The sequence below is a fragment of the Coloeus monedula genome, assembly GCF_965178545.1.
Source record: "Coloeus monedula genome assembly, chromosome: 6".
NCBI classification, from domain to species: Eukaryota; Metazoa; Chordata; class Aves; order Passeriformes; family Corvidae; genus Coloeus; species Coloeus monedula.
This window is the reverse complement of record NC_138786.1, coordinates 18,083,079-18,155,167: the sequence shown is the minus strand read 5'-3', so window position 1 is coordinate 18,155,167 and position 72,089 is coordinate 18,083,079. Positions and strand designations below refer to the sequence as shown.

Below are 72,089 nucleotides of genomic sequence, written 5' to 3'. Positions count from 1 at the left end.
CCTGGATCTGCGCGAAAGCTGAGAATATTTCATGCCGAGCAGAGAAATTCCCTAACACTCCCATTGCAGATTTAGGGCAGAAAGTGGAATGTAATGTTGACGTAGGGCTCATCTGTAACAATAAAGATCAGCAGATAGGAGGTATAATACCGATGCCAGTCTGCCTCAACTACGAGATCAGTATCTGCTGCACCCCCAACATACCAGAGTGTCTTCCAACTCCAAGCACCACAAGCACCTCAACTTCCACACCTTCATCCACAACGAGCGCTGTGTCCTCTACAACAATATCAACAACTGCTCCAACGCCAACAGCAGAGGAGACTCCCAGCAGTACCACCCCCACCACCACCACCACCACCCCGCTGCCCCCCAGCTCCACCACCCCTACCAACAGCACTCCACAGACAACAACTGTTCCTGTCTCAACAACACCCATTTCAACTACTTCAAGCACATCCACGCCCACGCCAACATACACCACCACCCTGTCAACTCCAGGTACTTCTCTGATCTGTGCTCTCATGTGCTTCCTTGCTGTGGGGTATTGAAGGTCTGTGAGCACCTCCATTTGTGCCTGTGTATGCGATCTGAGATTGGACTAATTGCTGTGTGTCCCCTGAAATGGCCTTTGCCCAAAGGTCACCCTTAGGCTGGTTGTTTCAGAAGGAGCAAGGATACAGGGGTCTATGTCCTCTCCTGTCAAGATATTGATCCTCTTGGTACTGTACATACATCCTTCCCTGACCACAGGGATTGCCATCTCAGCTCTCACTCCATGAGTTAGCAAGGTGTTTGGGTAATGAGGCAGAGATGGAAAGTCCCTGGTAGATGGAAAGCATTACTCCTCCTCATCTCTTCCCTATAGGTAGGTCTCCCTGATTTTGTGAGAAGCACCTTCCAGCACCATCCCCAGTGTCTTCACCAGGCAAGGAGGGCCATGACCCTGTGTGTGGATGGATTTCAAATATTCTGCTTTCTGGGGCCAGAAAGGAAGGGCTGGTGCTAGGGACCTTTGCTGTGCTGAGGGTGGGCTGACCTGTCTGTGTCTGTGGCAGCTGCCTCATGCACAGCTTCTGTTCAGTTCCTATTGAGTTGCACTCATGCCTTTGTGCCTTTGTCTGTTTTCTCTGTCCCTGCTCTTTCCAACAGGAACACCTACACCAAGCACACCAAAATCGCCAACCACTTCCACATCACCAGAGACTCCCACCAGCACCACCAGCCCTATGAGCACAACAACAACTGTTACTGGATCACCAACACCCACCTCAACTACTTCAAGCACATTCTCACCAACACCAACATACACCACCACCCTACCAACTCCAGGTACTTTTATTTTTTGTGCTCTCCTATGTTCCCTTCCTGTGGTTGTAATGAAGGTCTGTGAGCACTGCCATTTGAGGATCTCTGGGATTGAGGATGGGGTCGATAACTACTGGGCATTCCCAGAAATGTCTTATGCCCAAAGCTGGCCTTTTGGTCTGGCTATTTCAAAAGGAACAAGAATTCTGAGGTCATGAGGAGAAGGTCTTGGCTTCCCTGATTCAACAGTCTCCAAGGAGGCTTTTCATCCTAGTGCCCAGCTTAGACAGATGCTGAAGTGGTGGGAAATCTTGCTTTGCTACTGTTGGACCTCATCCTTTAGCTGGACAGAATGTAGTCACTGGACTCAGGATGTGCACTTGGAGTGGGTCTTACGTTAGTGACATTAGAATTTTAGGCACTCTTTGGGAACAGCTTTACAGACGTTCTTCCCTTTCCTATTCCTTTGCCCTGTCTATGCTAATGGTTTTCAGAGATTATAGATATAGGGAGGAAGGAAGGATTCCCCTGCCAGGCTTTTGGGAGAAGTTTCACTCTGCATACTACATCTTGCTGTGAATTGTGGCCTTTGGGTGACCAGATCCACTAGTAAGCTGGGATGTCCTTTATCAGGGTGACATTGGGAAAACCACATGTCAATCAGACAGAAAGATATTCCTGTACGTGCTTCATTACTGGACCACATATTCTGCTTGCAGCTCTTACTCCAGGATTTAGTGAGGTGTTCTAGGTAATGAGGCAGAGATAAAAAGCCCCAGCCAGATTGAAAGCATTGCTCCTGCTCATTCCTTACCTATTGATAGGTCTCTCTGATTTGGTGAGAAGCACCTTCCAGCATCATGCCTAATCTCTTCACTAGGAAAGGAGGGCCATGACTGTCTCTGTGCATGGACGTCAAGTAGTCGCCTTTCTGGGGCAGAAAGGGAGGGCTGGTGCTATGGACCTTTGTTGTGCTATGGGTGGGCTGACCTGTCTATGTCTGGCAGCTGCCTCATGTGCAGCTTCTGTTCAGTTCCTACTGAGTTGCACTCATGCCTTTGTGCCTTTGTCTGTTTTCTCTGTCCCTGCTCTTTCCAACAGGCACACCTCCATCCACACTGAGCACACCAAAATCGACAACCACTTCCACATCACCGGAGACTCGCACCACCACCACCACCACCACCACCAGCCCTACGAGCACAACGACCACTGTTACTGGATCACCAACACCCACCCCAACTCCTGAAAGTATGTTCCCAAAAGCAATAATTCTCACCAAAACCCCTCTGCCCCCAAGCACAGAATGGACAAAAAATTCTCTGATTCTGTTGTCATTTGTGGCCTTGCTGTGGGAGTAGTGAAGGCCCATGAACACCTCCATATGTGTCTCTGTATGGGATCAAGCATGGCTGTAACTTCTGGGCACCCCAGGAAAAGTCCTGTGGCCAAATCTGTCCCTTGGGCTGACTATTTCATAAGGAACAAGGATTTAGAGGTCCCTGGGAGAAGATCTTGTCTTTCCTGACTCAACAGTGCTTCAAGGAGGTATTTCAAGCTGGTTCCCAGCTTAGACAGATGCTGAAGTGATGGGAATGTTGCTTTTGCAGCTGTTGGAACATGTCCTTCAGCTGGCCAGAATGTAGTCACTGGACCCATGGAGTGCAGTTGGAGTGGGACTTGGTCTTGTGGCAGTGGCATATCAGGCTCTGTTTGGGTTCAGCTGTGTAGACTTTCCTCCCTTTCTCTTCCTCCTATGCCCTCTCAGTGTTAGTCAGCTGTTAGACATGTAAGAAGGAAGGATTCTTCTGCCAGCCTTTTTGGGAACACACTCACTCTGCAGACTATCCCTTGCTGTGAACTTTTGGTCTTTGGCTGACACTTCACCTAGTGAGATCCACTAGTGCCCAGGGAAGCCCTGCATGAGGATGACATTGAAACAAAGGGGAATCACATGCCAATCAGGCAGGATCATAGTCATGTGCATGCTTCTTCCCTGATCACAGCTTCCCATCTCAGCTCTTACCCCAGGATTTAGCAAGGTGTTCAGGTGATGAGGCAGAGATAGAAAGCCCCAACCAGACTGAAAGCATTATTTCTCCTCATTTCTTACCTATTGGTAGATCTCTCTGGTTTGGTGAGAAGCATTTTCCAGCACCATCCCCAGTCTCTTTGCTTGGAGAGGAGGGCCATGACTATCTCTGTGCATGGATGTCAAAGATTCTGCTTTCTGAGGCCAGAAAGGAAGGGCTGGTGCTAGGGATCATTGCTGTGCTAAGGGTGGGCTGACCTGTCTGTGTCTGTGGCAGCTGCCTCATGCACAGCTTCTGTTCAGTTCCTATTGAGTCCCACTCATGCCTTTGTGCCTTTGTCTGTTTTCTCTGCCCCTGCTCTTTCTAACAGGCACACCTCCATCCACACTGAGCACACCAAAATCGACAACCACTCCCTGGTCACCGGAGACTCGCACCAGCACCACCAGCCCTACGAGCACAACGACCACTGTTATTGGATCACCAACACCCACGTCAACTACTTCAAGCACATCCTCACCAACACCAACATACACCACCACCCTACCAACTCCAGGTAAATCTCTGGCCTGTGCTGTTGTTTGTTTCTTTCCTGTGGTTGCCCTGAAGCTACATGAGCATCTCAAATTGTGCCTCTCACTGGGATCGGGGACAGGTGTAATTGCAGGGCAACTGTGGAACAGCCTTTGCTTAAAACTTGCCTTTCATCTGGCTGTTTAAGAAGGAACAAGGATTTGTGGTTCTGGGGAAAAGATCTTGGATTCCCTAACACAATAGGCTACAAGGAGAAATTTTGTGCTGTTTCCTAGCTTAAGCAGATATGGAACTGTTGGAAAGTCTTGCCTTTTTTACTTCTGGACCTCGTCCTTCAGCTGGCCAGAATGTAGTCATTGGAGGCATGATCTGTAATTGTAACATTGCTTTGGTGTTTTTGGCACTGGCATTTTAGGCACTGTTTGGACATGGCTGTGTAGACATTCTTCCCTCTCTCCTGTTTCTTTGCCCCATCAGTGCTAAAACTTTTCAGTGGTTATAGATGTAGGAAGAAGGATTCCCCTGCCAGGGTTTTGGGAGGAGTTTCATTCTGCATACTACGTCTTGCTGTGAATTGTGGCCTTTGGGTGACCAGATCCACTATTACACTGGGATGTCATTTATCAGGGTGACATTGGGAAAACCACATATTCCTGTGCATGCTTCCTTTGCTGGTCACAGCTTCCCATCTCAGCTCTTACCCCAGGATTTAGTGAGGTGTTCTAGGTAATGAGGCAGAGATAAAAAGCCCCAGCCAGATTGAAAGCATTGCTCCTGCTCATTCCTTACCTATTGATAGGTCTCTCTGATTTGGTGAGAAGCACCTTCCAGCACCATCCCCAGTCTCTTTGCTAGGAGAGAAGGGTCATGATAGTTTCTGTGCATGGATTTCAAATATTCTGCTTCCCCGGGTCAGAAAGGTGCTAGGGACCTTTGTTGTGCTATGGGTGGGCTGACCTGTCTATGTCTGGCAGCTGCCTCATGTGCAGCTTCTGTCCAGTTCCTATTGGGTCACACTCATGCCTTTGTGCCTTTGTCTGTTTTCTCTGTCCCTGCTCTTTCTAACAGGCACACCTCCATCCACACTGAGCACACCAAAATCGACAACCACTCCCTCGCCACCAGAGACTCGCACCACCACCACCAGCCCTACGAGCACAACGACCACTGTTACTGGATCACCAACTACCATCAGAACTCCTGGAAGTATTATCACCAGAACCCAAGAAGTTCCACCCACGGAACCAATAAGTAATTCCCAGGGTTTCATGTCCTTTGTTCGTTTTAGAAAGCAGGGTTTATTGGCAGCTTAACATGTATTTTAGTTTCTATACTCTGCATTAATGTAGTTTTGATTATATTTCAAAAATATCCCAGCAGCTTTCAGCAGCAATGTCATATCCCCTACTGTCCCAGTTCATCTGCCTCTGTTAAAGTACATGAAGTACATGAAGGAGTTTGCCTGTCCTCACCCAAATGTGAAAGTTTTCATTGAAGGACTATCCTTGTGGGCTGTGTGGGCAGAACCAGTGCATCTTAATTCCTCTAGTATTGTTACTCACTCCTATTATGTACACAGTGCTTCTCTCTCTACCATGTGTCACTTATACCATGCTATAAAAGCACAAACAGATGGCTCTGAGGCTGGCCTGTGAGAATCATGAACACTTTTTAACATCCTAATCAAAAACTATTTTAAAGGAGTCTCCATTAGCAACCATAACTGGCCATGTGAAAAAGCAGAAAAGTGAATTTGGGGTTCGTAGCATCCCAAAATAGCTTGTGGGTGAGTAGTCTTAAAGGCTTGGGCATTAGAAGTGGAACACATACTACTCCAGCAACTGCTCAGTTTCTGTAGAATCAGATGACTCTGAGCATAATCAAGGATGGTATGAACATGCCACATGAAGCAGCACAGGGAATAATGGTCTTTCCATAGAATATAGTATGACAGCAATACATAATTAACCAGAGTTCACTGATCTACTCAGTGGATTCCCCTGGATCTAGGACTGCTGAACTCTTCTCTGCAGTATAAAGTTTTAACATTGCAGAAGATGTTCCCTCTGACAGTAATTGTTGACTAAGTGTTTATATCAACGTCTCCTATGCAAGATGTAGGATATTTTGTTAATAATCCCTCAGTGATGCAAAAACTGTTAATAAAACAATTTCTGTTTTATTTCTATCTAAAGACCCTATGCTTAGGCTTGTTGAACTACTTACGCTTAGTAGAAAATGAGATGACATTAGGAAGAAAATGCAATTTCCCTACTTAAAATACTCTGTTTTCTCCCTGTCTTAAAGAGGGTACAACACCAGAATCAGAGACAGGCACTCCAGTTACTCCTTCAGCTACCCCACTGCCAACAACAAGAACGACAGAAATAAGTACAGCATTTACTGCAAGCACCACTAGTCAACAGTCAACATCACCAGTGTCAACAAGCCCAGTGACAGCTACCACCTCTGAAGTCACTGGAACAGGATCGACCCCCAAGACCACCACTTCAGGCCCCACACCCTCAAGATCCACCAGCACCACACCAGTAACAGAAACACCTGCCCACGAGACCACTACCACCAGGATCCCAAGCCCTCCAACAGGATTACATACCACCACAACCTCAGGACTAGGCAGCACTCCTGTCACACCATCATCAGTATCAACAACCCCATTCCCTGGAACAGGATCGACCCCCAAGACCACCACTTCAGGCCCCACACCCTCAAGATCCACCAGCACCACACCAGTAACAGAAACACCTGCCCACGAGACCACTACCACCAGGATCCCAAGCCCTCCAACAGGATTACATACCACCACAACCTCAGGACCAAGCAGCACTCCTGTCACACCATCATCAGTATCAACAACCCCATTCCCTGGAACAGGATCGACCCCCAAGACCACCACTTCAGGCCCCACACCCTCAAGATCCACCAGCACCACACCAGTAACAGAAACACCTGCCCACGAGACCACTACCACCAGGATCCCAAGCCCTCCAACAGGATTACATACCACCACAACCTCAGGACCAAGCAGCACTCCTGTCACACCATCATCAGTATCAACAACCCCATTCCCTGGAACAGGATCGACCCCCAAGACCACCACTTCAGGCCCCACACCCTCAAGATCCACCAGCACCACACCAGTAACAGAAACACCTGCCCACGAGACCACTACCACCAGCATCCCAAGCCCTCCAACAGGATTACATACCACCACAACCTCAGGACTAGGCAGCACTCCTGTCACACCATCATCAGTATCAACAACCCCATTCCCTGGAACAGGATCGACCCCCAAGACCACCACTTCAGGCCCCACACCCTCAAGATCCACCAGCACCACACCAGTAACAGAAACACCTGCCCACGAGACCACTACCACCAGGATCCCAAGCCCTCCAACAGGATTACATACCACCACAACCTCAGGACCAAGCAGCACTCCTGTCACACCATCATCAGTATCAACAACCCCATTCCCTGGAACAGGATCGACCCCCAAGACCACCACTTCAGGCCCCACACCCTCAGTGTCCACTCCCCACACCACCACAGTAGGAACAGAAATAAGTACCCCAATGACAACCTCTGCAACTGTTACTACTCCAACAACATCACTTGCTGTCACTAGCACCACGACTTCAGGACCATCCTCTCCAGAGTCTACAGCCAGCTCTACTGTATCTCTGCCATCTGTATCAACCAGCCCTGTGTTCACCACCACCTCTGGTACTACTCAAACAGAAAGCTTTACCACCACTTCAGGAACCACCTCTAGCAGTTTTATCACAATCAATGCAACCACCACCTCCACCACCTTCAAACCCCTTCCCCCTGGCTCAACTACCACATCTGGGCCTACTGCAACATCAACTGCAGTCACCACTACAGGAAGTTCTACACACAGTGCAACTCCTCCAGTTAATGGCTCAAGTTCAACTACAGGTCTAATACCAACCACTCCTAAAAAAACTTGTACTATTTTCCCTAATGAATCTTATGAGGTGAGTAGATTTTGTGCTTTCATTCTGCTTTGGATGGAGACTAGACACATAATTTCAATGTTAGTAACATACAATGTAGGCATTAATCTGGAAAGGAAAGGAAGTATCAGTCTGTTCTATTTCTTTAGTTTTCTTGGGTATCAGCAGGACTTCCAATGATATTTGGGTTGATAGCTTATATACTGCTATTAGCTCTTCAAGGATAGCTTTTAAAGAGCTTTCTGCAAGGAGCTAGATCACAATTCAGTTTTTGTCTTTATTGTAGTATAGCTCTGATGAAGAGGAAACCAAGACCTAAGTGGTGCTAAGCTGTCTTTTCTATTTCTGCTTTTGAATAAGTCCAGAGTGGGTAAAAGTTGTTTGTGTGTTTACACTGCAGCCCAGCAAAAATCCACAGGGCTGCATTTGTCTGAGTTTGGAATGAGTCATGCTTGTTCACAGTCTGGTTTCAGGAGAGGACTGTGAAACAAATGACTGCATTTAAATACTTGTGAAATTTGACTCAGAATTCTTTTTTTTTTTGAACCCTCCACCTCTGACACAGGCAAGTTAGTGTCCTGTACATTTCTAAAGCCTCCTCACAGCTCAGATGCCTACCAACTTGCTCAGTAGGTCTGCAGGAATAAAAATCATTCATGGCTGAAAAACTGGTAGAAGATATAAAAAAATGCATACAATCACAATGCATACACGTAATCACCTTGGACATTTCTCCCTGAACAGTTGGTGTTCACTGTAGCTTTAGCTGTTAATCTGTTCTAGGCATTCATGGAAGGGAATTGATCATATATTGGCCATTCATATTGATCAGCATCTTTCACTGTTGATTAGAGAGGGTGTCTAGGTGATGAGATTAGATCAGACATCTCAGTTTTAGATAGCTGAAAATAGAAAAGGTGATTCCCATATCAGTTCACTGGCTCGACTTTCGTAAGCAATGCTTTTCACTTAGCAGCTCTCAGTTTTCCTAGCTCATCTTGCAGATCCAGATAGTGCTGACTGATGCACTTCCATCCTATTTTCAGATTTCTGGTGGGGAAAAAATTGTCAATAAACATACGGCATTTTAAAAACTGGCAGAAGATATTCAGGCATAACTGTTGTTAGTCTCATTGCTTCCTAAGGTTTGTCTCTGTCTCCTCCCTTCTCCTCTCTTTTCAAACACAGGAAGGTGACTCATGGTGGCTCTGTGAATGCATTAAGGCAATATGTATAGAAGACAACGTTGTCCAGGTGATTCCAGTAATCTGCAATCCACCTCCAAAACCCACATGCGCCAATGGACTTTCTCCTGTGCCAGTCATTGATGAGGATGGATGCTGTTGGCACTGGGAGTGTGATTGTAAGTATATATTTTGTTGAATATTTAATCTCCTGAGGGAACAATACTACTGTCAAGACCAATAATATTTATCAGGGAACAAGTATCGTGCAGAAGACTGTGACCCAGTCTTCTAGTGTTGGTTAGTTTAGAATGCTTTGCTGATTCTTTTTAGCTAATTGAGAGATTTGGTTAAGTTGCCATTATCTCTACATAACTGTTGTGTTGATAGAGTAAATTGGTCTCCCAAAGTAGGATTTAAATGTCCAGATGGAGACATCTATAGGCTAGAAGCCTGTATATATTCTTTGTTCAGATGATTGGTAAAGATATATCTATGGTACAGTTAATCTTATTCTCAGCTGTCTGCCATTAATGTCAGATGAACTGTGCATTGAAAGTGGAAGTGGTTTTTATTGATGACTTCTAGCTAATGAGCTCATGCATTGACATATACACTTCATTAAAATTAAAATGCCCAAAGTTCAGTGAGATGTTTCCCATACCTACAGATTTTGCTTGTAGTCTGGTACGATTTGATATGTTGCCATAAGAGCCTAACTTAGCTGTATGTTTTTTCAGGCTACTGCACTGGCTGGGGAGATCCCCATTACATGACTTTTGATGGATTATACTACAGCTTTCAAGGGAATTGTACATACGTCCTTGTGGAAGAGATCAATAAGAAAGTTGACAACTTTGGTGTCTACATTGATAACTACTATTGTGATGCACGGGATGTAGTGTCCTGTCCTCGAACACTCATCGTGAGACACGAGACTCAGGAAGTGAGGCTGAGAACAGCACAACCAAATACTCTACAAGTAGAGGTACTAGAGAATGTTACCATTGATTTCTTGATTCTGATATTAATACTGCATCAACAGGATAATTATATTCACAAAGTTTGGGAAAAAAATTAATCTGTCTTTTAGATTCAGTAACAGTTTAGATTATAAAATTGGACAGCTTCAAAGGACTTCAAAGGACTACTGCAAAGCATTTTTTGACTCTGAATATGGGGGAAAAAATTCTACGACTTCTTGTCTTTTTAATCTCAAATCTTTGCAGATCTCTCCTAAATACACAAGTGTGGACAAATTGCTAAGAGTTAAGGATATAAAATAAGTTAATTTATAATTAACATTAATGTAACAAAGGAAAACAATGTGGAATGGGAGAAGATAATGTAAGGTACACATAACAATAAAGTGCTGGCCTGAAGCATTTTTTAAAAGTACCATTAGTAGCTTTGACTTTTGTGGCCTTTTTAATTTTTCAGAACTAAGACACTTATATGTGTATTCCATTAATAAATGTGATGTCACAGGTTTTGGGCTTCAAAATTGGTGAGAAGTGTTTGGGGGCTTTTTATAGCTTTGTGCTGTTTGTTTGGTTTATTTTTGTACATTACTGTGTGAGAATATTACAAGTTAGGTTGCAACATATTGTTGAAAATTTACAACATTTAGATCTCTTTTTTTTCTCTAAAGCAAAGAAATCTCCCATTGCTGAGTAAAAGTAGTAGTGTTAGTTTCACAGGTATATCATGGCTACTGTATTTAAATAAATAATACAGTTTCAGTCTTATTTCTTTTATTTAATTTTCCTACAAGCATGTTCTCTTTATGCCAAGAAAATGTTCCCTTTGTGCCTAAAACGTTATACCATGAGAATTTAAGAGAATTTTATATTCCACTTTCATGAGGAGTCCTTGATGCCATAGTCACTCTAATAAGTCTGCTGAATGTTAGGATTTATCTGGTTTAAACCTTGAATTTTTAGCCTCATTTGTCCGAGGTTGATAGGTTTTCTGTGGCTCAGAGAAGAAAAGTTTGACTTTCCAGTAACAAAGGAAACACAGGAACACTTGTTACAAATTAAAAGGATATTACTTACCTTTGCATTCTCTCTGCAAAGCAAAGGAACAGTCAACTGTTTTGAAAAGTCAAACTAAACATATGCCTCTTTTCTATTTTCCTTTATTTATTAGGTGACGGTAAACAACCAGCTTGTGGCTTTGCCTTACAAGAAGTTTGGTGTGAGCATCTATGAGTCAGGCATAAATCGTGTTGTGGAAATTCCTGAGCTGAAAATGAATGTGACTTACAACGGCTTGTCCTTTTCTATCAGAATGCCCTACAGTCTGTTTGGCAACAACACCCAGGGACAGTGTGGTAAGGCTTACTCTTCTAATTTTTGGACTCTCAGAAAACCACGATGACAGCCCTGCTGCAAAGATTAATGCAATTTCCTAGCAAATCTGTGAGTGAATTCTTTCTCACCTTACCACCCTTAGGTACTTGCAATAACAACACTGCAGATGACTGCATGTTGCCAGATGGAAACATTGCAGAAAACTGTGAAATCATGGCAGATCATTGGCAAGTTGTTGATCCTTCCAAACCACAGTGCTCTCCAGGCCTAGTTCCTACAGGTTCACCTAGCACAACACCAACACAGCCTTGCAAAGAATCTTCCATCTGCGAACTTCTTTTGGGAAGGTAACATTCCTCTTGGTTTTGCAAGCCTTTGGTCCTTGATTTAAATGGAAATTTTAGGATTAATTCATCAGTGAAAAGTTTTTCTAACTATTGCTCCTTTTCTTTTATCTCTATGGTTGCTTCCACTCTTTTACTTTTCCTGGTTTTTATTTTTTGCTGACAGTTTCTTTCAACCCTCTGGTTGCCACATTAACCTTTGTTTATGTTCCCACGTTCTTCTACATTCTCTGCTCTCCCCTGTTTCATGTTCTTGCCTTTTCCCACGTTTACTTAGCAGAAAATAGAGTCCAAATGAAAACAGAGATCTTATTTTTTAGAGCACCATGTCAGAAGTGAAAAAGAAAAAAAATCAAAATCGCTTTAAAGGGATAACACATGGTTGCACCCAATAATATACAGCTCCCAGACTCAAAATGTTGATGTCTAAGTGTTTTGTAGGTAAAGGAAGAATACTTTAAGATATGTTGAAAGATTACAATCTGGATAAGTGCTCTTAGCACAAATCTCTCATCAATAGTCCACATCCACGTGTTCTTAATCTCCCACATCCACTGTTGCCACATCATAACGTGTTAAGCACATTGAAAAATGTATGGATCATTCAGTAACTAATAATGATAAATATTTCTGTTTCTAGTGTGTTCGAGCCGTGCCATGCACTTGTCCAGCCTGACAAGTACTATGCAGCCTGTGTTTTTGATAGCTGTGTACTTCCCAACCTAGACCTGGAATGCTCAAGTCTGCAGATCTATGCTGCCACCTGTGCTGATCAAGGTGCATGCATTGACTGGAGAAAGCACACCAACGGTGTATGCTGTAAGTATCTGGCCATTCTTCTTGAAATGTTAAGGAAGATCATGTGGAACTGTTTCAGCAATAATGTCATACTGCTTTCAGAGTAATGAAGACACCAACAAATCACACCAGCTGGTTTCCTTAAGTAATTTTGCAGGTAACATTTTTAACAATGGAAATGTTAAATGGACCTGCAAAAATATCCATGTATTGACTGTGCCAGAAACATCTATATCAGTACATACTTTTTTGTATGTAGGCAGTTCTGTGCTTTGCAGGCATCAGCAGATCACTCTCTATTTGGTGCATTAGTTTTCATCTGTAGTAAGAGCACAACAGGTAGGAATACATTCCCCTTTGAGAACTTGTGCAAAAGAGACTGAAATAATGGGAAAAAATTGTAATCAAGATGTAGACTCTTGGCTTTATCACCTTTATCACCTTTATCACTAAACTACAGTACTATATGGTTAAATTGCACAAAATTATTCCAGTTAGAGACATGAGTCGGATATCTGGGATTTTTTTCTCTTTGCTTCTCAAGATTGCCATAGATACATAGGAAAAGGATCAACCAGTGTTTAAGTTCTTAGCATAAGGTCATGGGGCTTTTATATGATATTGTCACTGAGCTGTTCCTCCTTTTTGTTTTTCCATTTCAGCTCATGAATGTCCCCCAGGTAAAGAGTACAGAGCATGTGGTCCTATTAAAGAGATGACCTGCAAATCAAGGTAAAAAATTCCTTCACAGTTAGTTATAGCTTGTACAACTGTTCAGTCATATCTAATGCTCAGGTGAATGAGCAAAATCAACCTCCTCTCATGTCTTAAACTGACTGTCAAATTTATTATCACTGTTCTGTTGATCTTAAATCTGTGTGCCTGAACTGTTTCTGGTGTTTGGCTTTATCAAACACAAACATCGACAATCCCCAATCACGAATGAGCAGATCACTTGCCACTGTATTTTCAGTGAAAGGTTATTTGGCATAATCCTGCTGTATGTGCCTACGAGGTTAATGGTGTTCCTCTGAACATTTTGTCTCACAGAGGACAGAATGACACATCAACTAAACAAGCAGAAGGCTGTTTCTGTCCTAATGGAACCATGCTGTATGACTCCGGTGTGGATGTCTGCGTAAAAACCTGTGGTGAGTTTTACTGCTTCCCTTGGATGCATGTTTGTTTCCTCTTCGTTGTTTTCTTCTTGTTTATGCAATGTAGATTTGACTGTATGCAGTGCTCATACGATGTATAGTAGAGATGCCTCCTGTTATGTGACTGGTAATGGAAATTTTTTTGGTATTTTCCCAGGCTGTGTTGGAGTGGATATGATACCGAGAGAGGTATGATGCTGTATGCTTTTGTATTTCAAGTAGAAGCTTGGGTGGGGAGAGGAGAGTGGTCTCCACGGTGCGATCTTGTTTTGTCATTTCCCAACTTTGTGTTCCTGATTTTACTCCTGTTCCTTTTAATTGGTTACCATGCAATCACTCATTTTATTGTTTTTCAATGACAGTTTGGAGAAAGGTTTACAATGGACTGTCAGGACTGTATTTGCCTGGAAGGTGAACATGGCATTGTATGTGAGCCTCATGAATGTGACCAAAAGAAGGTCACTTGTGATGGAGAAGGCTTCTATGAGGTCCAGGAAGTCAATCCTAAAGACCCCTGCTGCCCTCTTTTCACTTGCAGTGAGTTTATACTTTTGTTTCTAGTCTTTCTATACTTCTTGGAAATAGAAAGAAAAAGAGACTGAACTACCTTAGTACCAGAGATATGCAGGAAGTCACAAAATAGTATCTTTCCTCATGCTTTTTAAAATCAACTGTCCCAGTGCTAGGGAAAATACATTTTAATATTGCAATGATTCAGTATAACTGAATTTACAGTTATGGCACTCAACATAACTCAAGCTATAGTTCTGAGTTCAGGGCCACATTTTATTTAAGCAAAATGCAGATAGATTATTGAATTCTCTGTCGATTTTCATTTTCCAGCAATTGCCTAAAATCCTGGAAAGAGTAGGAGTTGTTCCCTACTTCTTTGCATATAATGGTGATACTTTATTAACACAGGATAATTGCACAGTAGAAAAAAATTAATAAATTAATACAGTACCCCATATCCATTGCCTGGATTTACAAAGAAAAATTGTGTTTCCTATCTGCAATTCGTTTCTTTGAAGAGAATCTGGACTGTTTCCTAGCAATGGAAAGTTCATCCTAAATGCTTTGATAGGTGCTTATTTCTACTAGCTGTGATTTAGTGTACTTTCTGGCTTATTTATTTTTCTTATTTTTTTTTCTTAGAATGCAATACAAGCTTCTGCACAGCTAAAGCCCCCAAGTGCTCACTGGGATTTGAAGTTCATTCTTATATTCCCAGTGGTCAGTGCTGTCCTGTGTACCAATGTGGTAAGTTCCTTGGAAATACATTACAATTATTAGCCTTATATTTATTACATAATTTAGCATGACACTTAATAAGACTGTATGCAATAGCCTATGGAAAGAGGTATTAAACACAGTCAGATTCTACAAATTCATTACTATTAAAATTGGTTATTAGTGATATAGTTATGACAGCTAGGAAATGGGATATAGCTCTGGTGGCTCAAGTTCAATTTTCCTGATTATAATTACACGTAAGAACAGCTACAGAATTAACTGGGATGCTGATCTCAGCTTAATCTAGCAAAAAGTCCCTAGAAGCATCTCCAGTAGAAGACGGATTTATAATTCTTGGTAACTGAAACAAGGAAGTACTTGTATCTGTTAAGTGGACATTCTTGGTTATGAACTGGACTGCACATACTGGGACAAATCTTCGTCCCTTTTTGCACATGCAGCATTAATTTTTATAATTTATACATGTCCTGTCTGCTACCAGAACTGGGGAGTAATCATATGAATTGTGATTCATTGTGGAAGAAATTAGTTTGGTTAGAGTGGGGTAAAGACATTTTTTATTCTTTTTTCCTGTCTAAATATCTAATTCCTTGCTTATTAACAGTTCCCAAGGGGGTTTGCGTACATGGGAATGCTGAGTTCTTGGTAAGTTTCTGTTTCAATAGTCTTCTAAAAATGCTTTAAAGACCAGTTAGTATACTTGATCAGAAGTGCTATGAAGTTTATCCAGTAAAATCAGTGTTTTAGAAATTGTCTAATTTCTGTCAGGAGTTTATCAATTTTACAAAGCCTAAATCTTTTCTGAAGTTTCCTGTGTAGGAAAGAAATTGAAGGGCTGCATGTATGCATGTATGTCAGTATCAGAGAGGAATTTGGGTTAAGTGTTCTGGCATTTAAAAAAGTCAGTCCACATTTACTGTCAGCACATTACTGCAGTTTTAAGACCCTGTTTTCAAAAATTAAAAGATATGTAAGTAAGTATTATTCTAACCAAACCTAGATTTCTAATAAATTCTCTTGGGTCTAGTAATTGTACCTGTTCTTTTAATATCAGAGTTTCTCATTGCTATACAGGACTTCAGTAAAGGCATACATTAAATTACATTTGGTATTTAAAATGTTGTCTCCATAAATGGCTAGGCAAATAGCTATCCTGTTGTCTTTATGATTTTTTCCTTTTCCATTGCTAGATTTATAGATTTTTAAAAAATTAATAGATGTCTGTCAAACACATACTATCTCCTTAATATGTGATTCTTTTCCTTAAAATTTGTAGCCCAACTCCTCAGTCTTTGTTGACAAGTGTCAGAATTGCTTCTGCACAAATGATGTTAACATCAGCACTCAACTGAATATCATCTCGTGTGAACATGTCCCCTGCAACACATACTGTCAACCAGTAAGTGGCAAGCTTAAAGAAACAAAAGACCCCAAAATACCCATATATATGAAAATCAGTTTGATCAATGAGTGGTATTAAGCAAAGGACAGGGAGTTGAAACCCAGAGACCAACTCCAGCATGGATATCAACTGTTCTTTGAGCAATCTACTGCCTGAGATTGACTGTGTTACTGAAAGCATTCAGTTCACAATGGCAGGATTAGCTGGGAAATTTCTGTAGACCATGTTGTGGAGTGGTATTTAATTATTATGCATATTTATTGTAGTGCATTAATTTATTCCATTTATAACCTGCTTTTATTACTTGTCTTCTGTTGGTTTGGAACATAGAAAGCCACAAATCTAGAGTGCACTTTGAAGTGTAATCAATTAATGGATTAGTATGTTCTCATTTATTTCTCAAAAATTCATCTATCATCGTGCCTTGTTTTTAACTAATTTTAATTTCTAGGGCTATGAACTTAAACCAGTGAAAGGTGAATGCTGTGGAAAATGTGTGCAGACCAAGTGCATTATACACACAGCAGACAATTCTGAACTCATCTTGAGTGTAAGTATGCTCTATGTCTTATGTCTCCACCAAATCTGTAAAGTTCCCTCTTTCAGAAAGGGAACATCTCCTTGCCAGAGACAAGGCTTTAGTGTAAGTTTCCACCTGAAAGATCAAAATCTCATCTAAAGCAAAACCTAGCTACAATTTTTTGACCTGAAGGTAGGTATAATGAAATAAAATTATCTGGAAGGCCCATCTTGGAATGAGAAATCCAATACCATTGGAAGGGGTTTTCTTCCAGTGTCTGGAAGCTTGGGCTTTTCTATGTCATTTGATTTCTGTATGCTGAAAAACACTATTAAAGCCTGCATATGAAACAATTCTGTTGCCCTTGTAGGATGAAGATTTAGGGTTGTTCTTAATTATCATAAAACAGTCTAGCTTTTTGAAGGCAAAATCCATGGGCATGGATGATTTTGTTAAAGTACGCTATGTACTTTAGAGACATTTTTCTTTCTCAAGGAAAATCCCATGTAAAAATGAAGATTTTCCCCATGTATGGCATATTGCAATCCATGTCATGATCTGTATCTCAAGTGGCTGTTAACCTAAAAATAATTGACTGGGAAACAAGATTAAAGTCATTATCAGAGGGCAAGAAAATTTCTGTCTGAGCTCCCTTCAGCTTTCCTTACTACGCTTTGCATTTCACTTGCAGCCTGGAGACTTTAAAAATGATCCTCACAACAACTGCACCATTTATAGCTGTGTAGATGTCCACAACCAGCTTATCGCTTCCACATCTGAGATTACCTGTCCAGCATTCAATGAGGAGAGCTGCAAACCTGTAAGTAAAAATGGAAAATTCACCCTCTACTCGATACATAGATTACTTCAGTTTAGTTCAGCCATCTAACTAACAACGAAAGTAAAATTTAGCTCTGATAACCTTTAATGATATTTTCTCAGTCCTAAGGGTGAAAGTTCCAGATGCATCCATGCACAGCCCTATAGAGTGTATAAAATAAGATACCTGGGTGAGAATTCAAGGCTTATAAGTCATAGCTGTCTCTCAGTAGCCAAAATACTGGTCAGCACCAAGATATTGAATCTTTGCTAACTGCTTTGTTTGGGGTCCTGTCTCAGCAAGAAGCAGTTTCCTTGAATGTTACATAAACAGAAGCTGTTCAGTCAGTAGGCCACCAGTAACACCATGCACAGTCCCCATTCAAATACAGAGGACTCAGAAAGCATTTGTTGGAATTATTTCTGAGGAAAAGTTGCATGATGTTAACTGTAGACTTCCTTCAAAGAATTGTTTTTATTTTCACAATCCTTTGTAAACTGATAGATTTCAAGTCAGGAAGAGACTGTTTTCTTTGCTTATTTAGATCAATGCTACACTTTTCACTGGTTATTTCCAGCCACTGAGGAACTGCTCTCCTCAGTTTTTGACCTTAATGCCTATTTAACATAGAAAAATAAAATAATGTAATTTTTTTCTGTTTCTTTTCTCTTTCAGGGAACTATTTCATTCTTGCCTAACGGTTGTTGCAAAACCTGTAAGTATGCCAGTGTATCTGAATCAACAATACAGAGAATGAATTGTCTTCTTAAATCAACGCATTTTCCAGATATATTTGTATTTAAATAGATACTTTTTAATTTATATTTGTCATTCCAAGCCTTCACTGTCTGATCACTCTGGAGAAGTTTCAAGTGAAGCAGAAAGACCACTTAAGGCAATTCTTTCAGTGCGCTAGGGAAGCCCAGGGAATTCTGAGGTGTGAGGGACTTCTGGAGCTATTTCACTGAAAGAATTTTCTGCTCTTTCCGTGTAGGTGCCCCTGTGGACAGCCAAACACCGTGCTCTGTGCGCCAGAGAAAAGACTTTATCATCTACAAAGGCTGCCGCTCTGTGGACAGAGTTGAGTTGTCGGAATGTGAAGGAACATGTGGAACCTTCTCGTTGTAAGTAAACTCACAAGACAATGAGATTTAAGTCCTGGTGGCACTGAGCTTGTTTATATAAAAGGAACAATAAATAGGTAGACTACAGAATGGTAGAAGACCTGGAACTATCTGCTCCCCAAATCACGGACATAAAGTCATGGAATCTGTGACTGACTGGTTGATTTGTCTTAATACAAAGCAGAAAAGTGTATTAAATTGCCTAGGGATTCAGACAGCTGTGATAAGGCCTATTCATCCATTAAGAGCTGGCTTTGTGTCAGACCACCTTGGCTAGGAATCGTCACAGAAGAACATGGATTATTTCCTGTAATGGGAATGAGCCCAGAGAGCAGCCAGACATCAAGATTTTAAGTGGAAAAGCTGCTTCTCAAAAATTAACATCTAAAATGAAATGCACATATACTTCTTTTTAAAGGAAGATTCAAACATACATGATTTTTATACAGTAAAGAAATGAGAAAATGAATGCTTTAGGTATGGTGTTAGTAGAGTATTTTGATTGTACACTTTTCTCTGAAATGAGAGAATATACAAAAAAGTGGCTATGAGGAAGTGGTTAGTAGGACACTTGGTAGTGAGCTACTAAAACACTGGAAAAACACAACTCTAGCTCACCAAAGAAACTGTCACTTAATGCCTATCACTGAGTCTGCCACAGTGCACCTTACATGGATGAAAACTGATCTTTAGTATCACATGGAACTCTGATTAGCTAGGGAGTTTATTAGTAGTTTGAAATTCCTGATCATCTTAGGGTCTTGCTGTGGTTGCTTCTACACACAAATACAAGAAAAAGATGGATCTTGTCACAGTTTATAGCCTGATATTGACAGGTTCTTCAGCTTAGGAAAGGTGCTTAGGAAGCTGATGAACACAAAGCTGCAAAAAATACTTTGCTGTGAGATGGAAACAGAAAGAGCTGCTGCTTCCCCTTCCTCTTAACACTGCCCTGATTGGGATATACATTTTTTAATCACTGTTCTGTCAGATGAGCTTAGCACTTCCATTAGGCACAGCTGTGGCTCTTCTCACAGGAGTTCTGTACCTGCTTTCACCCTCTCCTGTTGGCTTCTGGCACTGAGTAACGTTGCCATTTTCGGTGTTAACAGATATTCTGCTGAGGCCAATTCTATGGATCACAGCTGCTCCTGCTGCAGAGAAACAAGCACCACTGAGAAGCACGTGGTACTGAAATGCCCTGGTGGGCACTCAATGTCACATAAGTACATCTACGTGGAGAGCTGCAGCTGTCAAGACACTGAATGCAGAAACCCAAATCTCAATGAGCTGCAGAACAACGAAGAAAATGACCAGGCGAGCACTCTGAACCGGATCAAGAGAGCCATCAGCTTAACATCAAAATGAAGGCAAAAAACCCCTGGCATCATTAACTGAAAGGACTATGAACCATTCTTAACTTCCTTGACTACTTTTGAACTTTACTTTTCCCAGTAACTGTATCCTGTTTGTTCTCTGAATAATTTGACCAGTGCCCTATTTATTTGTGCACAAAATAAGAACACAAATTTGTATTCTTCCAAGTGCACAGCCTCTTGGGTCCTTTTCAAATCTGCTTATTTTCTTTGATTAAAAGCACATTTCAAAAAGCATGGCTTTTGTACTTATTCTTGTACTCTCTTGATGAGTTTGAGTTTGAAGAGAGAAGAAAAGTTCTTTTACAAGTTATAGGAAGTCAAATGATTTCCTAAATTTTTGGGATATCTACTCCTGGCTCCTTAAAAACTGATAAGATTGTGCTGTTCAGAAGACCCAGTCTGTAAGGTGGGAGAGAAGATGATGATGTCTGCCAGAACAAAGCCAAAAATGAATAATCATCATGCAATGATTCAGATGACTTGGAGAAACTTCTAGTTCAGCACCAGATGTTATTTTAGCAGGGCTCTGCATGTTAGAACTGTCTCAGTTCATCGCAATTATGTATTTTCACTAAAACTGTAGTTCCTCAGCCATGTGAAGTTCACTCACAGTGCTTTCAGGATGTATAATTACTCCTGTAGTAAGAGCTCTCCAAATTCCAACATTTGCAAAACAGATGCCCATCACTGAGCTAGTAATCCTAGGCTTCCTCTGCAGAAAATGGAAAACAATAGCCGTTTTTGATATTAATTTGTCTCACAACAAAGGACATATCTAAAGGAGTGCCTGTTTATCTTATTGTAAGGGGAGCTGAAGCAGGTAACTGGAAGATGTTCATTTCTCTTGAATCATCCTAGAGTACAATGAGGGCAAACCACACCTGTTGTAGTGAAAAAAAAAGCTTTTGGTTTTATTTTGTCTCCATTAATGAAATCTTTATTGGCAGTAGCCAACCTCAGTACTGGCATCTTTGCTACCTAAAGGATTGGTGGCACCATTTTTTGCTACTAGTAGCCTATCAATTGTGCTGCAGCTTAAAAGGCAGATAAAATTTTTGCCTTTTTATAAGACTGATAAGAATGTTCAGAAAGTGAAACTCCCGATTTTTTTCAGCATTACAATACTATGATTGGAGAGCAGATTTCTCTGGAGCTGGAGAGGTAGCTGATCTAACAAGAAGGAAGTTTTGTCAGTTTACAGAGCAAGCTGCAGAACTAATGAAGCCCAGTTTCTGCTTTATTATGGGTTTCTAAGGATTTCTATCTCTATGTTCATTGTAAGATGTGACTGAGAGTTTTCTCCCAGGTCACTTACGAAGTCACTCTCCTCTGTGGATTCTTTGTTATCCAACAATTTCTGTGCTGACACTGGAACCATGTTTCCTTGAGCCTTTTGCAAAAACGGCTTTCCTCAAAATCTGTTGAAATTTAGCTGTCCTTGAGATTTTCATTTTTGCAGTTAAATTTGGCTGAAGTCAGCAAATAAATTCCAGAGATGGATACATGGTGTGATCAAATCTGCCTTGTTTCCTATGAAAAAGAGATAAAATATTACTAGGCAGAAGTGGCATTTTGCTGCACACTGTATTTACATTGAAATATAAAATCTTCCTTGCTTCATTTATTTTTCATTTGGTCTGTAGCACAGGCTCCTTCTGTCCCTTCTAGTGATGGGCAAACTACTTTTTAATGAGAAAGTTTAAAGATCCTGGATTAAAGTCAGTAAGGCTGCAGATTTCGCCTTCACCACTGCAGGGCAGTCTATGGCTAAGAATGTAAAGTCACTTCATACCAAAAAAGCAAGCTGCCTTGAAAGGGAGTTTCTGTTTCATCACGTAGAGGGTTTTATCTCAGAAGAATGAATGCTGATCTCTCCCCACAGACATTTAGATGCTCTTAGTAAGCAGTGGACAGGAATTATCCTGACAGAAATTTACATGCACCCATGAGGTGTTGTTTGTCACAGTGCTCTGGGTTATGGCAGCCCTCTCAGTTTGGTGCCGGGTCAGTGCTGCCCATCAGCAGGTTCACAAGCACACGCTGTCACAGAACTCTTACTTACAAGTGCTTGGCCGTTATGGGTCACACTGTACATGTCAAACCTCCACCCCTTTCTGCACTCTTAGTCACCTCAGAACTTTGTGGTTCAGTTTGCACCTGCGTTTCCAGTGGAACTAGATGACAAAATCAAACAGATTAAACTTTCTCCAGTGAAGAAATCCACCAATAGTACTTGGGAGAGAAAGAAAGGAAAGAAGCCTTAACTGTGTATCCCTAAAAAGAGTAGTAGTGGCAGTGAGCAGTACTTTTGCTCCCCTCCACAACAATCTTGGAATTAAATTGAGATCTTTATTGTCTCATCCCAGGAAGCATTTTGTTCCTTAAGCAAGAGCTATTGGGTCTGCAGGCCACAAGTTCTGGAAAACCCAGGAAAAAACTGAAGAAATATCTCTCATCACCCTCTCTGAAAGGGTGATGTCAGCCCATTAGGGACTCAGGAGATTGTGGAACCTTCTGCTCCCATTGTCTTCCAGGCAGGACCCTGGCAGCTTCATAAAAAATATTAGTGCTGGAAAGGAATGGGCTTGTCTCTGCCCTCAAAGAATGACTCTACTCTCCAGGAATTGCCTTGTCTCCTGGACTGTAGCAAAAAGGGAGCAGTAACAAGAGCCCACATCTTGTCTCCATGCCTGAGTCCTGTGTTCATCTCCTCTAGACTTTCTGTCTAGCCTCCCACTTTCACGGGTGGCAAGGAGTTTCTTTTTGGTTTGTTTCTTTTTCTTCCTCTCCCAGTACTTAACAGTTCTAGTTTTGCCTTGAAAAATGGGGAAGCCTTCTTGGAAGACAAGTAGGACTTCCAGCCAAATAGCCTTTGAAGGTACCAAAACCAAGGTCCCAGCTCCTGCTGCCCAAGAACACATGGGTTTCATTCCCAGTTGTAGTCTTCTCCAAGATAGTTCAAATCTCAAACTATTTCCTTGAAGTTACCTGGAGATGCACTGGAAACTCAGTGTTGTTCACAGGGACTCTTCAGCAACACCGTGAGAAATCCCATCTGCATTCAAAAATGAGTTAATGGAAGATTTGCTGATAAAGTGAGCACAGTTGTTTTATGAAGCATTACTGGACAAGTGTTTTGAGAACACTAGGGGCAGAAAGGAAAATACTTGTTAGGAATATGGAAAAATCACTGCTGCTATCTGAGGTGAGGCAGATGGGATTCAGAAAGAGGGAAAAAGCCACATGCAAACCAAGAAGAATACTTCCCAAAATAATATAAGGTAGGGGTTTTTGATCTAATAACTACCTTGCTTTCTGATCTATGTTCTATAATAGTATTATTTTGTGCTGTGGGAGAGGAAGGGTAAGATAAAATTTTCAATATGTTTACCGTTTGAGTGTACTTTGCTAAACTACACTTCACTGAACTGAGCACATGCAACTCTGCACATAAACCCCAGTGAAAGGACTTCAGCAAAGGCAAAGCCCTAAGTAAATAATCGTGCAGTTACTGTGCTTGTTATACACTGTTGCACTTGTCTAGAAAAGCAAACTCAGACACCGGGAAAAGGCAGAAATAGAATTAAAAACTCTGGGATCATAGGAAAGAAAATTCTTGTGAATTTTAGGTCTGACAAAAACTGAAATACATTTAAATAACTGTAACATTGATATACAAATTCTGAAATTTCATCTCCCAGCAGAAGCTTTGAGGGGCATGGGGGTATTTTAAGGCAAAACAAGTTCTTAAAGTTGAGCAGCCCTCTTCCAGGGCCCAATTTGCAAAATTAACTCAATCTTTTCAGGCTGACACAAACAGCTGTGTTCTTAACTGGCAACCTCCCAGACTAAGGTCCAAACAGGTCCAAGCAGGCTACCTAAGCTGTATTTCCATCACTAATATGGAAAAGCCAGTAAGTTCTTTTTCAGTGTCACCCTTCTAAAATCTGTTATGTTCAAATGTTCCTTTAATGTTCCAGTTTTTCAGCTTTCTTATGTGAAATGCTTGAATTCTTTTCACAACCTAGTCTCTAGAACATTTAAAACCACCATTGTGATGCTTTCATTACCCCAAGATTTGAGAAAACTCAAGCAGAGAGAAAGTATGGCAGAGCTGGTGCTGAGAAGGAGCACCTGTGCTCCATGCAGTTTTCTTTTAAGCAGTAACAAAAGGCAACAGGAACAGTGGTCAAGGAATGTGGCTTTACACAGTGCCTGTGACCTGACACAGCAGTTAAATTTCAATAGCCTGTCCCTTTGGACTAGTGTAGCTGAGCACTTCTTGCCCTTTTTTGGCAGAATCTATGGAATCTGTATGACCATTGTTCTCCTTAAAAATGCAGGGAGTCTGAGCAAGCTGTAAGGGCAGGTAGTTCTTGGGTGGCTAATTCTACCTTCCACAACATGCTAAGCAGAGGCCTGGGAAAACTGTCCCCTTTGCCTTGCTTTTCCTCTCTCTGGGTAAACATTCAAATTTAGAAGAAAATTGGTATTCAGCCACCTACAAAACTGCTTTAGTTTTAGTGGCTACTTTGTTCAAGGCAGGTCAATCTCTGAAACTTGAATGAGAGAATTTAGCTGCTACCACAAAATATTTTCGTATTAATAAATAGTTCATGCTGGAAGGATCTCAGTCTCAGGAGTCCAGTAGAAATAGTCTGACAGAGTTTTAGACTGGATTAACAGGGACACAGTTTAAGTCCAATTTAGAAAAAAAACCCCCAGCCACAGCTAAGGTTGCGTAGCTTCCCACCTTAACTTGTTCTCTGCCTCATGTCTTAGCTTTTCTTTCGGCTTGCAGTAACCTTCAGTCCTGCTGGACATGGTTACTGGGTATGTAATTTCATGTAATTTCAAGGTTATAGAGACTTCAGTATTAAGCACGCTGTGGTTTCTTCTGAATTATCTTGGCACCCAGGAAATAAGAAACTGCTTTTTTAAGAAAGAGGTAGAATCTGCTCTAGCCAAAACCCCATAAAGTTCTAATTATTAAAGCAGAAAATTCATATGCTTCCCTTTGTTCTGCTACCCCATATTTTTCCACCAGGAAGGTTGTTTAAAGAAAAACCTTTCAAGTAGAAAATCTCAAGGGCCCAACCTCCTGATGAGATGATTTTCTATGCAAGGAGTCTCTCTTACGTGAGGAAGTGCCAATAGGTCAAAGAGACCTGTGTGCACGAACACCAATCAGCCATGTCATTACTCCTTGTACATGGATTTTGAAAGATCTACATCTTCTTAAAGAAAAACAAAAAAGAGCAGCTGAACTCATTCCTTGCAAACAGGAATAACTAATCTCCTTGATTTGTTCATGAAAAGTCAAGGAGCCCTATGGCAGGATGAGAGGTTAAGGAGCTTTTTGTCCATTCTAAGGCAAAATGTAAGAAAACATCCAACCACCTCCTACCAAAATTAAAATACTTAAGGCATTCTTCATGTATTTTAATGGACAATTAATGCCAGATATCCATTCCCTCCTTTCCCACTACTTGCTACAGACCACCTTATACTTAATGACATCTGTTTCAAACTGTGTGGTAGATAAAAATCTGCTGGATCAAATAAATCTTTAAAGTAACTTTCCTAAATTCTATGATATCATGCAAAGGATTAAAAAGGACAATTCATGTTGTTCTTTAATTGTACTGGCAATTTAGAATATACAAGTGATTGTTATAACTACCAGTTTTGTAAAGTATTTTGCCAAATTCACTTTGGATGTTTTTTGTCATGTGGATTATTGGCACAAAGTGCCTGACACCAAATGTAATGTTTTCCTAGCTAACATTATTTTTTTTACAAAGCACACATAATTTCTCTAGAGTTATTATCCAGGCAGTGCATGTAAAGCACCATCTTATAGTGGATACTCATTTCAAGAAGCAGTACCAGTTTTGCCTGAAATGAACTGGATTGTTAGAGGATTTCCAAGCTAAACCTCCCCAGTGCTTGGACTGACCCAGGATAGCCATAACTCTTTACAGTATGTATGGAATCACCTTTTGACTGAAGGATATGATGCAAATGCAACTGCTAGACTTCAGTACAGTAGCTGGCTATGAAGGGCATTAATGCACCAGATGCCTCCTATTCAAGTGTGTCTTTTACCAAGTTTGTAGCAAAAAAAGTACTTTTGTGAGTCACTGGTGTATTACATCAGCTTCATGATGGCTTATCTTCGGTGAGTCAGTGGTGATAAAGAAGCTGAGTTAATATTTACCTATTGTATTTACTAAAATTACATACCCTTTAATGGCAAATGATCCATGAAATGGGCTGTAAAGGGGCCAAGAGGAATTGTTCTTCTTGCTAATACAGCTGCAGAAGAGGGAAGGCCTCTTATCCTGCAGGGTCAATAAAGGGAAGAGTTATTAATCCCAGTATGTCACTGCAGGGGGAATAGTTATAACTTGCGTGCCAATAGCAATGATTCAGTGGTAAGTGATCAACAGTCTGCAAGCTCCCTGTCAGTCTGCATTTCCTTCTGAAAAGCTTCCATGTATTTCTTCAGAAAACCTCAGTGTTTCCACGCTTGAATATAAAAACTTCATTTGAATGCGAACATCCTTCCCCTGTCAATAGCCCTGAAATCATTGCAGAGGATTGAAGCAACCAGTGATTTCTAAGGAGTGTAGCCCGCAGTATCTGTGGAGAAGCCAGAAGCAGCAGCTCTGGTTAGTCATTGACAGAAACTCTCCTCCCCAAGAAATGGCAAAGGAATGGCACAAATGACAGAGCAGACAAGCAGAGGTAAGAAAATGGCTAGGTACAGAACAAGAGCACTGGGTTTCCTGTTTCTCTGAGTAGAATTTTGCTCTTGCTTTTCTCAGGGGAGGATCCCAGATGACTGATACGACTGTCTCTGCTGAGTAGAGCATAAGTGGATGTTGGTTCAGTGAATCTTTTTTTATTCTCTCTCGTCCTTGAACAGTTTTAACAGGTGCCGTTCATGTTCTTCCCAGGCCCCTGAGTGCTAAGTGGGGCTTACAGGGGGAAATCATGCCTTAGCTCATTCCTTCTGCCCATCCTTGCATTCCCTTGAATCACCCCATATGTAGAACACGAAGGACTGGAAGCTGTAGAGGTCAACATCAGTATGTCATCAAAGACTAGTCCAACCTGAAGGGTATCTTTGGCAAGTGGTTAATATATGGTTCCTGCTGCTTTTCTGCAGCTCAGTGGGAATAAAGGGGTTTTCCTCCAGAGTTAGGAATCATACTCCTAGAATCTGATTCTTCCTTCTACTCTCATACCAAAATGAATGAAATAGCTGCTTTGATTGCCTGGGTGGGAATTGGAAAGGAAGAGGATAGTGATTGAAAAAACATTGACTTTTTCTCAGCGGAGTTCTGCATTTGGATTTTGACACTAACTTCGATTTTGGAAAATTAGTATCTTTCAGTTATCCACTTTTACGTCCAACTAAGCTTTCTTAGTCTATATCTGTGGTCTACTGACCTATGTGCTTTTCCTCCCGGGCTTCACAGCCCTTCCCCACACCTGCCATTAGCCCTGTCCTGTGGCCTGAACAAGAACTCAGTTTGAAAATTATCATGAGAATCTGCTGAATCTGAGTGTTGCTATTGCACTGTACTCAATTTCAGATCCTCCTCATATCTCCAATGTTATATTATCCTGGTTAGGTTTATCTGCTAGATATTCCCCTAGATTACGTTGGATTTGGACAGAGACCAGGAGGGAAGATGCGTTGTGATTAAAAGGAGAAGCAGCAGCAGTCCATGACTTCCATCACCAGTGCCATAAAGACTGTTGGTTCTGTATCCTGGCCAAAATGGCAGGGCTTCAAGAACAGACTTTACCTTCCAGTAGCGCCCTGCCTCAAGTGCGACTGACAATGGAATTAATGGGACATGGACAGTGGCAAAGGGGTAACACGAACTCATGTTTCGTGTCCTGCACAATGCTCTCACATGCTGCTGCAGGGTTTTCTTTAGAGCAAGGGCAACAGCAAATCTTCACCTGGCAGATGCTGTCACCTGCAATTCTGCAAAGCACCTTGTACCTGTGTAGGGCAGCAGCTGAAGGGAGCAGTGGGCCAGCTTTGGGACACTCCACTTTGGCAATAGCACAAAGTTTGGTAAAGCAGTGAGCAAGACCCTGTTCCCAAGGGCCTGCTTGCTGCCCACCAACCAGATAAAAGGCATTCATATTTCCCAGTCCATGGGCAGGCTTGACCTGAGGCCTTGCAACAAGGGGGAAACCTATGTCCACTTTAAACTGTATTTGTGCCCACTTACTTCTGGCAGTCACTCTAGCTTTAGTGTATTCCCAAAAGGAGCAGCTAGAAGTGTGGGAATGTCTGTTATCCGTGTTTGCTTTGCTGGGACTAGGTGAGAAGCTTCCTCTCTTTTCAGGAGCAGTTCCCCAACAGCACGGATGAGGTGAAGAAATGCAAGCTCAGTTTGTGTCAACAAAGCAAGTAAATCTCTAGAAGGGACTCTAAAATTACTGAAATCAAAATCTCTGACAGGATGTCCTACAATGGACTGTGGAGCTCATGACTGAGCCCACTGGATTTTTTTATGGGTATGTGGTAGGGTATTAAAGTACTTTGAGAACACCAAGGGACCCTTTTGCAGCAGCATAATTTAGGTGGTGCAGGAATGAACTGTGGTCTACACTGTGACGGGACTTGGGCACTGCTTCCTTGGGCACAATGTTTGGGGAATCTGCCACCTCTGTGTGCATTAAGAATAAATTAATTCCCCATGACTGGTGTGATTAAATTCCATTTGTACAGTTGAGGTGAGAATTTTTGCACTTTTGATTTTTTCCTGGTCTATTGAAGCAGTAAATCTGTCCTCTTTTTGTAAGATATTTTGGATATACTTCTTAAAGGACAGTGCCCTCCTGCCAAAAGATTTTGCTCTAAATAAGCCATGCATTATGCCTTGACCTGATAATACTTTTTGCTCTGTTTAGAAGTTGCCATTAAAGCTAGTAGAGGGAACAAACACATTTTCTTGTGCTGGGGGACTCTGCTGATGTGCAAGACAGAGAAAAACTCTGAAAGAGGTCAGTGATTGCTTGTAACTAATCAGATGTCATAAAAAATAAAAACTATTGCTGCCAAAGAAATAACAACTACAGGAGGAAGGTGAGGGGACCTATTTTCAAAAGAGGAAATTAGAAACAGACAGCTCTCTGTCCCCATAAAGCAAGAAAGAACTGGATACCTGTCCTGTCTGACAGAGAGGAGGTTTCTGGGTGCTAATAATGAATGGCTGAAAGAAATTTTAATGAAGCTCCACCTTTCAGGGACCCTGCCATCAATGTTTTGTTCTCATGCCAAACTCCGGGACTATAAAAATCTGCCTATAAGCCAAGAAAAAACACTTCCCTGAAAGGATTTTCAAGTTACGACTTCATGGCAAGATGGAAATAAAAACCGGGAGATCATTTTGGATCTTCTGCCTAATTTGGAGTTTTTGCAAGGGCAAAGAACCAGTTCAGATAGGTAAGAAAAGAATCTAATTCTTGCATTACTCGCTCTCATATTGCTCTCCATAGGTGAGAAACAGAGTTGACAAATGAAAATGTGTAACATATTCATGTAAGGGCTGTAGACATGCCAGATACTGTTAAACATTGTACATTTTTATCCTTATTGTCAACCATTTAAGTATTTTACATTTTTATCCTTATTGTCAACCATTTAAGTATTTTACTTTTTTCTTTCATTACTAGGTAGTATATCAACTGTTTTATATCCTAAGTGACTAATCTTAATGAGGAGACCCTCTGAATGCAGTTTGCACCAAAAAAAAACCCAAACAAAAATATGGTGACACCCTTTTCAACACATTTCACACATATTCTTCATAGAAGTACTTACCATATCACCAGCTAGGCTTGATTGACCAGTATGAAAAGCTGCATTAGCAGTAATCACATTTTTTGTAGTCTGCTGTACTGCTAGCTCCTGGTTTGATTTTTAATGTCTTATGCTTTTCCCAACTGTTTAATACACAAACAGTTGATGTACCAGTTATTGCTGCCTGAGTAATTCCAGCAATTTCACTTCCATAATAGCCAAACTTTCTCACTTGCCCTCTCTACTGTGTAGAAAAGTGCTAAATTGCCCTACTCCAGTGCTGCAACCACCTATGACAAGTAGCAGTCCCCTAAAAAAGCTGTTTCTGCAAGGACTTACTGGGCACTTGAGTTTGGGCTGCACATTTATAACATAAGGATCTGAATTTCTCAGTTCTCCCCTGCTGATTCTTAGGCAGGAATATTTAATAATATTTTAGTGTTCACTGAATAAATTAATAACTGGTTTTGATTTGATCTGTTGTGGATGTTGCTATGTTGATATTCCTAAACATGCTACCTGAACAACACAAAGAATTTTCCCATTTTCATTTGTCACTATTTCAGATGGGCCTAGAAGAAATATTAAAAGCATTTAGTAGCAAGCGTATCTAATTTAATTCAAGGTGATTCATGTTTTCTTTGTGAAGCTCAGTGGTGTGAAAACTGCTTTCTGAAGTAATGTCTTATATGCACTTAGAGTATGTATCTATACCTTTGACAGAGGTACAAAAAGTGAGTTTTGGTTGAGAAGAAAAACCAAGTATCTCTTAGCCAACAGCTGAAGCTGGTAGCGGCCTCAACCACTGAGACTAGCAGCTGCCACTTTGCTGTAAAGTCATGCCACCTGTGATTTCTCCTGCAAAGGACTCAATACAAGACTTTGGACCAAAGTCTTGCCTGAGTTAAATGAGATTTAGACATCCAGAATGGGACTCTCTTCACTTCACTTTAGATATCTACAGTGTAAATATGTCTACAGCATAAATATAGACACAGCCTTTCTAGACAACAGAGCGATGCCTGTGGTTTTCAGCATCTTCTTGCTAGGCAAATATGTAAGATGAGAAAGCTGAACCTCTTCTGCTTCTCACTGTTAACTTCAAAGGAGACTGGGCTAATCTGCTCACATTGCAGGTATCTCTGGACTTCAAAAGTCATGGACTTCAAAAGTTCAGTGAGATGAAACTTCTTCCCACAGGCTTGTATCTTCCAGGAGTTATCATTTTTGCCTTTGAAAATCGCCCCTTTAATGTTTTTCAACCACAAAAGGGTAAGCACCTCATATGGGGAGAATTTCTAAGCTCCCCTACTATGATTTTTCCTTTAGTCCAGGTCTCTACTGTCAGTAGGAGTGAATGTGCCACCTGGGGGAATTTCCACTTCCATACATTTGACCATGTAAAGTTTACTTTTCCTGGAACCTGCACCTACGTCTTCGCTTCGCACTGCAATGACAGCTACCAGGACTTTAACATTCAGATCAGGCGCAGTGCCAAGAACAGCTTCCTGATCTACTTCACTGTCACCATTGATGGAGTGGTCCTGGAGGTGAAGGAGACAGGAATCACAGTGAACGGGAAGAAGTGAGTAAAGACTGTACTGTTGTTTTGTGCTGCATTTTTATTGCTATGTGTTGGGTGGTCTGGCTGGAAAGCAGTGGCTGTGTATGGGGTGCTCACAGCTCTTTGAACAGGGTATTATGAAGAGTCCCCCTCGTAGTGGTGGAGGAGGCAAGAAGTATTTAAACAAAACTACATCTCCCAGGGACCAACACCAACAAGTTAAGCAGAGAGCAATGTGTATGCTATGTAAACAGAAGGTATTTTAAGGTTTCCTTGATGTCGCTTTGATTTGAGAGGGAGGGATGGAAGAAAGTACATAAACCCCAACATTTTATTTATAAAAAGTTTAGATTTTGTAGAAGCTCAGTGGTTTTTCTTTTTCTCAAAACATTATTTCTGTGGTACTAACCCTACTGTTGTATGTTGCTGTTCAGGAACAGATGGTTCTTTTAGGAATAGTTTTCTGTTTCCAGATAGATTAGTCTAGAAAATTGCACTGCTTTGCAGATCACAACTTGCCCTGGGATCTTCTTACAAAAAAAGGCAGAATTTTTAGAAGTCAAAACCCACACCTTTAATTCCAATTTGAAATGAACCACAAAGGAAACTGCAAAGAGAAGGGCAAAAATATTCCATAAGTAAAAATCATATGCAACAATAGCTGAAAGTTGGGCACGATGTTAAGGGCAGTCCTCATGAGAAGTGCAGAGTCCTGCTCCTAGCATATAATTATGAAGGGCCTAGGCAGCCTTTGACTCTGGGAAAACCCCTCACAATCTTTTTGGAGAGAAAATTGCAAATATATGGACTGTCTTGACAGCCTTCTAGAAACAACCAAATATAAAATAGCACCACTCCATGTAATTATAGCACCAAAGCCCATATGTTGTTCCTAAATCAAAGGGGCAAGAAATCTCCTATCTTCTAGCCATTTTCTGAATTTCTAAGTTTCTAGGCTGTTGCAAAATGAATGGTAATTGTCTTGGTAAGATGGAAAAATAATGCAGGTCTGAGTTGTATCAGTACATGAGTAACAACAGAGCTGTTTGTGAATCCCAACCGTCAAAGAAGTCCTGGAAGGATGATGATAACCTGCAGTGTCCTCATGTGGAGGGCCATTTTCCAGTATTGGCATCTTGCTGTTTATAAACCTTTGGCTTAGGTCCTTGGGTTTGGCTGCTTTCTGTCAGTCAGGTGGCTGATGTTGTATTGACAAGAGACAAAATACGTTGTGTTGTGGGTTAAGGTTGCTAAAAGGACACAGTGGACAATGTAATGCATTGTGTAGACAAAGGCTGACCTTGCAAAGAGCGTTCCCATGTCTTAGTTCCTTTTAACTCTAGTTTTCCTTCCTATATATTTGTGAGGATTTCATCACTCTTTTTTTCACTGCAATCTGTTTTGTTCCCTCGAATTTCCAGGATTGCCATGCCATTCAGCTTGAAGAGCATCCTGATTGAGGACACCTGTACTTACTTCCAAGTCACTTCGAAGCTGGGCCTGACACTCAAGTGGAACTGGGCTGACACTCTCCTAGTATGAACAGCCAGTTAGTTATTTTCCTCCTGGTGAATCTCATCAGTGATGAAAAGCAGGGCTGGATGCAGGCACTGTGTTGATATATGAAATTGTGGGAGGGAGGTATCGCTCTATCCATAAGCTGATAGACAAATACCAAGCTAGGTAATAGTTTGATGAGGCAGGGGCATGGAGGCACAACCCCATGGCCTTTCCAGCTAATTTTATGTGACAAAACCTGGATATAATACATCTGCAGTTAGTTCCCTGCTCCATGGGGCAGCAGCAGCAACACAGCCTGCCAGCTCTTGCTACTCTGTCTTGTGCACATCTTGTGTGGGACACTAATCTTTGTGACCAATTCAGATCTTGGCCTCTTTCATTCCAAAGCCATGCTATGTGGGAATTCTCCTCTAAACATGTACCCTACAATATTCTCTTCTGCAACAGTGCATTTACACTTTTCTGTGTGAGCACTTATCCTTCACAATCAGGACTAACTAAATGCAAGTTGTGTGTCATGTTTTGTCATTCAGAGAGATAGAGGGAGGGTAAAAGGTGAATAGAGAGAAAAAATATCAGGAAGTAATTATGTGATATTGGAATTCTGATTTATTGAAGTATTTTCTTTCTCTCTTCCTGTATACTAATTAAACATAAAGTATTAGAGGCAGTACCTGTACATTACTGTAGAGTGGACACAACTGTAGCAAAAGCACTGCCTTTTTTTAGTGGACCTGAGTGGCACCAATAGTGTCCCCCAAGCATGTAGGGGTGATAAGGTGCAATAGTTTTATCTAGAAAGGCAATAGTGTGCTAACCTGGCTGTTTACTTCCACTAAGTATGGGCAAAACAAATAATGCTGGGCAGACCCACCCCTAGAAGAGATATATAATTTTCCATTCACCCTATGGACTAGAAAACCCATTAGATATGGCTGAAAGTTAACCAGAACTTGCTTCTTTATAGCATCCAGCATTAGAGCACAGTTATCTGACCTGCCCAGAGAGGAGCTGTGGTACCCTGCAAGGTGTACCAAATGTCTGTGTACCAGTGTCTCTATACTGGGAGACACCAGTCCAGGGCTTAGTCCAGTATTCAACATGCTTCAGTTACCTCTTTAGTGGGTAGGAGCGACAATTGCTGGACGATTATCTTCCCATTTGAATTCAATCTGTCTGCAGATAAGTTTTATGAGAGATTTGTAGCAGAAAAGGAGACTGCTTACAAAGTGGGAAAGAGAACTTCTGCCACTGTGCTTTCCTGTTGTGAATCACTTTGTAACAAGTGCTGCTGATGTGGGGAAAAGCCTTTAAACTCTGTGTTTCCTCTTTCGTAGTTGGACCTGGAAGAAACATATAAAGAGAAAATATGTGGTCTATGTGGGAACTATGATGGCAATCAGAAGAATGATTTGATTTTGGATGGTAGGTCATAAATACAGCATATTCCATCCAGAACAGACCTCCTTATACATTACATGAAACTTGGTATCTGTTTCCTCTGAGCAGGGTTTCAGATCTCCTGACACACACATGAACATTTCCATATACAGTGGATGTATTTTAAGAGGTTCTGAGATGATTTGGGATTTTCTGCTCTTTTCATATTTGTAAGAGCCTCCAACCTTTTTGACCCAATTTAATTGCTTGGCTATCATGCAGCAACATTGCCAGGATCCCCATTGACAATAACATACTTTAAGGAAATGCACGAGTGCATTTTCTGTTCTTCCATTTGAATCATTCTACGTGTGATTATTTTCGCCTCTATAATGAAAAGAAAGCTTCAGAGAAAACACAAAGTATATTTGAAGAAACTGTGGTGCCATCCACTGACACCTTCAGATACTGCAAATAGATAAGGCTATAATCCTGCAGCAGGTTGTATGGGTGGAAAGAAACCTTCATCCTGGAATATCAGATGCAGGATTTAAGCCAAAGTTATAACAGCATCCCATTATGTAATACCTGCATGACTATTACACATGCAAACAGAAAAGTGTGTAAGATCAAACACACCCGTAACAAAGAGAAGTCTTTGGAAATTATGAGGAGCAACAGAAAGGTCAAGAGTCTCGTGTGATTTTAAATGTCCATGCTGACAGCAGGCCTTGATACAATTGTGCCAGATTCCTGACTAGCTCAACAGAAGTTATATCAGGCTGTCATCCTCTATAGTATGGATGCTGGTTAAATTTGGGCATTTCATGAAGTACATACTGCCTTTGAGCCCAAAGAGTAAGTGCATTTTTATAGCCCATTAACTGATCTAAAGAATTGCAGGAAGTTACTGAAATGCATCTGGGGATTTTTGCAGGGTATAAAATGCATCCGAGACAGTTTGGGAACTTCCACAAAGTAGAGGATCCATCACAAAAGTGTGCTGATGTGAGCCCAGATGACCACACTGGAAGACATCCCAGGAGGAAAGACAATAGATGCAGCATATATGTAAGTGTGTGGGACCAAGAAGCACAAGCCCCCCCGACCTACAGTGTTGAAGAGACTGTTAAAACAAGTCTTAGAGCATGCACTAAACTGAATTTTTCACAACTCTACACATGAATTTGAGCAAAATTATGATCTTATAGATGAAAGAATATCCTATTACAGTGTTAAAGAAATAGATAGTGGGAAAATGCCCGACTGAATGACAGCTTCCAGTCCAAGACAAAGGACCTCATGGCAGAAAGCTAGACTGGATAATCTCCTGAGATCCCTTTCAGCCTGAAGTATTCTGTGACCCTGGAATTGTGTCATCAAGACTTGGGGTGTATATTCAAAACCTAAAAGGTGGTAAAATGTCAAGTATTGCTTTTCTTTCCCTTTCTTTCTTCTTCATTTTTTTTTTTTTTTTAAACAGAAAAAACAATGCAAGAAACTTATGTCCCGTTTTGGAAACTGCCCCAGAGTGGTTGCCTTTGATGACTACATAGAGACCTGTGCTGAGGATATGTGCCACTGTGCAGTTAATTCTTCTCACTCTGATTTGGTTTCCAGCTGCATATGCAGCACTTTAAATCAATACTCTCGAGACTGTGTCCTGAGGAAGGGAGACCCTGGGGAATGGAGGACCAAAGAACTCTGCTGTAAGTAGCTGCTGCTCTGGAGATTTCTTTCAGGTTAGACATTTAGACAAGTATTCTGATGCCAGCAGAGCAGAGCTAGGAGCTCTGGTAACTACCTTGAATCAATCTGTGAAAGTACTTTGACAGAAACATTGTTAATGGAAAAGCTTCTACAAATTTAACTTGATTTTGCTCTTAAATCAGAACTATACCTTGATATTGTCCACCTCCTTCTTACAACTAGGTTTTCTCCAGTTCTTCTTTTTTTTTTTTAAATTTACCTTGTATAGTTAACTCATAAAGATCCTTGTTTCAACATGTTGACAACTAGACAGAAGTAGTTACTGAGGAGTGCAATATGTTTTTACTTACATCACCCTGTGTTTTCATACTCAGTAGTCCAGTTACTGAGCAGGAAATCTCTGTAAATCCAGGGGGAAGGCTACAGGTAGTTCACCCAGACTGCTGGTGTGGATTGGGATAGCAAATTAATGCCAGAAGGACTGATGCTTCAGGCAAAAATAAACTGTTACGACTCCCCAAATGATTCTGGTGTTCTTTGCTTGTATTATGACCTCAGCCAACCTTGAGCTAGTAATGTGAAATAGCTCATATTTCCCAGCAGCACAGTTTTGTCCAAAAGATAAAGTAAAAGTGGCCATAAAAAGTTCCTTTAAGAGGTTAAACAAACATGACATATCTGGATAGAAGGGCTTGCAAACAAGATATGGAGGAAAGGAGGAAGAAGGAGTTGGGTAGTGACACAACAATTCGAGAGATCTTATAAATACATCATTAACATACTCCATTTTGGTTTGGTCTTGCAGATCAGGAATGCCCAAACAATATGGAGTACATGGAATGTGGAAACTCCTGTGCTGACACATGTGCAGATCCAGAAAGGAGCAAGATTTGTAAAGCCCCATGTACAGATGGCTGTTTCTGTCCTCCTGGTAAGGCAGCTCACTTCTGCCTATGATCTCACACATCAAGGGACAAAAAGGGAGGTTGTTCCCTTTCACACAACAAATAAACTGTTTATTCTAGCATAATTTAACAACATTCTTCTTGGAAGAGCCAGATCTCTAAAGATTCAAGAACCTGACACTGGAGAAGGAGAGGGAAAGACTTCTAAGGACTAGACAGGAAAAATATGGTGCAGATGTGGAAAGAGAAGAGGTGTTCTCTAGACAGTAAGCATGCAGATGAAGTTGTCTGTTGAGAGGCCTCCCTGATATGACACTAAATCTTGCTGTAGTTTAAGTCGCACAAAACATAAATGCATTTCAAGGTATGTGCATGTATAAATTTGCACATGAAATAGTCTAAGATGAGGTTCTGATTTGTTAGATTCACTGTTAGAAAAGGATGAAAACTGGCTCACACCCTTGCAATCTGGCACTTGATAATCCTGCTCACAGTGAAAAATTTCATAACAGGAAATGTTGAGTTTTGCATTGCTTTCATTTGAACTCTTTTGAGAAATATTTCCTATCCATTAACATCTGAAAGGGCCTGGTGTGGTGTTTTCCTTTAAAAGTGTCCCATTCATTTTAAGAAATGCTGAATACTCCAGAATTTTTTCCTTACTCTAATCTTCCTTGCTGGTGTTTCCCAGACTCACCAAAGAAATATTAACTAGCCAATGTGTCTGAACAGGAACAATCCTTGATGACCTCAGCAGCAAGAAGTGCATCCCCAGAGACAGCTGCCCCTGCACATTTCAAGGGAAAGTCTACTCATCTGGAGGAACTTATTCCACTCCCTGCCAGAACTGGTACTGTTGTGGTCTTGATTGCACTAACAAGGCAGAAGCATTTTTTTTCAATACATTGATGAGTTGCATTCTGTACTTTCCTCCTTTTTTTTTTTTTTTTTAATCTTTTCCTGGCATTTGTCTTAAATAACTATTCAAAACCTTGCTCTGAATTTCAACAGTGTAGGAAAACTTAGAGATATTCCTCAACCACACATAGTTATTACCCACCCTCACTTGAAACTGCTTGTGAAAACTGAGCTCAGCATTTCAGAATGTAGAAAAATGAGACTCTTCAGTGATTAATTCAGAGAGTTGGGCCACTAGAGTGAGGTGAGAAGTCATACCATAATAAGTGGCATTTCCAACAACATCTGGATCTCCACAAGGCTACTTAAAGGCCAGATCTCAGAAGTCCTGATCCTTAAGAATGACTTGATTTAGAAAAAAACCTGGCAGCTTGAACCCATCTCCATTCTGTAATAGTGAAAGGTGATAAGACCTTAGGTATATTACTCTCAAAACAGTTTTATTTCTTACTTTGTGTGTGTTATCTGAGCTCCTGTGACATAACATCATTTTTTGACCATCGGTTAAAGCTTTACTATAGGGAGAAATGAAATGTGGTATGGTGCATGGCCAAATGTTCTACAAACCCCTTTGGATTAATATTACCTGCATTTTGAGGAAATGCTCCTCAAATGCCAGAAATTTTGAGTAATTGAACTTAATGGGCTTTGGGTAGTTCCCATCTTGCCACGTCCTCATTTACATCTCTCGAAGCCCAAGCCTACATAGCTGGGCTGTTTTCTTCTTGTGTGCACAGGTGTGAGAATTGCTCATTATCCCAGGTCCTCCACAATTATCTGCTGAACAGTTGCATCAGTAGCACAAGATGTTGCAAGATCCTGCTTGAAGGGGTTCTTTCTTTCTTTAAAAAAACTCAAGTAAACAATTTAGGCTCTGAAAACCATTTCTTGCTTTCCCATCCCAGTGTGTCTGTGAGGGAGCCAGCTCAAAGCCCAGTGCAGTTAACTTTCTCACTGAGATGAATTCAACCATCACACTTTAAGGGCCTAATATAAAGGCTTCCACCCACTGGGTTTTTATAAAAAAGCCAAGATAATGAGCTAAAAAGACAAAGAGGCTGCATCTGTGCAGATTCAAATGATGTATCACCTTTGCTCCCTTGAACCTGTGTTTATTCTAACTGCTGCTTTTTGGGTTTTGCACAGTACTTGCAAAGGAGGCCACTGGAGCTGTATCTCTCTGCCCTGCTCTGGAAGTTGCCACATAGATGGAGGATTCCATATAACAACATTCGATAATAAGAGATTCAACTTTCATGGCAACTGTCATTATGTCTTAGCTAAGGTATGAGCAACTTCTCTTTTCACTCCTAAATCTCCTGAGTAACACGAGGTGTTAAACTATGCTGGAGCTTTATATGACTTAATTTAACTAAATGGCACCAATCCAGCAAAGCACTTCAACACATGCTCAGTCTTAAACCCCGTAAATTTTTGAATTTGAAATGGATTGCAAGTCAATTGCTAATGCTTAGCTTCAACATTTTGCAGCTTCAACACAGTTGTAACTATTTTTTTTTAATTAAATAATGTTCTTAATGGATGTATTAGCATTGATTCAAGCATTTCTTCTGAAGTTTTCTTCACATGTGCCTGTCAGAAGGAAGTGGATGAGCCAAAATTTCTGCAAAAAAATTAAATTCCTTGTGAATGCTTGCAAATGAAATCCACACAGGCTGATAACAAGGAACCAGAGTGCAAAGAAAAATTAGTGACAATTATTCATTTTGGCAATGAAATTAACAGTTTGCAGTTAGAGATCAAATACCCCAGTTCTTTTATTGCTCCATCTTAGCCTTTCAGTGACACCTTTTTCTCTTCTAGCTCCCATCCTGTAACATGCTAACAATGTCTGCGCATACCTTTTCATGTCTTCTCAGAACACTGATGACACAGTTGTGGTGATTGGGGAGATTGTTCAGTGTGGGACTTCAAGGACAATGACTTGCCTAAAGAATGTATTGGTCACACTAGGAAGAACTGTGAGTAACTGACTTTAACTAGCGATACATAGTAGGTCACTTTTATTTTCCCTACATTCCTATATGGTGTCTGGACACTGAGAGGGGATGAGGTTTTGAAGACATTACTCCTTAATGCTTAATGAATCTTGCCAGGTTGCTCTTGTCTGTCTCACATCATATGCATTCACTACTATGGGCTTTTTTCCTTTTCCCTGCAGACTATAAAAATATGTTCCTGTGGAAATATCTATATGAACAATTTCATTGTGAAGCTGCCCGTAAGCAAAGGTAAACGCCCTTCTTCACACCTTCCACAGTGTAGCATTTGCAGAGGGATTTCCTCTCGTTTCTCTGAAAGAACATGACCCTACTCATTTTTAGGTGGATAGTAGGTCTGGGATTCCTTGGGAATCCCTGTGTTACTGGATGCACCAGCAAATGGAAGTTCCTGTTTACTCAGCTTCATAAAGATTTGCAAGTGCATACAACATTTTTTCTTTTTCTCTTCTTTAGATGGCATCACCATCTTTAGACAATCTACATTTTTCATCAAAATCTTGAGCTCAGCTGGAGTGCAGATTCGAGTGCAAATGAAACCTGTAATGCAGCTCTCCATAACAGTCGATCATTCTTTTCAGAATCGCACATCTGGTAGGACACAAAAGGCTAAACCCTTCAATGCGCTGAAGAAAATCTCTGTGGTGTTTAGTGTGTGCAGATCTTTTAGACTCCATCTGTTTAAACAGGCCTTCATCAGAGATTTGTGAAATGCAGACTATGTTCTTGGTTTTGCCACCAATCTCCTGTTGACACCATTTAAAATTTTGTGCTTCTGTTTCCTATATGCACAATGGGATTACACCCTGTCTCTCTGACCCATTTTGTTTTTCTCTTGCCATTTCCTTTGTTTTTAAGCCTTTGGGGATGATATTCTCTGTCAGCCAGTGTTTACTGAAGCACATTTAAGCAGTTCCAATCCCTGTGCTATCACTAAGTGCTACTGTAATGCAGAAAAATAAGAATTACACTCTAAATACAGGGTCCTGTCTGATTTGTGGGAACATCAGGAAGTCTCTGAAGGAAAATGGGTTTCTCTCAGGCAAGGTGCATTATCGACCTAAGAGTGTTCATCTAGAAGCCATTCTTTTTTTCATGCATCTAGCGATTTCTTCTTTTCTTTTGCCTTTTTCTTTTTTTGCCTCCCACACAAGGTCTTTGTGGCAATTTCAATAACATCCAGACTGATGACTTCAGAACAGTCACTGGAGCAGTGGAAGATTCAGCTTCTGCTTTTGGTAACTCGTGGAAAACTAGAGCCAGCTGTTTTGATGTTGAGGACAGCTTTGAAGATCCTTGTTCAAACAGTGTGGATAAAGGTACCAGGCTTTTCATCCCTGGTTTATCAGTGTGAAATAATTTTCATATGATGGATAATCAAAAAAGCTTTAGAAATCTCATAAGCATCAAAACCCTCTGCCTTTGAGGTTATTACTAGAGAGAAAACATTGTGTTCTGAAGGTCTTTAAGATGATAGCTTTGCTTTCAAAACAAAAAGACAGCACTACTGGAGAAAGAGCGAACACATTCACTGATGACTTGAAAAGCACACACAGCATCAGTGAGAGAAATTTAAGGCAGAGCATACTTGGTTGCCCGTATTTGGGCAAGTTCTTCATCCAGTCTAGGTTGCTACAGCTGTGCTGAGGTCCAGAGGAAGAAGTTATCATCAGTGCTGAGTTAAGCAAGCATTGCACTATACTAGGTGTCCTTTCTGATTTCTCACTTTGATTGGATTTGTATATATATAGGATTTGGACTGACCTCTCCTAGGTACTGCCACATGTAATTAAAGCTGCAGCTCACAGCCACACAGCTCATTGATTATTACATGCTTGATATTATCCCTTGACTATAAGGAATTACCTGACTGTAAAAAATTAGGAAATTTTGATGAAAAACAGTGAAAATGGGGAGGTTTTGTATATGTTCTGCAAATCCAGCTGCAGTAATAATGTTAATACTTGGAAGGTGAAACCTTTCTTCTAGGAAGATGGCTGGTCCATCCAACTATGCGTTTTCCTTTAATATGTTAATGACCTGTATTTCCATCCAGCATTATCTAAACACTTCAGGACATTCTAGTACAATGTGATACCTGATAAGAATATTAATTCAGACAGTAATGTGGTTTAAGTGACTATGGACAATGATATTTTTTCCCACTTCAGAAAAATTTGCCCAGCACTGGTGTGCTCTTCTGTCCAATACAAGCAGTGTGTTTGCTGCCTGCCATTCTGTTGTAGACCCTTCTGTGTACATCAAGGTAAGGCACTGGTCCAAATGGGTCGTTTAATCTAGTCCAGAGACTGATCCCCCATGAAGGTAGTCTGGCGTAGGGGATTGAAATAGGTTACAGTAGTGACTGGTCACAAAGAAATTCACTGATGCTGATTAGAAAAATTATAAAATGAGAGTTTGTGCCAAGATGGGCCTTTTTGGCTACAGCTGTGTAAATAATTGACTGTCATCACTGGCATCTGTTGCATGACCCAGAAGCAAAATGAAATAAATCAGTTCAAGATTTCAAAGTTTCAAAGAGTGAAAACTGTTCACTCTTTGACGAGCAGAATCTGTGTTTCTGTGTCAAACTGAGCTGAGAGTTTTACCAGCGCCATAGATTTCCTCTGACTTGGTTCAAAACTCCCATCTGGGGAGAGACTATGTATTTACATTGTTTATATCTCATTTATTACCGTGGAATTGTGTTGGTCTCCTTGTGTTTTGAATGCCTGAAGCTGTTCTCTTGGTGTACAGCTCTATAAAGCTCTGAGGAAGCTGGCTGAGCTAGAGAGTTGTCACATTTATGTGGATGGTAAAGAAGTTCCTGCAAAAACACAGAAAGTTCATTCAGGGGGTGTGTGTGTGTGTGATACAAATTACTGAGAAAATACCTGAGCCTGAAATTTTGCCTAGAATGTAGTATGTCTTCAGGTACCTTTACAAATATGGCTTATGTGTTACCTCTCCCAGAGGAAAATACACATACTTGAGAATTCATGTAAACTATAAATAAAATAGGATTTTGCAATTTTCAATTAAGGAAAAGTAATAACCAGTTTCTTACAGATATGTCTGTTACTTCTGCTGATCTCATCAGATTTTAAACTATGATTCATGAAAGCCTCTTCCACAACATCAGTAATGGCAGTATAAGTCACTGTCTATGCAGTATGATTCTACTGCTCTAGAGTGACTGGCTGTGTCTGTGCTCTTTTGTACAGCTCACACAGTAAAAAGAACTGAAGCTTTAAATCCCAGCCATACTTACGTAACTAGTTCTTAAAATGTCATTACATATGAGTGGCTCTCTAGAAACCATCTGCTGTCATGCACCTGTCATGTAATTGGGTGTATCTTATTTGTTCACTAGATAGGTACACAAGTGCCAGTCATCACTGTGCAGTATTTTCATCTGATATATTTTGACAATACAGGTCCTAGATTGTACATCTTCATGGGAGGCTGGTATAGACATTTCTTAGTGTTTTAATGAACTATAGGTGCCCTCATCTTTCTTACTATTCATCTATTAATGAGTGCTAGACATAATATCATTGCAGTTTCTGTAACTGATTTGCTATTTCTCACATTTCCGTAGTATTTATTAGCATACATTTTCTCTTAGAGATATTTTCATTGGTAATGATACCTTTTTAAAAGGATACTGGTTGACTGCTTTTGAATTGCTACATGTTTCTCTGTTTCTTCCATGAGCTGGACATAATAATACCCACATCCTTTTCTGTCCTTTAGAAATGCATGTATGACACCTGCAATGCTGAGAAGAGTGAAGTTGCACTGTGCAGTGTGCTCTCTACTTACTCCAGAGACTGTGCTTCAGCAGGCATGTCCCTGCAGGGCTGGAGGCAGGGTGTCTGTGGTATGTGAACTGAAATTCCTTGGGCAGGGATATGGGGGAACAGCTTCAGTATAGCCCTGTTTGTGGCAGTCAGTATCTTTTGTCTTTAGTCATCAAGCTAGAGAGTCTCTGAAAAAGAAAAATAAGCATTTATTCTATAAAATTCTTCATCCTGCCAAAATCAATTAATGGTCGCTTAATGCTCTTACAGTGCATGTTCCTTGTGTAAAAGCTTAGGTGAATTCAGTACTCAGAGAAGCAAAACAGTACAAGGCATATTAGTCAAATCAAACCAGAAGTTAGGGTTAGTTTTAGTTTAGGTTTAGTTAGCAATTAGTTTACTTTTGAACACATGGGCTTCCCCATGTATTTTAATTCCAATATCTTTTTTACAGTATATTCAGTCCTCTTGTCTCAGACAATACAAATGACATCACTCTCATTAACTGCATTTTTGCATCTTGCAGGAAAATAGTAATGTATTTTAATAAATAGATATTGGTGGTATCTGAGAATGTGAAAATCTTTAAAGGCATTTTCAGCTCAGGATTATCTAAAAAATGAACAGAAGTTTCCTGGACATACACATTGTCACCAAATCCTGAGTTCAGAGTCCACATATGTATATATTTTCCTTTGGCATTGCCAGAATTTATTATAAGATGGCATAAGACCTGAGAATAAAACTCACTATCTTGGATTCTGAATTTTGCTTCAAAATTTCCATTTTGTCATTGATGGTCAGATAGTTCAAGTGAGATTTTCCTGTATCAACATGAAAATAGATGTATGGGTTTCTTGACTAATAGCACATCTGAATAGACAACATAACAGTGATTATGTTTTTGGAGCTTGATGCAGCTATGATCTATTTAATTGCCTGACTTAGAGGCCAGCTGGGTAAGTTAATAGAGGCAAACAATGTAACTAGGATGATGCATTTTCAAAAGCATTTAAGACTGTGGTAAGAACAATTTCACAAACCTGTGCTGAAATAATTCAAAGGAACACAGTATAGTCCACAGTAAATTGTCCTAGAACCCTGCAGAGTTATGCACTAGACACAGCCACTGTTTATTGAAAGCTTTGTTCCCAACATAGAATTACTGACATTTTTTATGGCAAATCAAGACTAGTTCACAGCATAGGTTTGGCTGAAATATGTGTTCTTAAGGCACAGGAGGTAATATTGACTCAAATAGTGCAGTAGCCTTGAGAAAAAATGCTAAGGGCTTAATCAGCACAATCATTTTAGGACTTATTTAAGAAGAAATAATCTTTTGGGAACATGACTGTGATAAGAGTGAAGGTTGAACTGTTCATGAGTGAAAGAATAAATGGGCCACAATGTTCACTCTGTGTTCTGTCCCATTGCGGGGGTTGGAAAAACTGTTCCAGCTCCTGAAGCTGCAGCCACTCCGCAGGCAGCATCCAAGGCAGGCTGTATCCTAAGCAGATGTCTGCACTGCAGTCAGTAGAGTGTGTGAAACAAGCAAACCCTGCTAGCTAACTGTGTTCACCTGTTACACCCTCTTTAGCAGAAGCAGGAACCACCACTGGAGTTGCTGGTTGCCCAGCAGATCACGGGGGCGAGCAGTCTTTGCTAAGTCATGGCACTGCTTTTCTAGTGCTCCCTGTGCAAGCTAGCTTGAAGGTATCTTTGGAATGCTCGTGTTCTCTGCACTCATGCCTCCAGTTGTGATTTGTCGTCTAAGATGTGTGTCACTCCTGTGACCATGGGCACTACAATCAAGTAACCTTTCTCCTACCAGATCTCACTTAATCAAAAGTGATCTTCTTCCTCTACGAAAATTTAAAGGGAGAAAGTAGACACATTATTTTGTTGTATTAATAGCTAACAATTGAGACACATGTAAATTCATATTCAACATCTTTATTAATATCTTTTTTATTTGGCCTATTTTGACTTACAAATACCACTTGCTGTATCTTCAAAGAATGCCTATAAAATAGGAGAATATGGCTTGCCTGATTTACATGTGTTTGCTCCAGCTAGGACCAGAAATCCAACTGGTTTATTGTGGTACAGGTGCTGGTTTTGAATGTGTACACAAGCCTAGCACACTAACTAATCTAAGAAAGTGTGCCACGGTTATGGACTGGAAAACCATAGACAGTTTTATTTAAGCATGGAACCTATTGCTGATAAGCTCTTAGCATTGCTGCAAGGCTGATTAGCACAGGTGCCCATGATCAGCTCCCCTGGACCTTCTAGTGCATTTGTGTATGTCTGAAAAACAGCTGTGGGGTTAAATCTGCAGAATTGGAAAGAGGCCCAAGATGACTAGATCTCCAGTTCTCATTGAATTTCAAAGGAATCTGGATACCAGACTTTCTTGAAAAATGCAGCCTTAATGTGGGTGATGTTCCCTGACAAAATTTGATGTCATCCCAATGGATCTGCAGTACTGCAGATTTTATGACACAGCTTTGGTGGTGGTGCATACTGTCAGCCTGTGAAAATAAACCAGATTTTTACTGTTTTACAGGGTTAGTTGAGCTCTTTAGATTTTGGTATTTACCTGTTTGGTTCATCCAGAAATCTTAGAAACTGTTGTTTCTCATTTCCCCAGAGGATGACGACAAGAGTTTTCCTCAAGACATCTGTGAGAACTGAAACACCCTTTCTTTGGTAGCATCAAATGATTAGCAGAGTTCCTTGTTACTGCCATTTAATGTCAAAATTTTTCTCTTACTAAATACGGTCATTTCTTAAGTTATTCCCAGCCAAAGAAATCAGTAAAGGTCAGAAAATAAAATTTTAACAAGTCAGAAGTTATTGGTTTCAGTTCTTGGCATAAGATAGAAATGTAAATTGTGGAAGTTACAAAAAGATTCACCCTGCTGAGTATTTCAGTATTCAGTGTCATATAGTTCAGGCTATGCAAGTAGATTCCCCCAGATCCCTGGGAGACAAGGTCTGGTAGTTTGATAAAAGCACGTTTATGGCTACCAGTGCGCAGAAAGACATACTAAAATCATGAGAGATGATTGCACAAAGAAGGCCATACATCCCTTTTATTTCTCTTGCAAAGATCCCTCTGAGGAGTGTCCTGAGACTATGGTTTATAACTATAGTGTGAAGCACTGTAACCAGTCTTGCCGCTCGCTGGATGAACCTGACCCGCTGTGCAAGGTTCAGATCGCGCCTATGGAGGGCTGTACTTGCCCTGCAGGCACCTACCTGAACGATGAGGAGGAATGTGTAGCTCCAGATGACTGTCCCTGCTACTACAAAGGCAAGATTGTTCAGCCTGGCAACTCCTTCCAAGAGGACAAACTCATGTGGTGAGTTGCTCTGATGACGCAAAGGCTGCTCGGTGCCTGGGGACATCAGGGCTTGCAGGGGAAGTCTCTGCCCCAATCCATGAATGGCATCATTTTTCAGTTAGGAATCATGACAAATTTCTCCTAGATTGTGTCTTCCCCTGGCAGGAAGTGCAGCCACAACAAAGGTTAAGATCCTATGTTTATGCTAGCAAACAGGAACCTGAAAACATGTTAAGTAGAACAATATTTGTAATCTATCTCTATGCAAAGTTCATTGTTCTGTAAAAAAATATCCATAAACAGTGGGAGCAAGCTTTCTAGAAGACAGAAGGCTTGGAGGAGTTTCAGGCTTAGGAATGAAAACAGGAAGTGAAAACCACCACACCATCCTGCAGACTATTTAAAAAATAAAAATGGTCCAGGAAAAAAACACCCAAATTTCAGTTTTTAAACTGTTTTTTTTTTAAGAGAGAGAGAAAAATTTGGGGGAAGTACTAAAAATGACAAAATTAACTTGCATTTGCAGTGAAAACCAATTGTCATTGTTTGCATTTTCAACTAGCTTAGGGCAGCAATGCAAACCACTGCCAGGGGAAGGCTATTTTAATATCTTTAGATGTTTATATATTCTCTGTCTGTCTTCCAGCTGAGGATTCTAGCCTATTTTGTAATCACATATTCATTTAGTAATTTAAGAGATCTCCTATATAAGAAAGTATTAGTCTTATCTCATGGAGTGGAAAATGGTTGCTTAGAAAAAACTTGATTTAGGGAAAACACACAATAAACCTGTGGCAGATGAAGGAAGAGTATTTAAGAGCTGGGTCTTTTAATCTTCCTTCTGGGTATGATAATTCATGTCTGTGAAACTGATAGCTGTACCAAATATTCATTTTGATAGGAATTTGTTATTCATGTGACAAGTGAAGCTTTGCAGTGCCTTTCTCTCTAGTGAGGGAGAAACGTGCAAAGAGCTGATGTGTTTTGTTTTATGGAATCTCTTTAGCAAATGCATTCAAGGAAGATTAGACTGCATTGGAGAAACTGTCTTGGTAAAAGGTGAGATTTTGTTAAATAATGGCATTATGGTGTCAGCCAGTATTTATAATGTTTTTCTATGTTATCTCTCACTTTCTGTAACATTTTAGTATTCTGCACATTTTTTCATTCTCCCTGAAATGTGTTAGTTATTGATAACATTTGTCTTTGTAAAATGTCACCAGACTTACTAGACTCTTTAGAAGATGAGGATATTTCCCAAAACTTATAAGTTATCTGCCTTCTTCTCCTTGCACTGTTATTGGGCAGAAGCAAAACTATTAGAAACTTTAAATGATAGACACCTGCTTCCCTCTGAAATCCTCTGGCTGGTTTTGCAATTGCTGATGGCATCCTTATTGCTCTCTCTAAATTACCTTCCTGAAATGTTTTCTCCTACTGCAGATTGCCCAGCTCCTATGTATTACTTCAACTGCAGCTCTGCAGGTCCCGGAGCGACTGGATCAGAGTGTCAGAAAAGCTGCAAGACACAGGACATGCACTGTGTAAGGAATTCACCTCCCAGCAGGGGCATAGGACAGTGTGGCTGGGCATGTAGGATTGCCCTTATCAAGCACTGATGGGAACATGCTATGCTGGGCACACACCAACTGCTTCACTGATAACACAGCAGCTGTAGCTAACACTGTACCCATGAGATATTTGTAGCATGATTGCCACTAGCTTGCAATTAAGGAGTTTTTAAAAAAATCCAAAACTTTGGCATCCAGAGCTAGCACACCTCTGCTGGTTCCCTGTTCTTTCTGTGCACTAACAAATTGTCTTTTCTTGTATCTTCAAACGTGCAGTATGTCACAGAATGTGTTTCTGGCTGCATGTGTCCTGATGGACTGGTATTGGATGGCAGCGGAGGATGTATTCCCAAAGATCAATGCCCATGTGTCCATGGAGGACACTTTTATAAACCTGGGGAAACCATCAAAGTGGACTGCAACACATGGTATGTTATCCCAGGGAGGTTTGCTTTATAACAGTTAAAATTGTCAGTCCATAATGCACCCGTGGGGCAGCCTGTGCTTTGAAGCCTTCCTCTTCATCGTGACAGCCATTGGGCTGCTAGTAAAAATAAAAGGGGAAGTATTTCTCTGCACCATGCTGCATGAGCCTGCACTTGGGGAGAACAAGCACTAATATCTTCTGTCAAACGATTTCCATCCTTTTCTGCTTTCCCACCAGCTTCAGAAACACCAGCCTTACCCTGGTTGGTCTGCAGCTGCCCATTCAATAAGGGGGATTGAGTCTGTGTCTGTTGCACACAGCTGAACCCTGAAAAACGACTGAATTTGTTCAAAGAGGAATTGCAATGGTCCTCCCTTGAGACTTGCAGTGCTTCCAGATGCATAGTTCTCAGGATAAATTAATACTCCAGTTGCTCCAATTTCTGGATCCAATAATGCTGCCATAGATTTCACTGTTATTACTAATCATGGTGGGTAAAATGCATTGAATCTTTATCCATTATTTAACAAGGATGAGACTATATAGTTCTGCCAAATGGATGCACAGAAAATAAGAGCTAGAAACACTTTGGTCTAAGCACCATTGGTACAGGCAATCAAGTTTAACATGTGAAGTCAAAACCTGGTAAGCAGTTGTTGCTATCACAGAAGTTGCTATTAAGAAGTTTTATTGCAGTGAGGGCTTAGTTTTCTTATGAAAAGAGGACACACATGGGAAAGAAAATGCAGTCTCTGCATCAGGGCTGTAACAACTAAATTTTCTGTATACAGTCCTCCTGAACTAGAGGTAAGGTTTGTCAAAGTGTTATGGGTTGACTTTGGCTGGACATTAGGTGGCCACCTAGCCGTTCTATCAATACTTTCCTAAGCAGAACAAGGCTGAGGACAAAATAAGATGGAAAAAACTCATGGGTTGAAATAAAGATGGTTTAACAAAGCAAAAGCAAAGACTGTGTGCAGAAGAAAAGGAAAATATTTATTCCCTACTTCCCATCAGCAGGTGATGTCCAGCCCACTTTCTAAGGAGTAGGGCTTCAGAAAACAAATATAACAATTGCCACTCTGTTCCCACCCCAGCCACCCCATTCCCTTAGCTTTTATTGCCGAGCATCACATGGTTTCGAATATCCCTTTGGCCATTTGGGGACAGCTATCCTATCTCTGTCCCCTTCCAAAACCTTGTCCCACCCAGCCTACTGGTGAGGGGGAGAATGCTGCAGAGACAGCAGTGATGCTGTGGGAGTGCTGCTCAGCAGTAGCCCAAACACCGGGGTGTTACCAACACCTTTCTAGGTGCCAATGCAAAGCTTAGCACCATGAGGGCTGCTGAGGGAAAAAATTCTCTCCACCTCAGCCAAACTCCAGGAAAGACAGAAGTAATATTTGTTCACATGACTGTAACAGAACTGCAACATGATTCCTCACAGATTATTATTCAGAAATAATAAAAAGTTCTTCACCTTGAATTTGTTTCCTAAACCCCCACTGTCTGCTGCCAGGACTCAATTATTTAAAATCTATTTGAAGGAAATAACAGAATAAGTGTGTCTGGGTAGTAAACATGACCTTTCTGATTGATGTGTCATCTCATGGCATGATCTCAGAGCAGTTGAAAAGGCACTGCAAACAAGAAGACTTTTAATTATTCTGCTCCTGTTTGGGGTTAAGGAAAGCCCATGTTTCATGCAAACATTGTGATTCTTTGCATTTTGCCTCCCAGCACCTGCAACAAAAGGCAGTGGAACTGCACGGACAATCCCTGCAAGGGAACCTGCACTGTGTATGGAAACGGGCATTACATGAGCTTTGATGGGGAGAAGTTTGATTTCCTGGGAGACTGTGACTATATCCTAGCTCAGGTATCGATTTATTTTCACTTTCCCATCCATATGCTTTTCACAGCTTACACTGTAGGCTCCCGTCTGGGTAATTAAAAGGCATTCCTATGCAAAAATGCCAACACTGATGAGCAGAGCCTGCTCCCCTCCTCTTGTACCTAGAGCTGATACAGTGAGATTTTCCACGTAAAACAAAGCAAACTGACCCTCAGAAGTGACACAAGAGGGCACTGTGTTCATCATTTTCAAGGGAAAGGAATTGGCGTGGTGTTGTAAAGTGTTTTTCTCAGCCACCCAAGACTGACATTATTTTTGTTGTGACAGAAGAACACAGAGGTTAACGTGTGAGCTTCATGCATAATAATTGCATGTAATGGGACAGCACTCAGTGAGACATTTTGTCATCCCCAAATTACAGTTGGTTTTGCTAATTTTAATAAAACACATTTTTACCTTTTTGGACTGCTGCCATGACAAGCCCTTAGTTTTGGTTTTTGAAAATCCTCGTCAAGTATGAACCTGCCACCAGGTCATCTTCCACCAGATTCTTCTAAAATTCCTAGAGTTTTGGTGAATAAAGAAGTCAGATCAGTGAGTCTTTCATTTAGAGCTCCTGAAAATGCTTATGACTGGTCTAGGTGCCAGACAAGATCTAATAGAATGTTATCTGTTTTTCTAAGGATTTTTGCCCTAATAACATGGATGCTGGCACCTTCCGGATTGTGATTCAGAACAACGCCTGTGGGAAGTCACACTCCATCTGCTCCCTAAAGATCACATTGATTTTTGAGGTTTGTCTAGATCTGGCTATAACTAAGGAGCTGTAGTCTTGATTTTCTAGGAATTATTGTATCATCTTCTTAGATTCCAGCTCAGTTGCTGCTAGAGAGTACCTATAAGGAAGTCAAACAGCCAGCAAGCAAAGGCAGGGAATTTGGGAAAGGTTTAGGTATTTGATGTTAACATAGATTGAACACTTCTGTGGATGAGGGGAAAGATGCAAGGAGTCAACAGCACTCCATGCATGCGCATTTGTGTGTGTGTGTGTGTGTTTGCATCTGTGACAGTAGGCTCTGGGCATCTGTGACTGTGGCTCACACATCTGGCAGTGAACCAAGACAGAGTGTGAAGATGACAGAAAAATAAGACAAAGAACAAGAGGCAGAGTGCCAGTGCTGTTGCACTAAGTTTTCTGTTTGATTTCCTTCCATGCAATGTATGTGTTCCTTTGTAGAGCAGTGAAATAAGGCTCTTGGAAGGAAGAATTCAGGAGATAGCCACTGATCCAGGAGCTGAGAAAAATTACAAAGTGGACCTCAGAGGAGGTTATATTGTAATTGAAACTAATCAAGGGATGAACTTCATGTGGGACCAAAAGACTACTGTTGTTGTTCATGTGGCACCATCTTTCCAGGTAAGCATGGGATGGACTGGCAGTTATGATTTCAAACTCAGAGTTGTGCATCCAGAACTGGAGCCCCAGAAAAGCAGGGCTTCAAAAAAAGTTTGGTTTAGTGGGCAAGAAGAAGCAGCAAGCAGGCCATATCTTGCACTGTTCAGTCAGTATGAAACACTCCAAAGTATTTGGGGCTAGAAGTATTGGAAACACATTAAGAGAGTTTTTGTCACTTGAAGACCAGCTTTTTCTAAGCCATTTTTTAATGTCTATTTAGAAACTTGCAGCTATTTTGCCTTTACAGGTTCTATAGTTTATTTCTGTCAAAGAGGGAGCTGCACTCAAAATAACCAAACCATTTACTGTGCCTACACAAATTACACAGGGAAAAGTCTGTGGTCTTTGTGGGGACTTTGATGGCCGCTCAAGGAATGACTTCACAACCAGAGGGCAGTCCATGGAGATGAGCATCCAGGAGTTTGGAAACAGCTGGAAAATAACAAGCACTTGCTCAAATATAAACATGACGGACCTGTGTGCAGATCAGCCTTTCAAGTCTGCCCTGGGACAGAAGCACTGCAGCATCATTAAGAGTAACATCTTTGAAGCCTGTCACAGTAAGGTAATCCTGTTCTCTCATCCTCAATAATTTCCCACTCGATATTTGTTGCTATTTTGCAGCACATTTGCAGCATATTTTTACTATTCTAGGCTACTACACACTAGTACAAGGCTACCTCTCTCAAAACCTCACTTCACAGCTATGCCAGTTAAATCCTGTTGCCCAGTATTGAGGAAACAGCAGTGCCTGTTTTGAACAACTGAAGATAAAGAGCATAATAGTTGACCACCAGAAGCAGAAAGTTAGGTATCTGTGAAATGTAGAGATAAGTTAGTCTAGGACTGTTTGTATGGTCATCCTTGGGAAGTTCATTCAAGTTATCTAAAGAAACGAATTATTTGGTTTATTTTAGTCACAGATTTAATTAACATAAACAGAAAAAAAGCTACTCTTCTTAATTAGAATGTCTGTACAAAGCTTCACTGCACTTTAATAAACAATTTTAAAAACAAACTTGGCTTAATTTCCTTGGTTAGTTTATGTTGGCAATGGTTAAAACACAAGAGACATGAAGTTCAGTGGAAAAAGGATTTACTTTTATACTCATTTAACCACTGTCTCTCAGCTGGAGAGTGACCACGCTGTGTAGTTGTGCTAAGCCAAAACAAAGTAGTTCAGTCACTGGGAAGACATTTTGAGTGTAAGTGGCAGCATTACACATATGAGAATGGGAAGATTTGGAGTCCGGTTCTACCAGGCAGGTGAAAATAGAAAACTACCTGTTGTAAAATATCATGGCTCCCTCATGACAATCCCAGTCTGTGACAAACTGCCAGTGCATGACAGAAATTCAGAGCCCTTTCCCTCATTAAGCGCAGTGCAGCAGATACAGCTGTGGTGACAGATCTGTCACTGTTTTGACAGGTGAACCCAATTCCATATTATGAATCTTGTGTGTCTGACTTCTGTGGCTGTGACAGTGTGGGAGACTGTGAGTGCTTTTGTACCTCAGTTGCTGCTTACTCAAGGAGCTGCAGCAGAGCTGGTGTCTGTATCAACTGGAGAACCCCTGCCATTTGCCGTAAGTACTGTGCTGAAAACGCACACAGAAAGCAGTGCTCCTTGTGCTCAGGCACATGGGATAAAGAAGAGCAGAACACTTAAAACACTATGCATATGTGACTGAACAAACTCTTTTTATCATGTTTATCTTATTAAAATCTTTTAAACAAGATTTAAAAATAGCCCCTGCCCCGTGTCTGAGGCCTAAAGGTTTTTTTATTCTTCTGTTCCAGCTGTGTTCTGCGATTATTACAATCCACCTGATAAACATGAGTGGTTCTATAAACCCTGTGGAGCCCCTTGTCTAAGGACCTGCAGGAACCCACAAGGGAAATGTGGGAACTTGCTGTACAGTTTAGAAGGTAGTTCCTCCTTGACTTTAATGCAGTTTATGGGAGTTGTAGCTGCTAGTCTGGTTTGAAACGTCTTAAGCATCCAGGTGACTGAAAGGTTATCCCCTCTGTCCCAGAAGCTCATTGACCATGCCTTGCTAATTCCCCGTGTGATGGTGCCATTCATAGCACCATTTTCCTGTTGCCTTTAAATATATGGAGAGATAAAACACCATTCAATATAAATTTGCAAAGAATAATTATCTGTTGACAAACGGAGTAAATTAAAACTTTGGGGAGAGAGGTAAAAAGAGGACTTGGGAAATAATCGGTAGTAAAAAGAACATTCATACTGGAATCACATTCATTTGGGGATCAAATCTGTATTTGGTAGAGGTATTTATGTACCTTCCTGTATCTGTGTAACCCAGGCTAAGAATGCTTTGTTTAATTTTCCAGGCTGTTACCCAGAGTGTAGTCCTGACAAGCCGTATTTTGATGAGGAGAGCAGGGAATGTGTCTCCCTCCTCAACTGCACTTCATGGTAGGTCAGTTGATGGTAAGAAAGGTAGGATAGGGCTGGAAAGGACAAACTAGGAAGTGTTTTGTTAATGTTTATAGGCAGTGGCAATTACCATTAAATCCTCCAGGAGTAGGCTTTTTTGTAAAAGTAGGTACAATTGCAGACATTGTTATTCCAAGTACTATTTCAATAAAACAATTCTTTTTTACTCTTTCTCTTCAGTGACCCCAAAGAGAAACTATGCACTGAAGACTCCAAAGGTAACTTTCACCACTCTCACCAAGCACTGAGTGATGGCAGGACTGAAACAACCCAACATCACATTACTGCAAATGTATTGATAATAGGAGTCCAGATAGGTGGTTTAATAGGTGGATGCACAGCAGTGCAGATGCAGTTTGATAAGCAAAATGCAGCCTTTGACCCCAAGAACTATCTAAAGGATAATCATATGGAGGAAGGAGAGAGGTATGATATGTGGGATTCATCTTATGCAGGGAAATACTACTTCTCCACTTCTCCACTTTTCCCTGATAGTCAGTGAAGATAGATAGATAGATAGATAGTCAGTCTGTAGCAGGCCATTCGTGGTATCTCTCTTAATAAGTACTTTCAGAACAAGGAAGATTTTGTAGAAGTGCCGTTTCTTGACCAGTAATTTCATAAAATAAGCTAAGACAGCTTATTAGATACATGTTTGTGTGCCTAAAGGACACATTTGGCTAAGGTAGAGTATCAGTTCATTCCCATATCTGGGAGAAATCACATCCCAAAATGCAGGATGACCCAGTAGACAACACATTTTCAATTTTGCTGATTTTGTTACAGTAGTAGATACACTTCCTTTGGTTCTTACATATACAGTCTCCGAAATCTGGAGAGTTTCTCATATATTTAAATGAAATTTTGTACCACTGCATGCTCCTCATTCACAGATGGAAACAGTTGTGCAACACCTCCTGAGCCAGTGTTTTGTAATTCAGAAAGACAGTAATCCCAGTCACATTCCCTGCCCAGGGGGAGTTCTCCTGTGCTCCATGCTGGGTTAGGGCAGTACCAGTTCTCATGTTTTTACCAACCAGTTATTCCTCTATGCAAGCTGACTCCAAGAAACACCAGCAACCAGAAAAATCCAACACACTTTAAATAAATGAGACAGACTCCCAGCACAGCTTCTCAAGTAGAAACTGAGAAAGTTTTTTAAGCCAGGTAATTAATGTTTGATGCTGTGTGAGCTTCAGAAGAGTAAATGCAGTGTTTAGCTTGCTTTTCATTTGTATTTATATTGCAAGTGTTCTCTGTTGCCATGGCATTTTCTCTTTTGGTGCCTCAGTTTGCCTTTGCTGCCACAATGGGAAGACCTATACCTTAAATGAAACTGTGCACAGCCACGTGTATGGGACCGAGTGTGGCGAAGCTGTCTGTGGCCCTAATGGACAGATCATTAAAACCCTAACCCCCTGCAGAACTCCACCTACACCAGCAAAAGGTACTAGATTGATAAGAGGCTTGGTGGTGATTCTGTGGAAGTCTGTAATGGTAATAAGATTTATCCATCTTGGAAAAAGACTCCTACTGCATGTCTAGGATAAGAACAGAATTTAAGACTTTTGAAGTTTCAAAACTGAGGGATCAGAGCTCGTGGGTCTTGTGGGGAGGACCAAAAGTGTAACTTTTAGAGATTCTTGCTGACCTTACTGTCAGTGAGGCTAAGAGACAATAGAAAGATTCAGAGATTTTTCACTACAACTTTTACAATAAGCTTGAGCATATCACATTTGACACTCTGGTGTTGTTAGTCTCAATATTTCATATTTCTAAATCTTGTTTTTCTCCATCTTATCATCTATAACAGACTATGGTTCTTATTGTACTGTTTTCTGCATTGGAATAAGTGAGTCTCATATGGGTCACTGGAATATGAAAATAAAGCTTCCTGGCAGTTAACTCCTGTTTAAAAGGGATTTTCCATAGTGAATGGAATGTGAAAAAGCAGAAAATAGGAAGCAAAAAGAGAGAAAAGAGAGTGGGAAATTTGCCACATGATTATTACAAATAAAAATAAGTGGCTAAAAAAAAATTTATTATCCTGGTAGCAAATTATACAGGGGCAACAAGGAAAAGTAAAAGTTAGCTTCTCTACTCATGTGATTGGAAGAGCTAAATACTTGATGGTGAGCCTGTGTGTTTGGTATTTACTGAAAATGTTAACAAGTGGAATAAGTACAGTGGAGTAATACCTAGAAAAGGAAGGATTATTGAAAGCAGACTGTACGTGGCATAGTAAAATGTCTACTGGTAATGTCTAAGCATTGATCTGTCTCTATTTAAACCAACAGTTTCTTTAAAAGAAAGTATTAAAAATCCAAATGGAGTGCCACTGGAAGTCACCTCTCCAGTCACCTCTCCAAAGTCAGGTGAAGTACTGCAGGACTAGAAATGTTAAATTGGAATGAATAAGTGACAGTAGAAGGGGTTTTTATTGTATTCTATATAGAAGAAAATACATACAAGTGGGAGTGTGTGTGTGTACTATTGCAGCACCATACCGGGTAATAAAGAGAGTGTTTATAAATACAGAGGATGGTTTGAGTGTGGATATGTACAGAATTTAGTAGGGGCAAAAAAAATAGATTTTTTTTTTCTTTTTTTAGTGGTTGTGGAGAATGTAAGAGATGTCATAGAGCTTGAAAGTAGAGTAGTGGAGGATTTTAATATAAATTGATTTGATTTCCCGCAGAACCACATATGCAATATGTAACATCTGCACCTCCCTCATCAGAGGTAGCCACTCCCTGCTTCTGCAATGACAATGGACAATTGATACAAATGGGTAAGAAACCATGCGATTTTTTTTTCTGTACCATTGACATGGAAAGATGTACTGATAGATGAAAGTGCTTCAGCAAGTGCTCATTCTGCCTGTCACAGTTAGACATTACCAGAAGTTGTTACATCTTTGAACTGTAGCTAACACCTTCAGAACTACAACTGTCCCACATGCAATAACTTTGTTCTGGTTTGAACAGCCCTGGTGTAAGGAAACTTATAGCAGTTGCTGATGTCAGCAGAGCTGTGAATCCCAAACTGCTGAACATGAGCTTGTAACTCACAGTAATAATCCAAAAATGGGGGAGGAAAGACCTTTCTTCATCTATTAGTATCTCCTGCTTCCCCTACTTCCTGGTGTTAGTGAAGACCAGATGCACTCCATGATGTATTCAGTATTGTCTCTTCTTGTACTCATTTTCAATTCCCTCTAATGTATCTAAGAGCAGAATTTCAGATTAGCCGTCAGCCATTTGGATTAACTGCTCTCCAGTTCAGCCCCTGAATTCCAGGAGCTGTACACAGACAGTGCCCTGAGCATGGCTTTTGGGTACAGACCCAGATAGTAAAATGCAGGGCTGAGTATGCAGCTGCTCTGTGATCAGGCCTTGGACTAACACTTGGGTTTTGCCCTTGCAGGAGAAAATGTTTCTCTGCCAGTGAACATATCAGGTCATTGTGCTTACTCTGTCTGCAATAAATCATGTCAGATAGAATTAATTTGGGCAGAGTGTAAAACTGGTCATACTCAGACCGTCAAGATATGTGATCCACATTCTGAAGCCTGTCCACCAACACCTGCTCCTGGTGTAACAAACCAAGTTCCTGCTCCCACAAGGACTTCTGAGAGTGACTGTCTTGCACTCATCCCTCCCAGAAAGGTGAGAGCCTTTGAAGAATATGTGTTTCATCTTTCATCATTCCACCATTCATGCATTGCCTGCAGCCAAGATTTGGTGTTCTCTGATGCTGGTATCCAGCACTACAGCTGGACTGTAGGTGTGGCTGAATTAGATGATTTAGAAGTATGCCAGAAACAACCACTGAAAGAATAAGCTGAAGATTCTTCTGTTCACCTGAAACACCTAAATGATTGTATGTTGGCAGAGCTACCTAAGCTGAACAAAGACTAGGAAGCCACATCTTGCAGTGTCCCACCACCAGAAGTGGTCAGGACCTTAATATATATACCAAAAAAAGTAGATATCAAGGCTCTGTTGATTCCTATATGGTTCATATTGCCTGGTTTCCAGAGCCAAAGTAGACACCAAATATTGCCATGCTAGACAATTAACTGGATGGAATGTGTTGCTGTGTGTGATTTTAAAGATTTTATTACATTACTTTGTTATTTGCCTCTCCTCTTTTTTTTTTTTTCATTGATAGTTTAATGAAACATGGAATTTTGGAAACTGCCATACTGCCACTTGCCTGGGAGAAGGAAACAACGTCAAATTGTCTGTCATGACTTGCCCACCTCAGCAACTGAAACTCTGTGTCAATGGTTTCCCATTCACGAATCACTCTGATGAAACTGGTTGCTGTGAAGTCTCTGAGTGTCAGTGTAAGTTGCAGGAGAATTCCTGAAATTTATGTTATGTTCAGCAGGGCCTCAAAAAGATAAGTCTATCTGGTCAACACCTATATTATGTTCATATCAATTCAGTAAGATACAATGCAATAGAAATGCCATCTGAAATTTCAGCTGTTGAAAGCAGATGTCCTTGCCAGGGTAATTTTTCTGTATCAAACTGGATATTTAATCTCTGACTGGAAGTGAGTAAAAAGGTTAAAAACCAGCTTGTACTTACAGGAAGCTCAGTAAAGCCAAACTTGAAGCCTGTCATTCTGTCTTCTAGGTATTTGCAGTGGATGGGGAAACGAGCATTATGTGACTTTTGATGGAGCATACTACCATTTTAAAGAAAACTGCACCTATGTCCTTGTGAAGTCAATTCATCCTGACTCTCACAACTTCTGGATTCACATAGACAACTACTACTGTGCTGCCACTCGTGGAGCAATTTGTTCAATGTCCCTTATCATTTTTTACTCCAACTCTGTTGTTACTCTGACACAGGCAATGGAACATGGAAAAGAAACAAACTTGGTAAAGTATTGTGCTAAAATGAATTCTCAGTATTATTTTGCTGTAGTTATATTACTGTACTGTTAAATGCCCTGTCACAACAAAGAATTAAGCTTGTAAAATATGGAATGGGTAAGAAATGCAATTACTTTGCTTCTTCACTTTCTTTTTTGCTTTGTGTCAATAAAAATCTGTATATACTAAAATTCTGGGAAATTATCACATAACTGAAAATTGTGGGTTTTGTCCTGATATGAGTATCCAAATATAAATTGCAACATATTAAAAAGGAATATTAGACAACTGCTTAATAGACTGCCGGTGACAGACATGATTTGGTTCACCTAAGGTCTGAATTTCTGCTGCCCTGCTTTCCAGTTGCACTAATCATGTACCTTATTCAATGAAAGAGTGTCCATAAAAACCTTTTGTTTCTTTTCTTTTTAGATTTTGTTTGATGATAAGAAAGTTGTCCCAGACACTTCCAAGAATGGTATCAGGATAACCAGTTCTGGCCTTTACACCATAATTGAAATACCTCAATTAGAGGTTTACATCTCCTACAGTCGACTTGCATTTTACATAAAACTCCCTTTCAGCAAGTTTTATAACAATACCATGGGACTCTGTGGTGAGTGTCCTCATCAGCTGACAAAAATTAATGCAGTGAATTTTCCTCCTTCTTTCTCTCATTACCTTGTAAAATCTCTAAATGCTTGCAACTTCACTATTTCTCACAAATGTTAATAAATTTATTTAATGGAAAAACACTATCAGGAAATGGAGTTTTAAGTCATATCCTTTCATTCTGTTCACAGTCTGTTGGTGGATGGACACAGAATTTTTCTAAGCCCTTCCTTTTCATCATATCTACTTCATATAGAAATGTAGGTAATCTGGAGAGTCCTGTGCATCTCAGTTACTCTGACCACCAGGAGAAATCTATCAACCAACACATCAATTCTGGTTTTCATGAGTAGCTGGCAAACTGTTTCTTTGAGCCTTCTCTTCCTAGAAACTATTCTTGTGAACTTACCAGGATCCCACATGTTGCTCCCTTTGCACAAGGAGGAGAACTTCCCCCCAGGTTTTCTCTAAAAGAAGCTTCATCAGCATCAATTGTCCTTGAACGGTCACTTTTATATTGCTATCAGGTACCTGCACCAACCAGAAGTCTGATGATGCTATGAAGAGGAATGGTGAGGTTGTTGAGTCCTTCAAAGAGATGGCATTAGATTGGAAAGTCCCACATCCTACCAAGAGATTCTGTAATCCTGGTGTCTCACGACCATCAAAGATTGGGTATCATCAGCATTGTGTGCCTTCTAATCTGTGTAAAATCATCTGGTAAGACAACTCCCAAAAGTAAAAATAAGTTCACAAGATAATTTTGTGCTTCACTAAATGTCTTGGGTGAACTGATTCTAGGATATGAAGAAAATATAAAGTCTTGCATACCTTGTAAAACTGGGTGCAGTGAACTGATGTGTGTGTTCTTAAGCTTGGCAGATACTTTTCAGCTGCATCAGCAAAATCAGTTCTCCTTTAATAGAGTCTGCTTCTTGGCACTCCCTCTGCCTGTCAGTTCTAGAGAGGCCAAGTGGGAACTAGCTATAATTCAGTACCTGAAAGCTCTGAATGATATGGAATGCAGTCAAAATATAGTTAGAAAATGTGTGTGTCTGTTTTTAAAATAATTTTGTGGTTTAAAGCAGGATTTTCAAACATGCTAACATAAAAATATCAGCATACAGACTTACAGCTATGAGCTGTGTAGGAGCCTTTGCAGGTAGCAGTCCAACATAATATTGTTTCCTTTCAAAGCATTGTAAAGAATGGCAGGTAAGGCTCATACTTTATTAAGCTGTGTGGGTGTATTGCCTCTGAGAACAATTTGTAGTTGTACCTTGAGGCTTTGCCTGGGGCAGGGGGGATGGTTTGGCTTGGAGTTGAATTCTTCCTTGGAAGTAGCCCAAGGTTTTTCTCCTTGTTTTGTGAAGGACCCTGACAGAGTGCCATGGTGTGGTCCCCCCTCAGCCCTACTATGAGGCATGTGTGGCCAGCGGGTGCTCGGAGGATCACCCCAGCACGGAGTGCCAGAGCATGCAGACCTACGCGTCCCTGTGCGGGCTCCACGGGGTCTGCGTGGACTGGAGGAGGCTGGCGAGCGGGCAGTGTGGTGAGCCTGGGAATGGGGCTGTGCAGCGAGCCTGGGAACGGGCAGTGCGGTGAGCCTGGGAACGGGCAGTGCGGTGAGCCTGGGAATGGGGCTGCGGTGAGTCTGGGAATGGGCAGTGCGGTGAGTCTGGGAATGGGGCTGCGGTGAGCCTGGGAATGGGGCTGCGGTGAGTCTGGGAATGGGCAGTGCGGTGAGTCTGGGAATGGGGCTGCGGTGAGTCTGGGAATGGGGCTGCGGTGAGCCTGGGAATGGGGCTGCGGTGAGTCTGGGAATGGGCAGTGCGGTGAGCCTGGGAACGGGCAGTGCGGTGAGCCTGGGAATGAGAGTGCAGTGAGCCTGGGGAGAGGAGTGAGCCTGGGAATGGGAATGTGGTGAGCCTGGGAATGGGCAGTGTGGTGAGCCTGGAAAACACCCCCTAGAGTGAAGCAAGTCTGGTCTGCTCTGTCCTCACCTGCTGCTCTGGACCTGAGAAAAAGCAGGAACAAACCAAAGAGGTTGATCCAGTCCAGAACTAGGGCAAGAGGGAACCAGGCCCACAGTAGCTCAGCCGAGGAGTCCCATGTGTTCCCCAGCGCTTGGACACTAGATGGCAACCCACTGCTTCTCTCTGCCTGCTTTGCCCTGCTCGGGGCACCCCACGAGTCGGAGTGAGCACTGCTGGTCTTGTCACTTGCGTGTTGCTGGCCCCGTCGCCCCCTCTTGCTGGAGCTGCAGGGACCCCTTGCCCGGCTGTGCACACCCGGGAGGTTGCTGCGGTAGCCTGGACGCTTTGTCCCTTCGTGTCCCTGCATCGGAGGGTATACATGGGTCTGGGCTTTTTAACTTGTATGTTGCAATGCTCCACAGAGGCCAGCTGTCCTCAGGATCAGGTGTACAAGCCATGCGGTGAAGCAAAAAGAAACACTTGCTTCAGCAGGTGGGTCATTTCAAGTTTTTCAAGTCCATAATGTGAAAACTGGCAGGGAAGTTTGAAGTTGACATTCCCTTGGGATTTAGGTGTCTTGATTGCCCTGGGCTACAGTTTTGCCTCTCATTCATTTTCATTTATATCCTAATTCTGTAGAGGAGTTGTTATGGACACCCTTCCCTCCCAAAATATCACATCGCTGTTTGTTGAAGGATGCTACTGTCCTGATGGAAAAATTCTGCTGAATGATCATGATGGCATTTGTGTGTCTGTTTGTGGTAAGAAATAGTATAAATGGTGCTATGGGGAGTGGGGTTAAGAGCCTGACTAGAAGTGGATGTTAAGGGGGTTGTTTTGGGTACAGAGGAAATGTGGGAGACCTTGTTACTGACCTGTTCTAGTGAGGCTGAAAGCATTCCAGATTGAGAGTTTCTGTCTGCTCTTACATGCAGAAGGTGCAACTTTCAAAAGAACAAAGAGTAGCATGTTTAAGATGTTTTTGGGTTTACAACCTGTGACTTTCCACTCTGAATTTCTCTTTTTCTTTGTGGCTGATTCTGCGATTTCAATACTTTCCTTCTGTTCCTGTTTTTCTGCTTCTGTTGTTTTCCCTGATTCAGTTACCTTTAAAATAACATCTAATTCATTTTATAGGTTGCACTGCACAAGATGGCTCAGTGAAACAGGTAAAAGAAAGGAAAATACTATCTTTATACTGTATCTGGGTTCTGTGACCTCCTACAAAAATGACCACGAGTTGTTTCTTTTCATTCTAAGTGAACTGCAATGACAGTGGGGAGAAAATCAAGAAGATTTTATTAACTCCAGAACTTGTTTAATCACTTGAGGCACAGAAACAGAAGGAGTAGTTGTTGGGTATCAGTTTCCTGGTAGAATCATCAGGCTTTCCTCCTGGAAACACATAAACCTGCAAAGGAAGGTGGCAAATAATGCAATTTTTTCTTACTGTTCCCTTCTTCTCCCTCTGGGATTTGAACTGCAATTTTCCTACACAATAAATTAGGTTGACTCAGCCCTACACTGTCTTGCAGCAGGCATTCATTGATATAATGCTTCCAGGTTTTGCTCACTGAACTGCTATCCCTCTTATTTTTATAGCCTAGAGAGGCTTGGGAGCATGACTGTCAATACTGTACTTGTGATGAAGCGACCTTGAACATCTCTTGCTTCCCCCGCCCTTGTGCTAAATCTCCACCTATCAACTGCACAAAAGAAGGCTTTGTACGCAAAATAAAACCACGTCTGGAAGACCCGTGCTGCACAGAGACAGTCTGTGGTGAGTGGATCATTCACATGTCATCATGTGGCATCATGTGCCTTCAGCAGTAATCCCCAAGGGAGATGTGGTGCCCCACAGGTACCAGATTCACATAGGCACATTGCAGTGGTAATTTCTTCCATCTACATGCCAGGAGCTCTTGCTATCAGAAGAGAATTCCTCTGGTGCAATTTGTACTCTAAATTAGTGCCATGACCTGGCAGATACTTACACTGGAAAATCCCCTGTGGATCATTGGGATCACCAGGTGCTCCACAGGATCCTTTGGCTCTTGTCTTTCTGAGATGGGAGGGTGATCTCTCCACAGAGATCCACCCAATAAGGGAGGATGTGTTCATCTTCCAGGCTTCCCTAAGGCTTCCTGTGGAGGTTCCTGATACATGTTTGCTCTCAACTTTGCACTTCCACCCTCCCAGTCCCAAATGCCCACCACAGCACAGGAGTAGCCTGCTCCTAATCCTGGCCATTCCCAGTATCTATTTCAAGACAAAGGATAGGGGACCCTGGTGATAGTGATAGGATGTTTTTTTTCAAGCTTTGTCTGCAGGTAATGCTGCTGGATGGGATGCTTTGGCTTATTTTATCTCTGCTGTCTATTGCAGAATGTGATATAAAAACCTGCATTATCAACAAAACAGGATGTGACTTAGGTTTCCAGCCAGTAGTTGCTATGTCTGAGGATGGTTGTTGCCCTATCTTCTCCTGTAGTAAGTACTTAATTTCCTTAAGATGTTTTATTCCTTGAAGTATTTGATTTTTCTAAATGAGTTAAAATCAGAGGTGGTAGTTTCTTCCCATCCAGAAGCTCTGCTGCCAAATTATATTTCCAGATTCACACACATAAGCCCATTGGCTTTGTTACCAGCACAGTGGTTAACAATAAAGAAAAGGTCAAGTAATTTCAAGTATGGGTAAAAAAACCATGAGGCAAATAGATTTTACCTTACGGAAAATGCCAGCATGTAGAATTATCCCCACTTGAAACACAACATCTAAGCAGATGCTACATGTGAGCTTCTGAATAACAACTAGTACCAGTACTAGTTGCTTTTTTTTCCCTTTTCATGTGGGCTATTAAGTTCAGCTCTACTCTTTGACTTCTCTAAATCACTCACAATTCAGAGATGAGTACAGTAACTGCATCATTCCTAGCACAACCTTTTCAATTTTTTTTTCTTACAGTACCAAAAGGAGTATGTATTTCTGAAGGAGTTGAATTTAAGGTAGGTCTTCTTACAGACACTTCTTCCTATGAGTTAATGCTGCCTGAGTCAGAATTCTCTGAAGTTCTTGTTGTCAACACTCATACAAAAAGCAGGATTAGAATGGCCTGTAATTCTTCCCTGCCAGTAGTCTTATGTACTACTGGAAATGGGCATTGGACTAGGTGATTTGCAGAGGTCCCTCCCAACCCCAAGCAATCTGTGATTCTGGAATAGGTTAGTGAACAGGTAATGCTAGAGACCAGTAACTTGCTTACTAAAAGAGATCTTGCCTATGCTTTAGAGTTGATGGGTCAAAATTGTGATTGAACACGAATTTTAAATCTCTTTGAATGTTGTAAGATTATTGCTTGGTCAAACTGAGCAAAAATAGATGCTTAGAATTTATCTAAAAAATCATTTAACATCATTGATACACTTGGGAGTGTCAGCCTTGTGTTCATTTTGTGATACTGATGGTAAGGTTTTAGAGATCTGGAAGTATAATAATTTCAGGAAATTCTTCCAAAAATAAATCTCATAGACATTAATTTTTTTGACAGTCCAGGGGGACATTTATTTCAGAACCCTCTGAATTCTTGTCATGGTTTTCTCTCTCCTCTATATTTCCAGCCAGGGGCAATGGTGCCTAAAAGCTCTTGCGAGAACTGTGTGTGCATGGATGAGCAGGATCCTGTGACACAGACCAACCGCATCCAGTGCCTTCCAGTGCAATGCCAAACCACCTGTCAGCAGGTCAGCACCTCCTTGACCACAGACAATGGCTGTTGAGTTGAAACAGGGACAGTAACTGCTTTCTCAGTGCAACATAGCAGACTCTTCTATTAATTGTTTTGTAAGTCCTTTTTAGGGTGCTGGTTATTTTTGCTCTAGCAAATTTAAGAGGTCACCCTTGGAAAGGTGCCCTGAGGGGAAATGATTGCAAACCTGTTAAAGTCTGACTGCTGAAAGATGTTTGTGTCATTCTGTTGGTGTTGCCCATTGTCAGCTCAAAAATGAAGATTGTGAGGAAACTGCACAGTGGTTTATATGTTTCCAGACACTTTCAGGACTTGTGGGTGCGGAGTACTCAGCTACTTCTCAGTACTTGTGAGAATCAGCATTCAAGTTGTTCCGTCTGTTCCTGAATATAAGGAGGGTGGTTGCCTTTCCATTCATGCCCAGATAAGGTCAAATGCACAACCAATGTTAAAAATGGACAAAACCTTTCATTATACTTTATCCTGAAGCCAGCCACACCCACCAGGAGACCAATGGATACCTAAAAGACAGCACATCTTCACAGAAAATCTTCACAGGTCTGACAGCAACAGTTCTTGCAGATAATGATATCAGACCAAGCGATGGTGCCAGATTGTGCAAGTAATCATGAGCTAAATTAATTTTTTTTACCTGTTTTGTGTGTTAGCCTGAAGAAGAATAGTCAGTGAAAGGGTCTTCGTGGCAACTGAAGTACCCAGAAGTCACTATTCAATAAGGCAGAAAAGTTATCAGCTTTGATTGTCAGGCTTAAAATGGTTCCAACAGATTTCTAAAGACAACAGAATTGAAACCAGAAGGTTGGCTCATTTCCTCTGCCATCTTCAGTGTATCTTTGATCCAAAGATGCTTCAGGAACAAGACATTGGTTAACATGGATAAATGGAAACCTTATTCCTACAGGGTTTTCGCTATGTGGAAGAGAAGGGTCAATGCTGCAGCCAGTGCCAGCAAGTGGCATGTGTGGCAAATTTTCCATTTGGCAATGTGACCATTGAGGTAAGCATTCCCTTGCTGTAAACTCAAGCCTGAATTATCAAAAAGACCTCAGCATCTTTTCAACCAGTGTCATGCATTTCAAGGCTGGGAGGACCTCGAGGAGATGTAAAAATATCTGTGTTTCCAAAGTAAATGTAGATGTTCCCTGTAGCTGTTCCCTGCTGTGTGCATCTCACAGGCACTACTATGTTGACAATTATATTCTCTGGAAGGAATGGAAATCATGTTACCTCCACTTCTCCTGACATGAAATAGCAAGAAAGACTTTGGAAGGGATGGTGACATTGTATAATGCTGCTCTTGCAGAGATACATGTGCTGGCTTCACATCACACTGCTCCCATCTGAAGCAGTTTCATTATTTTGCCCTGAAGATACAGAGATAGACAGTGTGAGCAAGCTGATATAACTGTGCTGCCAGTGGTTCTGTATTTGCTGAGGCAGAAATCAAGTGACACAGCTGCTGGAGTGTAGTGCGACTTGGTAACACACACAGCTAATACAGCTAATACATCATGTCCTGTGAATACAGCATTGTGTAGACATGAGCTGAGCCTTTAAAGGAAGGGCTTGATGATCTTGGAGGTCTTTTCCACCCTTAATGATTCTGTGATTCCATGATTCTAACTCTCTGGTTTTACTACAGCCTGCTACTCCTGGGTATGGTTAATGATACTGTTTCAACCAGTGACTTGCCTTACATGCTATTGCTTCTCTGATAGCTCTTGTGTTCATCTTTTTTATTTCATCCTTTTATTCCTTGATGATTTATCTTACAAGCTATATTTTCCTATTCCAATATATAATTTTTATCTCTCCATGAGTAGGCTTTGCAGTTATCCATTAACCTCTATTGCAAAGACTTTTGTTCTCTTTCACTCTTTTTAATTTTCTTCCATCTATTAAAAAAGAAAACTGTTGAAACCCTTTGAAAGAGTTATTTTTCTTTTGTATATATTTTAGCCCACAAACATTAACACACCTACTTTCTGGCATTTCTGTTAATACCTTTATGCTCATTCTGGCATTCTTCCATTCCTTCCCCCTGGGTGGCCACAGAAGTGATTTTGCATAGACTGGTAGTGGGTGAGCTTGGTACATAATTTGTAGATGTGAGTTGCAGGCATCTCAGCCCTTTCAGAGTGGTATGAACAACCCAGTCTTTGACAGTTCATTGACTTTATTACTGTTTCAGTTTTCTAATTTTATTGCTATACTCCACTGGCTTTTTTTTCCCTTTTCTTTTTTTTCCCTGTTTTTATCAGGTTGGAAAGAGTTATAAAGATCCATATGACAACTGTACTCAGTACACATGCACTGAATCAGCAGGCCAGTTTTCCTTGACTAGTACAATAAAGGTCTGCCTACCATTTGAAGAAGCAAACTGTGTGCCAGTAAGTATTTTACAGCCAGAAAAAGGCTTCTGCAACAAGCCCTGATGCTGGCCTGGGAGTTATCTTTGCTGTTTTGAAGGAGTATTTCTTGATCTTTCTGGTATGATCATCCTTCTTTGAAGGAAATGTGCTTTTTCAGCCATGTGTCACGTGGAAGTAAAGCAAAAATATTTGCAAACAAGCCCCCACAATTTACACTGTTGTGGGATAAGCACTGGAACTTGAAAGAGAAGGGTATTGGGGCAATAGGGAAGGGGAATCTTTTATCACTTGAGAAACATCAGCATTATAAAATGCCATTAAACAAGTGGTAATTCACCATGAATCCTTGGGGGACTGATGAACAAAGTGTCTTCTGACATATGGTGTACCATTAAGTGAGGAAGTGGAACATGAATGAGCAAGGGGTAGCATTCATATCTGGGCTTTCAGCTATTGGTGGTTTTCAGTAACTTTCAGAAACATTTTGGGACTTCACAGCAGATCAAAGCAGGGACTAGGACAGCCATGTACTTGAATTAGCTCTGGGGCAGGCTCTGCACAGGTCAGGCTGTTCAATTCCAGGGGCAGCTGTGATTCTCTGAGACTGGGGTTTTTATGCTGGCTTCAATAGGAACTAAAGATTAGGCATGTATTACAGGGCATCTTACCTGGCTTGTGAATGATATATAATTCTAAGAAAATTCACTCCCTTCCTTGCTAGATTTTTTTGTTGTTGTTTTTTGTTTTTTGATTGTTTTCTTTTTCCCCCAAGGAGTTTTATATATAATTGGTACACAAATAGGTCTGATGAGGAATTTGTGTGGATTAGAAATGAGGGACTGTAGCTGAACTCTCATCATTGCTACTCTCTGCTTAGCACTACATGCATCTGAACTGACTGTTCTGGTTACTTTCAATACAGGGGACAGTTGAGGTGTCTTCAGATGGCTGTTGTAAGACATGTGAGTGCATTAAATCACTGATTCTCTACTCCAATACTGTTTGGTCCTTCCCTGCTTGTAGCCCTGTTTCTGCATGCACTGAGAGCCTGCAGTTTCCACAGACTGAGAGACAGTTTTACAGCAGCAGAACTGTTCTGTACCTCATAGCCAAGACTAAAAATCTGCCTCATTCTTCAAAGGGAACACTAACATTTTTAAATTTCCTTTTCTGTGCTTTTAAATAACTGAAGTACTGTTAGCTTGAACTATACTCCTGATAAGAAAACTTGTAGAAAACATTCTATGTATTATTGCACCTGCAAAATTGCACAGAAACAAAGGTTTGGGGTTTTTTTTTCTGTAGCATCTACTCAGAAATCCTATATTGTTATAGAGCCACAAATGTGATTTATAGCCATTTTAGAAAAACCTAAAACCTTCATGTCTCCTTTAGGTCTTGATTCAACAGTACCTTTACCTGCTAAAACTAGTCCACAAATGGAAAAGCACATTGACCAGTGGGGAATCGTTTGGCTGAATTAATGTCTCTTTGCACTCTCATTTGTGGTTTTGGTTGTGCATTCGAACTGTGAAAAGTTTTACTAGGATGAACTATCCTTGGTTTACTAGCAAATACCTTTCAAAACATTTGTTCCCCAGTGTGAAGAAGTCTAACAGAAGTGTTCTTCTACCAGGTATTGACCTGCCACACAAATGCAAACGCAATGTGAAGGAGCAGTACATCGTCCATGACAACTGCAAGTCAGCTGCTCCTGTCCCAGTGCCCTTTTGTGAAGGGATGTGCAGTACCTACTCTGTGTAAGTAGGAAGCCTTTTTCTGTCCTCCTCTGTGCCTTGTCTTCCTGGGTTCTTGTCACCAGTGGCCTGCAGCTGTTTGTCCCCTTCCTGCTGTTTGAAAGGACCCAGTTGGGAAACTGTGTGTGCAAAGGAGCACTCATTAGGAATGGCTTCAGCCTCATAGAGTGCCTTATCTTAGTCAGGAAAATAGATCCCTTGGGAAAGACATCAGCTAAATTTATTAAACATGCTCTTAAACATGTCCTTATACGGTTTTTGAACTGCTCTGGTGTTTACTGGAGTTTTTTCCTCCTCTTTGTTCTCGGCATGAATTGCTCTTCTCTGTCTTGCTAGAATGGGCCTAATCCAAAATCCACTGAAGTTACTGGGATTTTCCCCACTGGTGTCAAAGGATCTGGCCCTGCATAGCCAATAGCATCCTGAGGAAAGGCTGTTATGAATAAGCAGAAAAATAGATAGGAAATTTTGTTCCTTAGTAGTACATGCATTTGGAGCCGCAAATATGGATCAGGTGGGGAAGACAACAGGCAGCAGACTGATATGAAAAATCTCATTTCTATAGGTATTCTTTTGAGGCCAGTGAAATGGAACACAAATGCACTTGCTGCCATGAAAAAAGAAGTCACAAAGTGAAGGTGGAACTGGTTTGCTCGGACCATAAAACAGTCCAGTTCACCTATGTGTATGTAGATGAATGTGGATGTGTGGAAACAAAATGCCCAAAAAGGATAACATGAGTATAAACTAAAGGAAACATTTCATCTCCCATTTAAGCCTTCCCTAGCAAGTGAGTAGTTCAGAAAATAGCTGTGAGTAACCTTCAAATGACCATAGTAGCGCTTTTTCTTTCTGGTATTATATGCAGTTATGGAAATTAGCTAAGGTTTTACTCTAAATGTTTGTAGAATAAACTGCATTTCAAAGAGGTCTTGCTCTCCTGTTTCAGTGATGCTGCTAAAGGGGCAAAGTGGCTGATGTCTTTAATCCCACACTGGTGTATAAACCAAGGTTATTACAAGACACTCTAGAGACAACTGATGCCTTTCAAAAGTCCTGCCTGAAGAAATTGCACATTTTTAAACCATAACCACATGTATCACTTCATTTCCCTTAGAAGAGAAACAGTAATCACTTCCACAGCTGCAGTTCAGGCAAAGGCAGGACTTGGCTCAGGGCCACATTTCTGTTCTTCTCCCCAGTGGTCCTGAATCTACTTTGGCTGTGACTCTGGGTCACTGGAGGAAGTCAAGGTACTTTTTTCCCTTCTTCACAGTGAGCACTGTATCAGGGAGTGTAAAAACATGGTTCTTACATGTACTCTACAAAATTAGTATATTTGTACCCTTATTGGGAGTCCTTATCTCACTGGGGTTTTTATTTGTGTTCAGTGTCACTACTGGTTACATGACTATGGTTCGTGTTACAAGTAATTGACTCCCAGCTGCCATGTCCAGTGGTATTGGTGACAGTATTTCATGTGGACACGGATCAAAATGACCCAACAATACCTTGAGAGTACACAAGGAAGGCAGAGGGTTCTGTTATTTGAGCAATTTGTTTTTTGTGACCTGAAAGAGAACTGAAGACTGTGACTTTCTTAGTGTCCCGCAACCTGCTGTGAAAGCTTTTTGGGAATTGTTTTGAAGGAAATGCTTTGGAACTGACCAAGTAGATATGAAATGCATTATATTTTAGCTTTCCATTTTTAAGGTGTTATAGCTCTTTAGCCCCAAGGAATCTTTGCTTCTTTTTCATAAT

At 41.0% G+C, this 72,089-nt stretch overlaps 1 protein-coding gene across 1 annotated transcript; it reads left to right on the top strand.

The window, feature by feature from the left end:
• Nucleotides 1-29,569: 29,569 nt before the first annotated feature.
• Nucleotides 29,570-71,068, top strand: LOC309574714 (mucin-5B; the record flags this gene model as incomplete). The annotated part of the gene is made up of 47 exons (XM_082284541.1): nt 29,570-29,651; nt 31,338-31,593; nt 32,994-33,108; nt 34,431-34,518; nt 35,411-35,544; nt 35,957-36,182; nt 36,989-37,114; nt 37,821-37,938; nt 39,153-39,291; nt 39,887-39,988; nt 40,189-40,258; nt 40,484-40,621; nt 41,182-41,346; nt 42,199-42,293; nt 43,784-43,910; nt 46,946-47,198; nt 48,187-48,239; nt 48,624-48,724; nt 49,028-49,179; nt 50,919-51,057; nt 51,717-51,827; nt 52,271-52,450; nt 52,818-53,054; nt 53,919-54,075; nt 54,290-54,418; nt 54,848-54,932; nt 55,134-55,171; nt 56,245-56,400; nt 57,652-57,744; nt 58,380-58,621; nt 59,127-59,304; nt 59,600-59,850; nt 60,277-60,460; nt 60,984-61,176; nt 61,830-62,008; nt 62,855-62,924; nt 63,072-63,193; nt 63,570-63,601; nt 64,035-64,212; nt 64,818-64,922; nt 65,398-65,438; nt 66,051-66,173; nt 67,101-67,196; nt 68,461-68,589; nt 69,494-69,533; nt 70,208-70,331; nt 70,894-71,068. The coding sequence occupies 47 exons, from the start codon at nt 29,570-29,572 to the stop codon at nt 71,066-71,068; spliced, it is 6,327 nt and encodes a 2,108-aa protein (XP_082140667.1).
• Nucleotides 71,069-72,089: the final 1,021 nt, after the last annotated feature.